We start from the raw sequence: 72,089 nt of genomic DNA, 5'->3' as shown, positions 1-72,089 counted from the left end.
TTCTCAAAACATTGTGACATTTATGCACCGACCTTTTTAAAGCTCATCAGCTATCGTTAGTGTTAGTGTATTTTATGTGTGGCCCAAGACAATTTTTCTTCTTCCAATGTAGCCTATGGAAGCCAAAAGATGGGATACCCCTGCCCTAAATCTTGGTGCAAGACTGTGCCTCACCAGCCTTGGCCAGGAGGGTGGTTCCTCCCTGTCCCCTCCCTGGGTACCGTCTCTATCCCATCTGCGTCTCTTTGCCCTTGCTTTGACTGCCCCCAACATTTGGAAGGACTGCTTCTCAGCACCAACCTTTCCAAAATAAGCCTGTTTTGTAAACTCCTTTCCCTAAATCATCCTGGACTCTGAATTCCTGCAGCCCATATGGTCTACATGCCCCGCACTTTCCTCTGAACTCCTGTTGTCCATGACAACTGCACTGGCTGGGACGCTGCGTGCTGATGTTTCATGCAGGTCCCTGGCTTTCCCCCAGCAGGCAGGGCTGTATGCTGAGAGAGAAGGGTGCTCAGGTGCTACGGGGGAGGAACTGCAGAACATCAGGTGCCTTTCCTCCTTGAGCAGTGTGGGGAGCTGGTGCGTGGCACACGTCACATCTCTATTGTGGCCTTGTTATGTTTTATGTGGGGCTACCGTAGCAAACACAGGCAGGAGGATAAATAGTGTGGTGCCCATGTGTGTAGTGTTTGGCTTTTCTGTGGTTGTCAAGATGAGGGCAAGCTGGGCCAGGAGCGGGAGGCGTTACCAGCTGCAGCCTGGGAGAGAGATGAGATAGGTAAGCATTTGCAGATAGCACACAACCACCTCCTGCTGGGGGCAGGGTAGGAGGAGAGACCTTGTGCCTGCCAGCCACAGGTACCCCATGTCTCTGAGTCTGAGTGGGTTCCCAGGGCCTGCCTCAGAGCCCTGTACCTAGCATGGGGTTGCAGACAGGTGGACTTCTGGAAGGGCAGAGTGGCTCACCTGTCAGGAGCTCGGAGGTATGGAGATGAGAAGCAGTGTCTGTGGCTTAACCTATCTTCCGTTCTAGAATTTTCCTGAGTCCCTGAGCACCATGGGATGCTTTAGTTACCTCATAAGTTCTTTTCTGCTGAAACTAGCTTGAATGGGTACTGGTCACAGTGGGCCATTTTCAGAATGCCAGACCAGAAAGGTCTGCAGGGATGGCTCACCCCTGGTGTTGACTCCGCCACTAGGTTTTGTCTCTGGGCCTGGTGCCCACGGGGTGCTGGGAAGATCCCAGTGTTAGAAGACCTGTGAACATTAGCTTACATGCCCAGGAGAAGAGGGGCACGTGGAATCCAGGGAAGCTGGTGTCTCACCAGTCAGGGGTGGCTGGCTAGATTCTTTCTCCCTGCCTTCCTTCCCTCCTTCCCTTCCTCCCCACCTTCCTCCCTCTCTCCTCCCCTCTAATTCCTTCCCTTCCCCTCTCTCTCCCTCGCTTCCTCCATCCCTCCCTTTCTCCCTTCCTTATCCTCTCTCTCCTTCCCTTTCTCTCTCCCTCCCCTACCTCCATTAATAAATTAATTAATGTGTCCTAGGCCCACCATAGGAGGCTGGGGATACAATGACTAAGGTCTGTGCCTTCAGGGTGGGGAAGGCAGACAGAACCGACAGCTACTTTGTAGGCATGGGAGTGATGGGTTTGGGGAGTACAGCACTGTAGGAGCCTACAGAACTGAGCGGGGACAAGAGGCTTTCTAAGATTTTGGTTGTCCCTTGATGTTCTCTGCTATGGCTGGGTATGGCCACTGCAGGATGTCGTGAGGTTGGCTGGGTCAGAGCCCTGTGTGACAGGATTGACTGGGAGAGAAGGGGGAGCCCAGTACCTGTACATGGCGTCCCTTGTTTCTGTTCCAGCCCTCCCTTAGTTAAATGCAGTTTGGGGTCTTTTTGAAGTTTTTTTTTCTCTAAATCTAGTCTTACAGCTTAGCTAATATAAAACCATGTCCAGGAAACACATATACGAGAAGGGTTCATTTGTCCACAATGAAAAAATCTGGTATTTTTTTTTTTTTTAAAACTTCCCTGTACAGACCTCCCTCTGAGAATCCCAGCTCCCTTCATCCCTCTCACCCTGAGTTTGCTCCTCTGGGAAGCGAGATGGCTGAAGTAGCTGAATTTCAAGGATTGTAACATTCCAGACCTCCAGAACCCGTCTTCTGGAAACTGAAAATGTATGATTTAAAATTTTATTTTTACTTATTTTTGGCCAGAGGGGAAGAAACCTCACAAGGAGAAAGTCACCTGAGAAAAAGCAAATACGCTGAGCAGTAGGGTCTGGGATGGGCCCGTGCCCACGGATGAGCGGAGGGCCTTGCAGGATTGGAATGAGCCAAGTTGCACGTGCTTTGGCTCAGCTATAGGTGTTGTTGGATTCTTGTGTGAAGGAAGAGCCTGCAGGCCAGTGTTGTCCTTGCACAGTGGTGTGTGTGTGTGTGTGTTTGTGGGGTGGGGGGAAGTTTAGCATATCTGGGTTTTCGTGGCTGTGCTCTGGGGCCAGGAGGCTGTTTTTAGAGCAGACTGACTTGAGACTTGAAGCAGGAGGTTGGCTGGGTCCCCTGTGTGGGGACTGGTTGACCTCAGGGCATATTTGGGGAGTAAAGCACTGCTCAGAGTATGAGATGGGTCTTTGAAGCAAGGGGCATTTGTTGATGGAAGATGCAAATAGGGTACCCCAGTCCTGGGGAAGGAGGAGGTTGAGTTGGACTCCTACGGAGAACTGAGAAGACTGTAAATTAAAAATGAAATCCTAAGCCCCCACAACTGACTGAACACACCCCCTTTTGGCCAAGAGGACCCCAGAGAAACCTGAAAATTTGAGTTCTTGGCCATGACAGGAAGGGAAGCTGGACACGCCTGGTTATCCCCCTGTCTTTTGGAGTTTAGGCACAACTGACCAGCATTAATGCTAAAATAGAGATCCTAAGACAGATGGAACAGACCCTTTGTGGCAATAATGCTAAATTATAAGCAAGATCTAAGGCCATGTAAGGCAAGGATTAAGTCAACCCTGCAGGTCATCAGTCTTACTACATAGCATCCTTATCTTAACTCAAAACATTCCTTTCTGCTGACTCCAAATTTTAGACAGAGCCTTACTCCTTTAACCAACTACAAGTTAAAGAATCCATGAATCCGTCTAAACCTGGAAGCCCCTGCTTCAAGACATCCTGCCTTTTCAGGCCAACCAATGTCTACCTTCCATGTATTGATTTATGTCTTTGCCTGTAACTCCTGCCTCCCTAAAATGTATAAAACCAAACTGGAATCTGGCTGCCTGGGGTGCCCTTTGTCAGGACCTCTGGGGATTGTATTTTGCCAGGCCATGGTCACTCATATTGGCTCAGAATAAATCTCTTTAAAATATTTTACAGAGTTTGTTTTTTTCATTAACAAGAGGAAGGGTGGTAAAGGGGACTGAGGAGTCCTGGGCTCAATGCAGTCTACTCTTCAGTGGAGCCAAGGATGGGCACTGTTCATCGCCAAGATTTCATAACACTTTTTGACTTGGTGAATCTGACAGTGACACAGACAGGAGGCAGAAACACTGGGTAGAAGAGGGTGATTCCCTGGCAAAGGCCTCACCCTCAAGCCTGGATACCCAAGGCCCTAAATGGGAACAGGCATGCCTGTTTTCATCCCCCAAAAGTTGCCGTTTGGCCCACCATGCCCCCTATCCTGTACCCATGCAAGCCCTGAACCGCAGGCTCCAGAGTAGGTGAGGAGATGAGACAAGCAGACAGACAGATGGCAGAACAGCGGAATGACGCAGCAGAGAAAGAAGAGGAGGAATGTCTGAACGCCAAGGGGAGTTTGGTTGGGGGTGGTCGGAGAGGGATTTAGCTGCTGGACAGTCAGGCTCCAGGGGAAGATCATCTTCCCATTCCATCCCCCACTTCTAGCTCCCCATCCATCCCTCTGAGAGCCACCTCCACCACTCAGTACAACTCCTGCATTCATCCTTCGAGTCTGTGTGTGCCCTGATTTTTCCGGGATGCTGGACCAGAGCTCGGGATACAGGAAGCTGTCACACTGGCCCTCTGTCCTCCCAGAAAGGCAGAGAGTCCACTGAGCTGGTTGACAGTCAAGCCGTCCGCAGACGGCAAGGCTGAAAGGGCACACTGTAACACAAGTCCACTTGGGCTCCTGCACCTGTCTGCCTGTGTGCTCCCCCTCCCATAAGGGATTTGAGCAGCAGCGGTGACTGAACAGGTGAGCTACACCCCTGTCGCATGTCCTGCGAGGGGGTTCAGGGAACTCTCCCATTTCAGTAGCACAGATTTCTCTGTCATTTCAAATAACACTTGTGTCCTTATCTGAGGGACAGCTGTGTAAGGAGCACATGGGAAAGTGGTTGGAGGAGTGGGAGGGGGGCTGGTAAACAGAGCAGAAGGACTAGTGACCAGGGGAGAAAAGAGGATGGAAGTGCAGGGCAGGGGCGTTGGACACTGAGCAAGGGGCCAGGGTCTTCAGTGCTTGGGAGACCCTGTGGACTCCAGGTGACCTCCTCCCCACGCAGGCCTGGATTCACACTCTAAATGTCCACTTGGGCTCCAAGCTTTGGGCATGGTGCTTCTCGTACTCATTGGAGGTTCCCAGGTGGGGAATTTGGGCTGCATGGAAGAGGAGGCCATGTTACCCAAAACCACAGAGACTCGGCTCCTGTGAGCACTTGTGTCTTTCTCCAGAGCTTCCTTAGACATGATTTCACTCCATTTCAGAAGGCCTTATGGGGGTAGAGTCTCCTAAGATGCTCTGTTAATGCTGCCTACGGCCAACTGAATAATCCTGGAAAACGTCCCATTCTATGCTTCCTTCTCGGAGATTCCCAATGAACATCAGCATTCCAAAGCTTTCCGAAGTCCTTCTGCTAAAGAAACCTGTTAAACTCTTTTTTAATCCTGTGTTTCCTAAACTTATTTGATCACAGATTCCTTTTGTCATAGAAAGGCTGTGAGAGTTGACATGCACACCATGGGGCACTCTGATGACTTTATATTCTCATGCTAACAGCCTTGTGGACTTACAAGCTTGAAATCTCCTTCCACAGTGAACATGAGGCAGGGCATTTATTCTCTGGCTTTCTGTGGCCTCCCCTGAGCTTCCAGGGTGCAGGCGCATTTGCTCACTCTGCACCACCCCACTATCCCCTTGCCGGCCTGAGTTTGCAGACGGATTGCTTCCGGCTTCAGTCGGAGCATTTGGCCCCATAGCCAGCGTGTGCATTCACCTTCACGGCCAAATAAAGCTCACCTGGGGCCAGGAAGCTCTGCAGGGGACAGGATGTGTGCAGAAACTCTCCACCTGTCCCATTCCCAATCACCTGCTGCCGCTCAGGCCCCGGGCTGTTCTGACTGCCTTGTTTTGCATATAATGATGAAATATTAAAATAAATTCTTCTGGTTTTGAAAACCTTTTTGTCAAGGCACCAGGAGCAGCCTGGACATGTGACAGAAAACCCCCCTGAGCTTAGAGGGAGGAGTTGAAGGGCCAATGGGAAAGAGGAATCACTTCAGAGGTGGAGCTTCCTTGAGAGGTCCAGGAATGGCTCAAGGGTGGCTGGCGATGGATCTCCCCCCCCCCCCCCCCCCCCCCCCCTTCTGCCTGCTAGCGGCAAAAGGTGGGTGCTGCTGACCAGTAGTCTGGGAGGGCATGGTTGTGGTGTGTGCTTGGATACAGCGCTGGGTTGGGAGTCTTGCAGTCCTTAGGCAAGTACTTGTCCCTCTCCAGAGGGCTTGGATTTGCCCACTGATAGAACTACATAGGTGACCAGATGCCCTCTGCGGCTTGTCAGGGTTTATGTAACGGGATTCTACTCAGAAGCTGGTTTGTCTGTTCTCACATTTGTAACCTATCAATGCTGCCTTGATTCCCAGTGAGAAAAATTGGATCCAGTGGCCATTTTGGAAGAAAGGGCTCACTTACAGGGCCCACCTGAGTGTGGTCTGCCGTGGGTTGAACAGAACCCAGGCTTTCCTGCCCACAGAGTCGCTGCTGGAGCTGGAGCAGCCACCTCTAAGGGCCAGAATGGCCTTGGCCAGCCACACTAATGAGCTGACCTCCTGGGGACAGCCCCATGACTTGACTCCTGATGGATATGCTTGTAGTGTTATGTCTGCATCGCCATCTGTAACTGCGGTGGGGTCTGCTGTGGGCAAACACACAGTGGTGGCCCCCTGGCATTTCTGACCCAAAGCATGAGCCTTTCTAAATGCTATCCTGGCCCTCTCTCTTGGCCTTGTCACTGCCTTGGCGTCTGGGTTAGATAGACCTGGCCCAAGTCAGAGAGGAGCCAAGAATGGCAGTGCATCTGCAGAGTCCGGAGCTCCAGAGGTGCAGCCCCATGTTCAAGGGCGTGCATACACACCCATCTCCCAGGAAAGCACAAGTGGCTCCCCAGGATGATTGATTAGCCTCCTACATTTTCATTTGCCAAGGAGTCTCAGAAGCACACAAGCAGATGGCTTCTCAGGGAATTCCTCCGGGGAACTGGGCGTCTACAAATCCCACAGAATTCAATATTCAAATGAGAGAGGAAATTGGGAAAGAAAATACGTTCTCTTTTCCTCCCTCTAAGTTAAAACCTGAATACAGAGGTGGAGGGTCAGAAATTGCCTCCACGATCCTGTGGTTCCCTCCAAATCAGAGAGGGAGAAACAAACCCCTCTCTGAGGGCTGCTCAGAAGAGAGGGCTGCTTCTTGTAGGGCCAGGGGAGGAGGTGGCGCTGATCCTGAGGGGCTTCTGTGAGATGTGAGACCGTGGGAGTGGGCATCAATTCAGTTCAGCAGGCTTTGCTTAAGCAGCTACTGTGTGCTAGTCTTGGGCTGCCGCTGTGTGGAATCAGGTCAGGTAGCTTCTGGCTGAAAAACACGGACTCCTGACACAGACATGAGTTCTAGTCCTGGCTCTGGCGTGTTCCATCTGTGAGACCTTGAACCAGGGACTTAGGTCCTCTGAGCCTCAGTTTCTAATCTGTAAAATGGGGAACCTAGTGCCTATCTCACAGGGTTGCTGAAAGAATCAAATGAGTTGGTGTAGATGGGAGCTCAGCACGGTGCCTGGGAACACCTTCATTGCTCACATGGTACTTTGCACCAGCTCTAAGCCCCAGCAGCAGGCAGAGGGGATGTGCCCATGGCGGGGATAACAAAGCAGAGACTGAGAGCAGTTGTATGAGTTTACCTAAAATCATTTTGGTTGTCACTAACAGGGCAGAGACTGGGATTGGGATCTGTCTATTCTGTTAAGATGTCCTGTCTCTGCACCGAGAGGGTGGAGATTCTGAGCGCCCCTTTCCCCAGAGCTCTGGCCTTTCCCCTCCTGCTCTGAGCCCGAGTTTTACAGCATCACTGTGCTCTCTGCCATTTGGCTTTTCCTGTTCCTTTCCCTGAGGTTTGGTCCCATTAATGTTTATGAGCAAATAAAACTTGGATTGCTGCTTTGGGCCATGGGATCACTGCTGACTTGAGGAGGGATGTCTCATTTAACAGAATTCCTCTCCTTCGACTTTCCATGACTTCCACTGCATTCTCCTCTGGGAAGATGAGCAAAAGGAGAGGAAATGTGATTACAACATAGGCCTCGCCTTCCCCACCTAACCTCGGTGCCCTCAGACCCCTGCTAGGAGCAGGAGCTAAAGTCAGTGACAGTCAGACAGAGTGATGGAAACAAGGATGTTGTTTTTATGTTAATTTCTACATGGACGTGCATGGATGAAGCAAGCTTTGGGGACACATGAACTCTGGGATGTCATGGGTGGTGTGTCACCTATTTTCTCCGAGAATGAGGTTGCAGGGCAGGGCTGGAAGATAATGCTTTTGATCATATGCGTTATTCCATCTTTGAGCAAGAAATTGCCCAACAGAACTCATTCCTTCAAGGATAAAAACCTGTGGAGTGTGGTGCCTGGTAGACTCCATGTTTATAGCAAAGGTATCATTGTTCTGTTCCTGAATGCACAGTATTTTTCATGGGCTGGGAGGGGCAGTCCTAATGGTGCCTGGGGTGGGGCCTGAGGGCAGGCTGTGCAGCTGCATTCGGTGGGAGGACACAGGTCAGCTGCATCATGGAGACATGTCATGAGGGAGAGGCAGCATGTTCCTTCTGGGGCTGTTGATGGGGCTGTGAGCCTGGCAGGAGGAAGGTAATTATATCATTACATACCACTCTTGTCTCAAGGGGCCAAATTAGCTGACTCTTCAAAACTAAGGTTTACTTTTGCCTTCTTAATTTACAGGTTGATGCAAAGGCATGCCAACTCACTCCTAAATCTTTCTGGAACAGCTGAGGTGTGCCTGGAACCACGGGTGAGGTTGAGAGGAGCAAAATGCGATCAGTGGGAATGTAGGACAGGCCATAACCCATGCTGATGCCCAGCAGAATGGGAAGATGGCCAGAGAAAAGGCATGGGGAAACTCAAGGGCCAGGCTCCCACATCGATACAAAACCTCACAGAGGAGGAGGAGCTGAGCTGCTCTTGGCAGAGGCCTAGGATTTCCACAGGTGGAATAGGAGTGGGCAAGGCTGCAGGGGAAGGGGCACTCAGAATGCAGGTGTGTAGACAGATGAGCGCAGTTTGGTAAGAGGTTCTGGGGAGGGACATCCAGGGAAAGTGGCTGGAAACACAGCCCTGATGGACTTGGAAGATGCTCAGCAGGTATTTGTTAAATAAATGTGCGAGTGAATGGCTCAGTTCTCATTAGTTCAACAAACGTTTACTGAGTGACCTCTGTGTGCTAGACACTATGTTAGGGGCTGGATATACAGCTGTGAATAAAACAAATATCACTCCTATGTGAATTTAGTTTCTACCAAGGGGAAGCAGACAATAAACAAATAAATATAATATACACGTAATGTATATAGTATGTTAGGAAGAGGTAAGTGCAAGGAAACAAGAATGAGTAGGATGAGATAGGAGGATGGGAACAGTGTGTGTGTGTGTGTGTTTGTGTGTGTGTGTGTGTGTATGTGCACATGCAGGTTGCAATTTCGTCAAGGGTAGCCGAGTAGACTTCTTTGGGAAGATGATATTTGAGTAATTTGAGAAGGCTGTAGGGAGCTAACCACGTGGCTATCTGGTGAAGAGCACTCCAGGCAGGAGTAGCAAGGGCAGGAGAGCCTGAAGCAGGAGTGTGCCTGGCATGCTAAGGACCAGCAGGGAGGCAGTGTGGCTACAGCAGTGAGTGAGGGGACTGTGGTAGGAGAAGGGATCAGAGAGGCAATGGGGCCTTGCAGGCCAGTATAGGGCTTTGGACTTTACCCTCAGTGAGACGGGCACTTCTGTTTTAAAAGTATTATTTTGTGTGTGTGTGTGTGTGTGAAAACCTGAGCATTCCGGGGCAAGGGTGCAGTCAGGGAGCCAGTTAGGAGGCTGCTGCTGCCTCCAGGTGAGAGGCCAGGGCTAGGCGAATGCCGTGGAGGTGGTAAGTGGTTTTGTTCTGGACACAGAAGATTTCTTAACATCTGAATGTGGGATGTGAGAGACAGCGGGGAACCAAAGATGACTTCACAGTTTTAGCCTCAGCAGTCAGGATTAGGAAGGCTGTGGGTAGAACAGGTTGGAGTGGATCAGGAGCTGTTTTACACGTGATGATCCTGAGATGCCTGTTGACATCTGTGTGGAGATGTTGAGGGGGCAGCTGGCTTTGTTCATCTGGAGTCCTGGAGAGAGGTTAGGGCTAGAGATGGAAATGTAGGGGCCATTGGCCTTTAGATGGTGTTAAAACCGTAAGAGGGGCTGTGATCACCAGTGGGTTGTTGAGAGAGCATAATGACACTCAGAGCTAACATTTTATTTGGTTTTAAATGCCAAGCACTCCGCCAGGCACTTCCCAGCATTCCCTCTTTTCATCTGTACCACAAACCAGTGCAGTAAGAGCTGTTATTTTCCCCATGTTGTAGATGAGAAACCTGAGGCTCTGAGGGGTTAAGTAAATTATCCCAAATCACACAGCTACTATAGGTCAGAGCCAGGATTTTCACGTAGGTCTGTCTGACTGTAAAGTTCGTTCATTTTTAGATCAATGCATTTACTGGCTTTCTAACTTACGGACTTAATTATATGCATGATGGAGGAGCCATTGAAGTTTTTGAGCAGAGAAAGGACTCTGAGCTGTGGCTTGGGAACTAGAGGCTCCTGCAGAAGGTACTGGGGAGGGAGAGGTGGAGACCAGAGGTAGAGAGCATGGAGAAGGTTTGGGCCGCCAAGTGGGGGTAGGAAATGGAATCCTGTGAGTGGAGAACCAAGTTGTGGCAGACCCAGTGTTATGGGGTAAATATTTATGTCTCCCCGAAATGCATGTATTGAAGCCCTAGCCCTCAATATGGCTGTGTTTGGAGATGGGGCCTCTAAAGAAGTGACTAAGGTTAGATGAGGACATAAGATGGGGCCCTAATCCAATAAAATTCATGTCCTTATAAGAAGAGACATCAGAGATTCCCCCACCCCGACATATGAGGACAGTGAGGGGTGATCATCTACTAGCCGGGGTGAATGCCCTCGACAGAAACGGAATCAGCCAGAACCTTGATCTTGGACTTCAGCCTCCAGAACTGTGAGAAAAATAAACATCTGACGTTTAAGCCACCCAGTCGGTGGTACTTTATTATGACAGCCTGAGCCAACTAATACGCCAATCTCTTTGCATCCCAGCTTTTCCCAGAACTGTGTTTTCTGGCAGAGGTATAGGTCCCAGCAGTTTGGTAATTGGTCCTTTAAGGGACTTCTACTTTTTCCCTCTCTAAAAATTCAATGGATTTGAATGGACCTGAAGAGTCATTGAACAATTATCTAGTGATTAGCTTCCTTGTAGAGTCCAGAGAGAATTGCTGGAAGAAAATTGGTAAATTCTTTTCATTCTTTATAAAACCTAACATTATCTTGCTAATGCCTGATATTAAGAGTTCAAAGTCATCTCTATACCATTGATCTTCAAAGGAAGAGATTTCCTAATTTATTTGACAAGGCCTGAAAACATGTGGGTGAGGTTCCCTTCGGATGCGGATTTAGAACATGAATGAATTGGTAACATGGCCAACCTTCCCCCACCACCCTGGCCACCTCCCACTCCTGGCTCCATTTAAATCACTGGGCTCAGGTTAGCATGTGCCCTACCTGTATATCCCAAGCCACTGAGGGGCAGAGACCTCTCCTGAGGAGGCTGGCATCCTTGTTTCCATCTCTGGTCTGAAGGGGAGCAGGTTCTATGCCATTTTATTGAGCTCATTTTGAAGGAGGAGCAGAGAGGGGTGCCCAGTGCAATCAGCCTCTTGGAGGAGTGGATGTTTCTGGGGTCATAATGTATTTTTTTCTCATTCCTGAGAACACCTTCTTCCAATAAAAACGAGTTGTCCACTGCTCTGGAGGCCCTATAAATTGATTTTGGCTCTGTCCATTATAGGTAGCTTCTGTGTGAGGAAACCGCATAAATCTTACTCAGTCAGGGAGTGTTTAAAATGGCAAATTTCAGAGTAAAGGTTTAACAAAAACCATAAATAAAACTTCAGAAGTAATGGAAGTGTTTATAAGCATCTGTGGAATTCACACAAGAACAATGAGCATGGTTTGGGTGCCCAGAGATTGACGGAGGTGTTGTGTTTGCCGCGAGAGAGAGCAAATCCATCTTTATTTGGCCTCTGCTCAGAGAGGCTGGACTTGGAGAAGGCACAGAGACATGGGCAGTGCTGTGTGGCTGGGCTCGTGGGGGGGGGAGTTTGTCACCATCAGGGCCGTGGCCAGTTGGGGCTTGGGAGGCTACTGGTGTGAGTGGCACTTGCCAAGATCCAGGGCCTCAAGTCAACTGCATTTTAGGCCTCCTGTGAGCCTCGCCTTGCAGGGAGGTACTACTATTATAGTGGTCCTGTCATCCTAGCAACCAGCTGCTGGGCAGCCAGAGCAATGTGTCCATGTTCCATTTTCCAGCCAAGGAAACCGAAGCGAAGAGTGGTCTGTGACTTGTCCAAGTCCTAGAACAAGCCATGGAGGGAAGCAGAGGAGAGGCAGCACTTCCCAGGCCTGGACTCTCCCACCGTGCTTCTGATCTCCCCATCTCACGTCCCCCTCTCCAGCAAGCAGTTCTTACCTCTGCTCCACACCAGGCCCTGGGCTGGGTGCTGGGGATATGGAGACACATCAGTGTTCCTCTGTTGAGCATTGTCCCTGGATCTCCTCCGGCACGCCCTCCGTTCCAACCTCTGCTGGGGAACCACACACATAGAAAGCAGGGTGCCAGCCAGAGTGACTCTCAGTCATTCACAACCACTTACTGAGCACCAACTAAGTTCCAGGATCCATGCTAGGTGCATAATGTGCAAATGTTTGGTCTAAGGGCAGGCCAGCAGGCGTGAGATTGGCAGGTAGAACAGGGGAGGGTGGAGCTGGACCCTTGATGAGAGGCGGGTCTGGGGAGGACAGGCAGCTTCTAAGTGGGAGAGACAGAGTGAGCACAGGCTGGGGCTGTGAGTATAGGGAGCTGTGGACTTGGGTCAGCCCATGGGATAGCAGGTGGGCCCCTCTGGGTGGGGTCTCCTATGGGATGGGCCTGGCCCAAGTTTTGGCTTGCCCTGGAGTTTGTTGCTGTGAGTGTTGGACTCCAGTGGGGTTTTTGGCTGCACCCAGGAGTGGAGTGCAGGCCTCAGGAGCAGGGCGTGGGACTGGGGGTGGGGGCGGGGAGGGCGGACTCCCTTCCTTCCTGTCTTTGCTCTTCCCATCTCTGGGTTCAGCTCAGGCCCCGTGCTCCTCCAGGAAGACATTGTTTTGTGAGCCTCTGACCCCCAACAACCCTAGGCGTTCAGCAGGCAGACTTGAATCAGACTGCCCCTTTCCATGTTTGTCCCTTGTGCTGGTGTCCATCTCGTTTAAACCCAGGCAGCCTGGATTCCAGTTGAAGGCAGTCCCTGTAGTCCCAACCCTAGCACAGTCCTGGACACATGGTGAGTGGCCCCAAAATAGAACTGCCAGGTAGGATAGAGGCTACCCAATGAAATTTGAATTCTAAATAAATAGTGAATCATATTTTAGTATAAGTATATCCCAAATATTGCCCACACAACAGGGTGTCTTGTTTTTGTTTTTAATGAAATCTGGCAACTTTACCCTAAAATGCTTGCTAATTGGTTATTGAAACTCAGGGTTTCTAGGTTCCTGGGACATCAAGTTTGAGGAGGCAGACTCACCTAGGAGTACAGGGTGGTGCAGAAGTTGGGAGCCTGGCTTCAGGTCAGCCTGCTCAAGTTTGAATCTCATCTCTCTAATGTACTAATTACCGGAACTCAAGCAAGTTACTTACCTCTTTCTAAGCCTCAGTTTTCTTATCTGTGAAATGAGAATGGTGATAGTCCCCACCTCATGAGTGAGAATCAGTGAACTAATGCCTGGGAAGTGCTTACACAGTGCCCGACATTTAACAGTCTGGGTAGAGCAGTCACCACTGTTACTATTGCTATTATAATTGTTGTTGTTGTTGTTATCTTTGCCACCTGATGGGCCACACAGGCTCTCTGTAGTTGACCCTAGGAAGTCCTTTTTGCTCCCTCAATGCCTGTCTCACTTCCTCACCATCCTCAAGGCTGGCCTCTCTTGGGAATTCCCCCTCCCTGCATCCCTCTCCCCTGGGTGTGTTTCCCAAGCCAAGGCTAGACTTGTTTGACCCATTGGGCCTGCAGCCCTGCCTGGAAACCATCCTGCCTTCACCTAATGCAGCTGAGTGTAGATCCACAAATGCAGCTTATATGGCAAATTCTTTGGTAGACTTTATACGAGGACATAGATCATTACAGATGGGATTCAGGTTTTACAAAATATTTTAGGAGGTAGATAAATTAGATCATGAAAAGTGCATAAGAGGCATCAATTATGCAGGAGCCAGAAGAATGATTATAAAGTGATCTGGCCTCAGTTTTGGCCCATGAAACATTTAACTGCAGCCGTTAAAATAGAAAACATCCCTTGTTCCATTCTTCAGAAAAGTGGGATGGTCCAGGATACAGGCCTGACCCAAGGAAGGCTGTAAAGTCCAGGATGACCTGCTTTGCTGGTAGGCACTTGGGGAGGAAAAGGTCACTTGGAAAGTACACAAAACTGGGCTTGCTTGGGTGGGGAAGAGTCACAGAGGCTCTGGGAGTACAGGGGTCAGGTAAGGGCCCAGTTGGGGATGCTGAAGTTTTTTCTCTTCTGACCCAGGGCAGAAAGGTGCATGCCAGCACATCGTGGGTGTATGGTTAGAGACACTGTGACTTCAGGGTCCTCAAAAATCCCCCAAAGGTGTCATACTTGTCCTACCTCCTGGCCAACAGCAGCACAGACCTGACAATGGGCCAGCATCTGCCAGCTTCATCTGGCCTGCATGCTGCTGGTGACTAGGGCATCTGGGAGAACGGGCAGGTGATTGTGACCCTGCAGACATTGTCTACGTGCCTTTCTCCACCGAGCTTCGGCAACCATCAATGTCCCAGACACGGCCGTGGCTTCTATCTCTGAAAGAACCCAACCTCACCCTGAGCCACACCACTTGGCCCTCGATTCTGTTCTCCACTGAGGGCCCCGTGAGTGTTTCTCATCCGAACCTGGACAATGTGCTGTGCTTCTGGAAGGTGGCATCTTCTTCCTCCTCCTCTTCATAGACCACATACTAAGTCTGTTTTATGGGTGCATAAACTGAGGCCAGGGAAAACAAATGCTTGCCCCCAAATTCCAACCTCCAAAAGGCCAAGCAGGGCTGAAGTTTCCACACTCATGTCTCCATCCTTGAAGAGTACTGGTCAGAGGCATTGAGCTGAGCATTGAGCTGGGCATGTAGAGGTTCCCTGGAGCCTGATGGGGGCAGTAAAGGTGAGTTACCTGCTAAAGGTATCTTGGCAAACGTTCCCAGGCTTTCCTTCCCTGTGGTAGGTCACTCTTGGCCTATAGGTGCCTTTTTGAATTAGGGCATGTTTCTACCTGGAGTTGGTCTCTTGTTTTTAGGCCCACCTGTCCTTTGGAGCACAGCTGCACATGACCATCGGGAAGGAACAGGGGCTGTGGTGCCTGCTTTCTCACCAGCATGTCCTCAGTGGGTGAGCCCAGCATGGTTTGTAAGACTTCGTGTTCTTTGAGGGCTGAGAGCTTTGGGAGGGGAGGCACAGCAGGTGTTGGATGTGCCCTTTCGGGAGTAGATCTGTTCCTTCTCGAGCTCAGAGGAGCAGGAATGTGTCCCTGTGGGCTGGATTGTCATCCTCCTCATGGCCTTATTCCCTTGGGGTCTCTCTTCTTTCTCCCCTGAAGTCCTCCCATTTAATCCCATAACTCAGTAGATGATGCAGCTGAACCTACTGATGTTAAGCAAGGTGGCCAAAGTCACCACTTCACCATTTCATTTAGAAGAAACTAGGAGGAGAATTTTCTTATGCTAACAGCCACTCATAGAAACACACAGGACCATGTGAATATCTAGCCCTGAAACCTGAAACAAAAACAAACTTTGTGCCAAAACAATTTATTATGTGCTGCTTTTTTTTTTTTTTAAGGGAATGAAAATGCTAACAGGTCTCACTTAATTCTGCCCTACTGCTAGGCAAGAGCAAAATCTTTTTGTTGGAGTGGTGGAAGCCGGGATGCAACTTACTCCTTAATATCACAGGATCTAGACTTTCACACAGATCATATCACTGCTCTGCCACTTACAAGTTGTGTGTGGCCTTGGAGAAGTTAATTAACCTCTGTAGATCTCAGTTTTCTCCACTTCAGAATGGGGATAACAATGATGTCCACCTCACATTATGCTTATAAAATGAATTCTCTGACTAGTACTCTTCAAGGAATGGGGTGTTCTCCCCAGGATGGTGACATGAGTGTGGGACTTTCAGCCCTGCTTGGCCTTTTAGAGTTTGGGGGCAAGCACTTGTTTTTCCTGGCCTCAGTTTATGCACCCATAAAATAGACTTAATATGTGGTCAGATTAGTCATAAATACCAGCAAGTCAACTTTTCAAATGCCGAGTGAATTTCTCACTAAAGTATACCCTACCCATCTACTTTAAACTTGCATTGATAGATCTTTACTACTATTATTAATGACAATAGCTAACATTGATCTAAAGCTTCTCATGTTACGGAGCACTGGGTTAAATTCCCTGTACGTATCCTCCCATTTAATCTCATAACTCAGTGGATGATGCAGCTGAACCTACTGATGTCAAGCAAGCTGGCCAAGGTCATAGAACTAGTAAGTGGAGGGGGCAGGGTTTGAACCAGGCAGTATGACTGCAGGGCAGAGAGATAAAGGAGGCCTACGTGGTAGGAATTCTAACTCCTGCCTGTGAGCTAACTGTTCTCACAGACTCTGCGTATGTTTGGGGGGTGGGCGGGGACAGTGGAAAGGAGTTGCTCCTGTTTTCTACAAACCTGAAAAAAGGAGCCTCAAGAAGGTGATTCATTTTCTTTTGGATTTGTAACTTCCCTTGAACTACAGTCCAGTCTGGAGAAAGGAACATTCCCCCAAACCACTTGAGGATGCTGGCCTGTTGGAAAGGACGAGGCAGCACAGCCCACAAACAAACAAAAGGGCCCAGGCCTGGCTCAGCCATGTTGTGAGCTGATGACAAAAAGAACTTGGACTTTCCTTCTCAGTCATTTTGCCCACAGTGGAAGGAAAGTTTAAAAGATATTGCTTGGAGCTCAGACGAGGCAAGAGATTCCACCGTTTTCCACTATGATGAAGGCAGCAGGAGGACATGTGAGGCCGTGTGTTTGTTAGGCTGGGGCTGGCTGCCTTCTAGATTTATTGATAGATAAGGCTAATTTATCACCTAAACCAGGATGCCTTTGAGAGGGAAAGGTGTTATTAATAATTATGCTGGGATAAAAGGCGTTAAGCTGGGATTGTCCTTGGGTACAATCATAATTATTCCTATTTATTTATTAAAGCAGCCCTTCTGGCTTCTGAAGAGCAGGATCATGTTTGGTTGGAGTCATGTCCGTATTTAGAAGTCACATGAGAGATCACCTAATTTCATTGAGGTTGATGCAGAGTAGGTATCTTGGAAGAGGGAAGCCTCAGAGGTCTTTGGAAGGCTTGTGGTGGGGAGCTGCAAAAACTGTGAGCACTTGGGAGTTTGTGTACTTGGGTTCTGTCACCTCAAGGGGGTTTCTAGAAGTTTGGAAATCACTTCACAAAATGTAAACTTTGTAGCGTTTTATGTGTTGGAAGAGGTGGTGGTGAGGGTGCTGAGAATTGACATTGCAAAGCAATCACTGGAATGCCTACAGAAGGGCATCCCCTGGGCCGCCACCTGCAAGTCCCCGATAGAGGAAAGTAGTGGACAGGGTTCCTCCTCCCTCCCACAGAGCAGCGTGAGGTTCTGATTCCAAGCTTGCTCTGGGCTTCCTGGATTGTCCTCATGATGGCCTGGGATGAGAACTCGGCAAATTGTCATAGTTTCTGAGGGAAATAGGCAGGGACTTGAGGGATGTGGCTTGGGTACTATTTGCTGTTGTGGATGACAGAAACACTAACTGGCTCTACAGTATCCTGGGTCTTGGTTGTACAACTCCATGTTTAAGTGTCACAGAGAGTTTGACGGATGATGGCTGCTGCTGGCTCTCCCAGCTTCCATCTCCCAGATTTGCCCCTTTGTTAAGAGGTACTGAAGCTGTCTATGCTCCCAGATGGAAAGATCACAGGGAAGCACTCTCACTGGCCTGGCTGGGTCACATGCCTGTGGCCAACCAGTCGTGAAGGGCAGTGAGGTGGGCATCTGTGACGGGCTCATCTTAGGTCAAAGATCTACTTCTGGCCATTTACAGTAGGTGGAGGTGACCGACAGAAAGAAAATGACAGCCCCACTTCCTACCATGTGATTGCAGAAGGTGGAAAAGTGATTATTTGCAGGAAGCGTGTGCATGTTCTGGAAGGGGAAGAATGTGGCAGACAAGTCTGTAGTGGCCCAGTACATATTTTTGCTAACAGCAGCAGTTGTAGTTATAAAATATGTCTGCCGATTTGATAGAAGGGATGGTGTCTGATTTAAATGGATGTTGCTTGATTATTAGTGAGGCTAAATATTTTCCCACAGATGTGTTGGCCATTTACATTTCTTCTTTTGTGAATCTCCTGTCTATGGCCTTAGCCCATTTTTCGTAGCTGTGGTTGAGTATTTCAGAGAAGGAGTGGGGGTGGGTAAATCTGAGTTTGCTGTTTTCCACAGTCTTTGATGGGTAATTGTGTCAGCTATATTTACTCCTGCTTGGAATAAACCCAGCTGAGCCTTCAGGAGATCAATGTGGAAATCCAAGAAAAATGCTGTCTCCTTAATCAAATTTCTTGTATTATGAATGGTTATTAAATATTTTATGTGAAAATTATAATTACCATTAAAGCCAATATCAATAGCCTCAGATAATCAGTGTGTAACACTAATTAGAAGGTACTGAATAACCCCCAGTGAGTTGTCTACTGTGATTTAGGAATTGCCATAATTGTTGGCAAGCTCAGCTGGGAGGTGGGCATGCTGGTTGTGGGGGCGGTGGTGCACATGTATCTGTTTCAAAGCCAGATTGTTGAGCAGGGTACACACAGTGTGGCAGGAATCACTTCACCAATTCGGAGGGTTCCCATCAGGGGATCTGACTTGCTGGTGGGTAATGTGGTGGGCCACACTGCACCCTCCTCCAGTCTCCAGCACTGTGGTGTCTGGGTTAATGAAGTCTCACTGTGAATGGTAATGCTGGGAAGTTTCCAGCCTTGCCAGCTCATCTGCTTGTCCACACATCCCTCTGGCCCCTCCTACCCCTTCTAAGACAACACATGCATGCATACACACACATACACACCACACATACACCACACACACACACACACACACACACACACACACACACACACACACACTACCGCTTAACAATTCGTGACCTTGTTTGGAATGCTTCTTTTTGAGAGTTGTATTCTACCTCTAGCCAGGGGCAGCTGAATGTGTTGCAGGGAGGGCTACTGGCTGCAAGATGTCTGGACCTGTTATTATCCCAGCTGGGCCACCAAATAGCCTGCGTAGTTTGCAGGAGGTGGGAGGTAAGAGGCTTCCTCAGCCATGGGGCAGCATCTCTCTCCTCCCTGGAAAGTAGGCTGGAGGTGATCACCAGGGACCAATGCAGAGGGCCAAGAGCATGCAGTGAAGAGTCAGAGGAAGGAGGGATGAGGCATCTGTGCATGCTGCCCGTGAAGTCACTCATGGCGGCACCTGGGTTGGGGGATGACTTTGGAATCAGAATCTCTGCTCCACTTACCGCCGGTTCTGGGGCTTGAGCTCAGTCACGGAGCCTCTCTGAGTGTTTTCTCCTGGATAGAGGATAATGATCGCCTCCTTGCTGCGGGCTATTTAGAGCCAATGGATCCTCTGAAGCCTCTGGCCTGGGCTTGGCGCCCTGGCCCACAACTCCTACTAGCTGTGTGACTCTGAGCAAGTTCTGTAGCCTCCAAGTCTCAATTTCCCAACACGGAAAATGAGGATAATAATAGTACCTACCTCATCGGGTTATTCTGGGGATTAAATGGGTTGTAAGGAATTTAGATAGTAAATGCTATGCCGGTGCTTGTGAAATAGAAATAAATGAAAAGTTATAGTTACATAAATTGCCCTGCTATGCTCCAGGCAGTATTAAAAAAGTCCTCAAAATGTCTTCTGTGCTAAGTGCTGGGGATACAAGATGCAGATAAGCCAGGCCAGGTCCCCACCCTTCCAGTCCAGTGGGAGACCCCAACAATACACAGGAGACAAGCTGATTTGCTTGGATCATTTCAGAGGGAGTTTGGGCCATGAAGATAACTGAAGCGGGGTAAGGTGGCAGAGTGACAGGGTGGGAGGGAGGGTGATTTTAGGGAGATGGAGCCAGTGACAATAGAGAGGACATTGTAGGAAAAAGAGGGAATGAGTCACGCAAGGAGATGGGAAGAGCAGGGAGAGAGATGCTGTTGCTGCTCTGCCCATATCCCCACGTGTCTGCGTCCCCTGCTCGTGCACACGCCTCCTCCCAGTGCCCACATCCGCGGCTCTTTGGCAGTTCTGCATTGGCAGACTGGCCTCAGGCTGTTGGAACTGTTGTCCTTCCCTAGATAGCAGGAGGTAGCTGGGAATTTTCATCCCTTTCGGGGCAGCCCTTGACCCATGACTGATGGGTGTGCACCTGCGAGCCCTCTTGTCCCTGGTGAGGATGGCTCCAGGAGTGACCCATGCTGTTTCCAGGGCTCCCCAGAGGTATTGGGTCACAGACGCCCTCTGTAGGCCTTGGTGATATGGTGCTCACTTCCTTGGCCTCCTTCCCCTCCTGATCCATCTTGCTCACCTCCCTACTGGCTTTTCATGGGAACACTTCCCTAATAAGCACTTACACATGAACCCCTCCTGTCAGGTTCTGTTTCTGGGAAACCCAGGACAGACCCTGAGTCAGGAATGGGCATGGTCTGTCACATGAACAGTGAGAAGACCAGCAGAGAGCTGGGGAAGTAGGATAGAGCTGAGGCTGGAGAGTTAGGCAGGGCCTGGGTCATCTGGGGCCTTGTAGGCTATGCTAGATTTGAATTCTTCCAAGAGCAGTGGGGAGTGATCGGAAGTTTTTAGGCAGAGGAGTTATATCACATCACTTATTTTATTTTTTGTTTGTTTTTTGAGATGGAATTTTGCTCTGTCGCCCACGCTGAAATGCAGTGGCGAGATCTTGGCTCACTGCAACCTCTGCCTCCCAGGTTCGAGTGATCCTCCTGCCTCAACCTCCAGAGTAGCTGGGACTACAGGTGCCCGCCACCACGCCTGGCTAATTTTTTGTATTTTTAGTAGAGATGGGGTTTCACCGTGTTAGCCAGGATGGTCTCCATCTCCTGACCTTGTGATCCACCTGCCTCAGCTTCCCAAAGTGCTGGGATTACAGGTGTGAGCCACCGTGCCCGGCCCACATCACTTATTTTATAAGGGAAGATCTCTCTGGTCACCATGTAGAGAATGGACCATTAGGGGACAGGAGTGGAAGGAGGCTGTGGGAGTCACCCAGGAGAGAGGATGGGCTTGAACTAGGAGAGGAGCCAAGGAGATGGGCTTGGGATTTGTTCTGGAGGATTGGTAGATGATTGACAATACAGATTTAGTTTTATAGTTTTCCCAAAGTCATAGTAGGTCTAAGAGTTCAAGATGGGTACTATGGGCCACTGGTGGTCCCACAGAGGTCCTACTCCATGGGTCCTCCCCCTGCCCCACCATAGAGACAAGAAGTAACCTTCCTCTGAACCCAGGAAGCCCTTGTTGGTGCCTTTTTACCGGGTCACTTTGTACCTTGTCCCAGCTATTTGTGCCCTGCCTTTGTTCCTGCTGCCAGGCTGTGCCCAGCTTGGGCCTTGTGAGAGGGGTCATGTGGGAAGAGCCCCGGGCAAGACGGTGAGGTCTTGGGCAGATTCTGGCCCTTTTGAGGCCTGGTTCCTTGCTTTGGAATGAAGAGAGTCAGCGCTGCGAGTGCCGTAACCCTTCTGAGGCCAATTCTGAGCCTTTCAAAGGGAGGTTTTGGAGAAAGCTTTGCCTGGGATGTGAAAGGTCAAAGGCTCCCTCTCTCCCAGAGGCACCTGCTCTGTCACAGCCTCGGTGAGGTGAACTGAGTGGACGGTGTATCACCCAGCATCCCACAAGCTCAGAGTTCCCACAAGCTCTCTTGAGGATGCTCTTTTCAGCATAAGGGCCAGAATGAACTCACTTTGGCTGCAATTGGGTTGAGTTGGAGTCCACTTTGCCTCTGCAAAGAAAGGTAACGTTTCCTGAGAAAGCAATGATAATCATTCTAAGTTATGTTTTTTCCAGAAATTAATTATCTGGAATATTAAAACACTTGGCTCTGGCTTTCAGGCCCCCAAGGGACATTTTTTTTTTTTTTAGAGGAAACACCTCCTTTCTGCATGAGGCAAAAAGAACTATGGTAAGCTTCAGTGGGTGGTGGGCTTTCTTTGAGAAGCCTTTTCTCCCATGTTGCTCATTTGTTTGTGATCTAAATACTAAACAGGATGCTGCAGGTGACTGGTACCAGGTGGGGCCTGTGGTTTGATCCACAGGGCACATCTGGGGGGCAGATGTGGAAGGTCTGTGTTCCTGGGTGATAGGCGGCCCATCAGAGACCCCAAGGACCTCGAGGATGCTAGGAAACCCCACCTCTAGAGCCTTAGGGCCCGCTGACCAGCTGAGACCCCACTGACCAGCTGAGACCCCCAGTTTTCCCAGAAGTAGCCAGGGGTGTCTGGGGGAATGGGATCTCTATATGGAAGCTTTTAAAGTTAAAATATCCAAAACTTCAACTAAGAAAGTTTGCTTCTTAGTGTCCATTCTAGAAACATAGTCCTACATATGTGCAGAGAGACATCTATGTGACTGTTCATTGCAATTTGTTTTTAATAATGACAAACTGGAAACAACCTTCATGGCCTGAATATTAAATGAGTGGTGGAATAGCCATATTAGGATCTACTGTTAATGTTTCAAACCCTTAGCTGGATGTGTATACAGTATCTGTGAAAAGATCCCCAAGCTTTATTATTAAGTGAAAAAAGTGAGGTTGCAGAATAATTTGTGTAACGTTCTAGTTATGTTGAAAACCTCCCATAAATATTAACTTTATTTCTCTCTGTACATAAGAAACCAGACAAATCAAACTGAAAACAGCGATTGTCTTGGGAGGAGACTGGTATTAGAAGTGGCATTCTCAACTGGGATTTTGTTTCATAACTACAGTTTGAATATCTAAAAAATAGTTTTCAAAACTACTTGTGTAATTAAGAAGGTCATAACAAGACATAAGTTAATTGATGCCTGTTATAAGAAAGTTGTTAAATACAGAGAAATGTCACGCTACGTCCCACTATTAGCATTTTGGTGCATTTCCTTCCAGTCCATTTTTTCCTTATGCATTTTACATAAGCATACTGTATAACGTTTTATATTCTACTTTTCCTCTAAACATTTTGTCATAAAAACTTTCTATGCTGTTTTAAACTCTCTCTCTATGTATATATATACATATCTTTAATAGCTGTGTAATTTTCCGTTGTGAATGTTTAACTATTTCCCATTTTTCCTTCCCATTTGAAAAGTGATATCTATTTGCCTAGGAACCCTTCCACCTGTCTTGTGAGCCAAATAAAATCATTATTTCCATGCTTGGTGCAGTGCCTGGTACATGGCGGGGAGTGAGTTCATGTGCACGTGTGTGTGTGTGTGTGTGAATGAATGAGTGATGGGAAGCTGAGGTACTATCTTAGGGGTGGGCTATCCGTGGCCCTCCTGAGGGTCATTTAGGCACAAAGGGGTGGGCCATACATTCAAGCCAGAGGTGGATAAGCCAGGTCAGTGGGACCTTTCGGACATACAGGCCTCCTCTGTGAAATCATTGACAATAGATGGCCTGGAAGCATTCAGTACTGGGAACCTAGAGCCCTGGGTTAGAGACCTACCTTGGTACTAACTCTGTTTCCCTCTATGGAAAATCTTTTTCACCAGCCTGCAAACCATTTTGTTATCTGAATACAGAAAAGGAGGTTTCTGGAGGTAAGTACTCGGTATGATCAGGTCCCCAGAGTGCCTCTCATGGGCAGTCAAGGAGAAGCTACCTATCCTTCCTCTAGGCCTCACTTCTCTGCTCTGAGAAATAAAGGTATTTGCTTCAGTTAGGATCTTACCAGGAAAAAAGATAGTAAACCCAAAAGAGCAATTTAAGGGAGGTTAAAGAAGAGGCTATTTAGAATACTGTGGGCAGGATTAAGGGAACCAGCAAGAGATGATTGTTGTACCCTGGGACTAGCAACATGGGCAAACCATTACTACCTTTAGGACTGAAGGGGAAAGGAGAAGGAGATGTTACTGGAACTCAAGGAGAGCTGTAGCCATAAGATAGAGCCTGCCAAACAGAATCTGTGGCCTTAAGCTATTATTGTAAACTAAGATTTGGCATAAAGGCAGCTTGGGGCATAAACACCCCAATCTCTTTTTCCTCTGGCTGCTGGTACCTCCCATTGACAAACTGAACCACAAAGCCAGAGGACAAGGGAACTTGGGTGATATAGTCTCTGTAGGCTGCCACCCAGAGCACAGAGCAGGGTAGAGACGGGTGGAGCATAGACCTGGAGAGCAAATGGGGACTCTCCAGCATGTTCAGCCCCTGCTCTACTCTCTTGTCAGGGAAAAAGCATGGCCCCAACATAGTGGAACACAGAGTCCCATCAGCTACTGGGTCTTACTGGGATGATGTTAATTCCTAGGAATCAGCTTAAAATGTTAGCTTCTACTTGTGTCCTTCATATAAGGTAGTGGGGAAAATGGGAGAACAAAATAAACAACATCGATTCTGCCCACTGGGAGCATTTCCCTTCACCATTGTCTTTTAGAGTCACCCTTGAGTGGGATTGTAATATATTGTCTATTCTGACTCATTTCATCACACTGTGCAAACCTTCAGTAAACCAGGCCATGCTTTCTTCTCCTATTGATAATAGGAAGTTCCCTATGAGGTGTGGGTCAAGACAGAAGTGGTGAATCAGTAGGAGCAGGTACCATAGGAGTCTAAGTCACCTATTGTGCAATCTACTGTTCCACCTTCTGGGCCTGCTCAGGCTTGATCTTATGAATATCATTTCCATTTGAAAATGGAGTTCCGCTATGTACTTCCAATTTTATGATTCAGTGAGTCACATAACACTATAATCAGTGGTTTTTGTCATCAATGCCATTACCTTAGCACAGTGTTTCTCAACTTTAGCACTACTGACTTTTGGGGATGAGTAATTGTTATAGAGGGCTATCCTGTGAATTTTAGGGTGTTTACACCATCTCTAGCCCCTACCCACTAGATTGGTGTCCCATGGTCTGGTGTTTGGTCTTTGCCAGGGCTTACTGGGAAGGCAGAAGCTGCTTTACAGATGGAGAACAATTATTAGCAGAATTCTTACTTTAAAACCATGGGATTTATGCTGTAATTTCCCTATTTAGGCTTGTTAGATGCTCTGTATAACATCTTTGTCTGCCACAGATATTTCTAGTACAACTGGATATACTGGATCACCAAATAATAGAGAAGTTTATTGCCAGGACCTTCTATAGAAACTTCTTGATCAAGACCTCTCACAAACTAGGAGATTTACCCATTATTTGGCAAGAGGTAACTGCAAGACACATGTTTCCTCTGCAATTCCAAGAGGCTCAATCAAGTTGTGCTTTTCTTTGTAGTGAATGGTGGAAGGAAAAGCAACATTTTTTTTTGTCATTTTACAAGAAATATACATTCTAGACTATTGCACTCTTAGAAACTTCACTTATGTGTCAAGTCTTTGAATTTGGGCAAGATTTATCATCCATTTTCTGGCATGCATGTCTTGCTAAAATGGGTCTTAGTCCTGCTCAAAAGGTACAATTAGCCTAATAATATCAATGTAACAGATTATCGTGATTTTCTATGAGATAGCAAAACAATTAAGGCTATATTGTGACAGAGAATGGGAGGGTAGATAATAGCTTTATCTATAAGTAGATAAGATGGCAAAGGTATACTGCCATCCCTGCCATGTGAAAGCAAATGGCTTTTATTGTAAGATAAGAGTATGTTTCAACCAGCAAACAAATTTTAAGAGGATTTATGGATTCAATGGTCTCTACTGCGTAAGTGTCCCTATCCCACGTATCAGTGTCTTAGATTTTCCTTATCAGTGACATGACCTTAGCACAATGTTTCTTAACTTCAGCACTACTAACTTTTGGGGCTAAATAATTGTTATGGGGGGCTATTCTGTGTATTCTAGGATGTTTACAGCATCTTTAGCCTCTACCCACTAGATACCAGTAGTACCCTCTACAGTTGTGGCAACCCAAAATGTCTTCAGACATTGCCAAATGTTCCCTGACAAGCAAATCACTTCTGATTGAGAATCACTGCCTTAGCATAAGAGCCCTGGCAAAGATGTGTATTCACTGGTACCACAACTCTGTAATCCTCATACTTAGGCTTTATGCTTGATCTTCAGCTGTTCTACCATTCAGTCATTCTTGAATGGTATATAATGAAGATAAAATTTTAATTAAAAAATTGAGATCAATATTGTTAAAGTTTGTGTTATAATTTTTTCCCATAAATAGCATTTAGTAATATTAATTCTGTATTAGAACAAATTAAACTTTTTCCCATTTAACAATTGATAATTTAATAATAATAATAGTTAACATTTATTTTGTGCTTTTTATATATTAGGTGCCATATTAAGTGCTTTATAGGCATTAGTCAATTTGGTTTCTTTTTAATTAGTTACGTAAGGAAAAGCATGCTTTGCCAACAAAGAAATTATGACGTTCGTTGGTGCTGTCGTTTGTGTGTGTCCCTCAGAGTTCATTATTAGAAATTAATCCCCAATGCAACAGTGTTGAGAGGTAGTACCTTTAAGAGGTGATTAGGTCATGAGGATTCTGCCCTCATGATGGACTAATACCATTATCTTGGAAGTGGGTTTGTTATTGTAGGAGTGGATTTGTTATAAAAGCAAATTTGGCCCTCCCTGGCTCTCTCGTGCACATGTGTCCTCTTGCTTTTCTACCTTCCTCCATGGAATGACACAGCAAAAACACTCTCTCTAGATATGGCCCCTTGATCTTGAACTTCCCAACCTCCAGAGCTGTGAGCCAAATAAGTTTCTGTTCATCATAAACTACTCGGTTGGTGGTATTCTATTATAGCAGCACAAACTGGACTAAGACAGTTGGAGACTGAATATATATTAAAATGCAGATTGAAATTTAACTACATGATTCAACATCAAATGGACAAAAACTACTTTCATGACCTGGTATTTTGGATTCTTGCATCTTGCACTAAAAAACACAAATGGTTTATTTTTACAACATTTGCATTATGTTTTAAATGACAAGATAAGAGAGATGGCCTCATGCTGTTGTTTGTAAACACTTTGCCACAAATAACATATGGCATCTATGAGCAGTCTTATTTCCAACAAATGGAAAGCCAAATTAGATATAATTGTCACTATATTTTCTTCTTTAAACATTTTAATTTTGCAGTACTAAAGACATCTAGATGCATTATATGTGATTTCTGATCAGATGGATGCAACTTACTTACCTGGCAAAAATCATCCCAGGTTATTTTGAAGAATGATTGTCCTTTTTTACAGTCTTCATTAATTTATTGTATGTTAACATCAGTGTTTCTATGCTTTCTGACTCTAACTAATGATCCATTGTGAGTAGAAATTAAATAATGTATAACTAAGAATAAGAACATTTGAAAAGAGTATAATGATCAAACCCACTATGGCAGTTAGCACTTGTTCAGCTAAGTTGTAAATTGATTACAAAACTGATTTGTTTGCAGGTTCATGTGATCTTCACAAACTGCTATTGCTCTCTTGATGTACATTAAAGAGATCTTTAATTTCTAAAGAATTAGTTTAGGAAGTCCTTACCAGAGCAATCAGGTGGGAGAAAAAATAAAAGGCATCCAGATTGAAAAAGAGGAAGTCAAATTATCCCTGTTCACTAATGATATGATCTTACATCTAGAAAATCCTAAAGACCCCACAAAAAAGTTCTTAGGTTTGATAAATGAATTCAGTAAAGTTTCAGGATACAAAATTAATGTACAGAAATCAGTAGTGTTTCTATACACTGTTAAGAATCTAGCTGAGGACCAAATCAAGAAAGCAATTCCATTTACAATAGCTACAACAACAACAACAAAACTAAACAAAACCTAGAAATATACTTAACCAAGGAAATGAAAGATCTCTATAAGGAGGACTACAAAACACTGATTAAAGAAATTGTAGAAGACTCAAATAAATCATCCCATGCTCATGGATTAGAGGAATCAATATTGTTAAAATGATCATACTGCCCAAAGCAATCCACTGATTCAATGCAATCCCTATCAAATTATGAATGTTGTTTTTCACAGAGTCAGAAAAAACAACCCCAAAATTCATATAGAATCAAAAAAGAGCCCGAATCATCAAAAAACCTCACCAAAAAGAACAAAGCTGAAGGCAACATATTATCTGACTTCAAATTATATTACAAGGCTGTAGTAACCACAACAGCATGGTACTGCTATAAAAACAGACACATGGATCAATGGAACAGAATAAAAAGCCTAGAAATAAAGCCACCCTCCTACAATCAACTGATCTTCAACAAAGTTGACAAAAATATACACTGGGGAAAGAACATTCTATTCAATAAATAATGCTGTGAAAATTGGATAGTCATGCAGAAGAAGGAAACTAGATCCATACCTCTCACCATATATAAAAATTAACTCAAGATGGATTGAAGACCTAAACATAAGTTGAAACTGTAAAAATCCTAGAAGAAAACCTATGAAAAACTCTTCTGGACATTGGCCTAGGCAAAGAATGTACGACCAGGTCCTCAAACAAACAAAGCAACAACAACAAGAATAACAAAACCAAAAATAAAGAAGATGTAATTAAACTAAAAACCTTCTGCACAGCAGAAGAAACAACAGAGTAAACAGACAACCTACAGAATGGGAAACAATATTTGCACACTATGCATCTTACAAAGGGCTAATATCTAGGATCTGTAAGGAACTCAAACAACTCAACAAGAAAACCCCATTAAAAATTGGGCAAAGGACATGAGCAGATCTTTTTCAAAAGAAGACATACAGGCAGCCAACAAACATATGAAAACACTGCTCAACATCACTAATCATCAGAGAAATGCAACCTAAAACGACAATGAGATGCCATCTTACACCATCAGAATGGCTATTATTAAAAAGTCAAAAAACAACAGATATTGGCAAGGATGTGGAAAAAAGAGTATACTGTTGGTGGGAATGTAAGTTAGTACAACCTTTATGGGAAATAATATGGAGATTTCTCAAAGAACTGGAAATAGAACTATCTTTCAATCCAGCAACTGAGTATCTACCCAAATGTAAAGAAATCATTATATTAAAATGATACCTGCACTCATATGTTTATTGTAGCACTCTTCACAATAGGAAAGATATGGAATCAACTTAAGTGTCCATTAATGGAGGATTAGATAAAGAAAATGTCATATACACACACACACCCACACACACCCCACAGGATTCTACTCAGCCATCAAAAAGAATGAAATCATGTCTTTGCAGCAACATGGATGGAACTGGAGGCCATTACCCTAAGTGAAATAACTCAAACAGAAAATCAAATGCCACATGTTCTCACTTATAAGTGAGAGCTAAACAATGGGTACCCATGGACATATAGAGTGGAATAATAGACACCAAAGGCTACAAAAGGTGGAGAGTTGGGAGGGGATTGAGGGATGGAAAATTCCTATTGGGTACAATGTTCACTATTCAGGTGATGGGTACACTAAAAGACCACGTGTCACCACTATGCAATATATGTATATAAAAAATCTGTACTTGTACCTCCTAAATACATAAAGATTTTTAAAAAAGAATTAGTTTATGTAATTTTTTAAAAACTAGAATTGGAAATACTTACTTATGAATGTGAACGCTTGCTACCATCTATAACCCCACAGAAGGCTTGTAGATGGCTGTGTTGGGCAGAGCTAGGGGCCCCTTTGCTCTAGCTTTGCCACTGATGATGCTGATGGGCCAGAGTAGCTTTATGGGAGGTGGGGCAGGGGTGACCAGACCCTACAGAGTGGCATGTTCAGGAAGTCAAATATCCAGCATGTCAGAGCTGGAAGAGACATTGGCGTCATATGGTCCACATCTTTTTGAATATTGTATACCGAGGAGGAAACAGAATCCCAGAGATTTACCAGTGTCAGAGCCATGATGAGACCAAGCACTGTCACCTCTCCTTATAAATGATTCTGGAAAATGTCTGCTGTTGGGCACATTTCCAGCCACCGGGATCACCAATCCCCCTTTCCTGTGGCAGGCATGATGGCTTTCTGGCTCAGCAGGGCTTGGGTGAGTAGTAAAGACAGGCTTGATCTCTGGAATCCAGAAATGATTTCAAATCCTGTCTTCTGATGTGTACCTGGGTGTATCAAGAAGATTTAGGTACATGTGGTTCTCTTCCAGAATTAGAAAGCATCGCCCAAAGAACTTTCTTTGAAGCCAGAAGCTGCTGGTAAAGCCAGCAAGCAGAAGTTCAGATGTACTGATGTCTTTGCAACAGGCTCTGTGTCCTATTTGGAGAAACAGTGTAGCTTTCCACACAACAATCCTTGTGATCCACAGGACAGACCTGAAGAGGCTTGAATACCTGATGTAAAATGCGGGAAACAATAGTTGTCTTTCTTGAGCATCAAGGTACCCCAGCAGTGGAGCTAACTTCCTTGCACTGAAACACTTTTCAAAGCTTTTTAATATTGGAGCTTTATTCTTCTTCCTTTTTCCATAACAGAAGCTTCTCTGTTCTCTGAGGGAAAATTCAGAGTAATCTTTCTGCTGCCCAGTGGCTCCATTAGCAGCCCAGCACAGCAGATCTTCCAGGTCGGCAGTGGTCTTGGGGGCAGGCAGGCACAAGAGCAAACTTTACACAGAATGAAACTCTCTTGGTAGATGTGCCTGAAGCAATGGCAGATCAAGTTTTTTGGTTCTGACAGTTTTCTGCAAAGCATATGGAAAATTTCATCCCTGCCTATTCAGGGAGGTCTCTGGTCTCCCTCTTGCTATTCCACCTCAGGCTAATGCTGAATGAGTGTTCAGAGTGGCTACTTCACTGGCTCTTTGGACCTGTGGTTCTTGTCCTTCATAGGTTCACAGAGCCCTTTGAGAATCAATGAAAGTGATAGATCCTTTCCTCCCCAAAATGCTCACTGCACAAGCACACTGGGTTTTGCCAACACTTCCGGTGGTGGTGGTTGAAAGTTCAGATTATCCAGAAATGTATACACTTGAGGTTCAGGACACAGGGGTATGACAACATCCATCGTCCTGAATGGCAGACAGTTGGATTTGTCACAACCCCGTGTACCTTCCTTGCTCCATTCTAGATGGAGAGATGGTGCTGGCCCTGGGTGTGGACCCTGGGAGCAGGAATACCTTCGTGTAGGAAAGAGTTAGCTGCTAAAAATCCTCTTGTTTCTTCCTTGGGTTCCCAGCTTTTTTCTTCTGCTTCATTGACTCATTCCTCTTCTCTTCCATCAGCATAAATATTTTTCATAGTTCTCATATAAATCTTCTTTCAAAATCCTTTCCCTGAGTAATCTTGGCCATGCCTTGACCTTTTTGTCAATGTTTTTCCACCTGAGTTTTCAGTCCTGCATTCTCTCTAAAGCTCCAGACTCCCATTCCAGTTGCTACGGAGGGAGATGCTGCACAAAGCAGCACCCCTGCAGAGCCCCTACCCATCCTGTGACCCATCCACCTTACTTTTCTCGCTGCTTCTTTGCACAGCTGCCTGCGTGCTAGAACCATGGGAGCATTATTGATGGCATCCAGGCATCACTCTGTACGTGTGTTCCCTCGTCTCATCCTCAGTATCATGGGGGCCTGGTTCTGGCCCCCATTCTCAGCCTTCTGGATAGTTACAGAATCTTTCCATGAAGCTCTGAGCTCACTTGTCCCTTGACTAATTTGTACTATGGTCAAGTAGCTTTCTAGGTGGTAGTCATGCTACCTCCAGGCTCAAAAACCTTGTTGGTTCCCATTGCCTATAGACCAGCAGACTCCCTAGCAGAGATGCATTCAAGGCTCTCCACAATCAGGACCCAAGTGCAGCAGATCCTGTTGATGCCCTCTCATATCCCTTATGTCTAACCATATCAGCACATGCAGGCCCACCCTCCACCCTCCAGGTGCCAATATCTACATCCCTGTGCCTGAGGGCTCTCTGGCATAGCTGTGCAGATGCAGAACCCACTCTACAAGGGCACGTGACAGGCTAGAATCGATACCCCCCTCACCCCTGAGAGCCACTCTCGATAAATGAATGACTGATGGGAGTTGCTATAGATATATTACAGCTTTCTTTCCCTTGGGTGGGAGACTCTGAGGTTCATGTTCTGCATTGACCCCCAGAGTTCCCCAATCAGGTTAACTCTGGTAGCCTTCAGGAGTTACCACCTCCTAAATATACTACCTTTGCTCAAGTCTTCATTTCAGGGTCTGCTTCAAGAGGAACCCAAATTAAGTCATCAAATGACCTTTTCCTGCTCTGTCTCCTCACCAGAGCCTCTGCCTTTCCTTGACCATCTCCTGGTTCCACCTGTCTTTGCACGTTTGCTCAAGCCTTGTCCTCCACCTAGGATGCCTTCTAGAGTCCTGCTATGTTTAGGCTCACTTGAAAGGTGGCCTCATGTGGGAAGCATCAAAAGAACTCACCCCGCACTCCCACAACACTTTCTGTTGGTTCTCTTCTCTACATTATATTGTTTGTTGGATCTGATGTCTGTCTCATTGGTAGGAATGAGGCCTTTTTATGTTTTTATTTCCTGCAGTGCCTAACCTGGAGCTCAGCACTTGGATCTTCAACAAATGCTGGCTGTATTAACCCTCCACACCCAGCTCTTCCAGGTCACTATGACCCTCTCTTTCCTTTCACTCTGCCAAGGCACTCATCCTGAGACTCAGTGGCACAGTACCCCACAGCCTTCCTATGGAGACTAGTTGAGTCTCCCCTCAGAACTGTCCTCCAAGCTAGAGGCCAAGAAAGGCTCTTAAAATTCTCCAGGCAACCAATAAATTCAGTGAATCACTTATTAGGATAGTGTCTATGGGGATAGGAAAATACAAGGTGAGTCTTAAATTCAAGGTGTTAACTCATTAGTTCAGTGGTAGGCACACTTTTTCTGTAAGCGGTCAGATAGTAACTGTCTTGGACTTTGTGGGACACATATGGTCTCTGTCACATATTTTCCTCCTTCCCTTCCCTCTTTCCCCCTCTTCTTCTTTTTCCTTTTCCCCTTTTCCTCTTTCTTCTTCTTCTTCCTCTTTTCTGTTTTAAAACCCTTTAAAAAGGGAAAAACCATTCTTAGGCAGTACAAAAACAGACTATGGGTTGAACTTGGCCCCATAGGCCAAGGTTTGCTGACCCCTGCATTTATGCAGCAATTCACCCCTCCAGCATTTATTGAGCACCTACAATCTGCCTGGCACCTATCTGGCAAAGTCACTCCTCCTTATGGGTCCCCTCCTCAATGTGGGTACATATCTGGTAGGTGTTTGAAAATATGCCGGAGAGATTGAAGGGAGCAGCCGTCATCTGGGTGGGGAAGCTTTCCTGCACAGCTCTTGCTCCATCCTGCCATGGCTGCTATCTCAGTGTGGCTCTCTTGACTTGATTACAATTTTAATTTAAGCTGGAATTCAGCTGTCTCTTCCTAAATGGCTGCTGCTGCTTAATGAATTTTCAGTGTAATGGCATAATCTTATCTCTGCTTTTCCTTTGGAAACTCACCCCATATTAATCTCCTAATAGGCTCCAATCCTTTACCCCTCCCTACTACATTTGCCGGTGCCTGTCTCTTGTTATTGTAGCCTCCCTCTTCCACTGTGCTCGGCCTCTGTTCACCCACCTCTCCTCCCTTCCTGCCATTCAAGGGCCTTCCCAAGAATCACTGATGGCCTCTCTCACACTGATAGCCAGACCTCTTCCATTGCTGATCCCCTGGGCTCCTCAGGGGCACAGGCCCTGATGTTGGCCTGAGGTCACAGCTGGTCAGTAGTCAATGAGGTGTCCCTTGCTGGCTGCACCCAGTGCTGTTTTGGACTCAAGGTTTTTTGAGTGTCCACCCCCTTTCCTGTTCTGTCCTCCATGATGGGTGCCTTCGTGATGAATTAGGTCCCCAGACATCCTGTCTGTTCTCTTCACATCAAAAAATTTAGTTGTATACTGGTTCATTTGGTTTTTGAAACAGATAATACAAAGTAATATTTTCTATGAAAAACTCTTCCTGGATGCACAGATACATGATAAATAGAAACTTTATGCTTTAACCTCCCCCTCTCTCCGCTGGCATTATTCACTTATAGTTACCCATTCTACAGAAATCCATTTCAACAAAGAGGAGAAATAATTTGCACAGTGCAAAGTTTCCCTTGCTTCGCAGAAGAATTCATTGCCAGCTTTTGTAAAGTAGCAAGCTTCCTGAGTGCATGTTAAGTGGTTTTATTTGCAAGGTTTTGATTCAGGTGTAACTTTTCCGGAGCATAGGGACGGCATAAAGCGCAGCATATTCATGCTCACCTGGAGAAAATTGTTACCCCACGTATGTGAGGAAAAGATAATTTGCAAGTCTGATGTGGATATTCCACCCCCAAATCCCACAGGGCAGTTAGTTCACATTCCAGAATGCATATTTCTTCTACTCTTTTATCTTAAGAAGCTCACCTGTAAGAATCTGTCTTTGGAATGCAGGAAAGTCAAGATCTGAAGATTCGGGTCGAATGTGACTATGATCCATGGAAGGAATTCAACAGATCATGGTGGTATTTGAACAGAACCCTTAGAGAGCTCTGCCCACGGAAGAGGGCCTTGTACCAGCTTTCTCTTTGCTCAGAGGTTTCTAACCTGGTGTCCTCAGACCCCCAGGAGTCCACCTGTGGGCTTCAGGGATCCACCAGCCCTCTGAAAAGGCACATGGTTTTATGTGCCTGTGCTTAGGTGCTTTGTTTTGGGGGGAGAAAGTCTAGGGCTTTTCTTTAGATTTGCAAGGAATTGGGGGAGCTAATTCTTTGGCTTGCCTATGGCATGGTTTCAGGAGATGAGATTCCTCATGAAGGGAATCTTTGGCTTGTTCTCTGCTGGGTCCCCAGGTTCCCACTCCTGGAATCATGCCTGGTGCATCATCTGGGCCCACTGTGTATTTGTAGGCTGAATGATTCAATAGGTGAAAGAAGAAAATGGCCACACCAGGACTTGAACCTGGGCTGCTCTGATCCCAGAGCCCTCTGCCTGGCATCTTCCTGAAGGAAAGAGGCTACTTTGGTTTCCTAGGAAGGCTGGGCTGGGAGCTGGGCAGGAAGGAGGAAGGAAAAGGCTGTATTCACCAAAGACCCAAACTGTGAATCAAAGACCCACATCACTGCAAAAGAAATCTCAAAGCAATAAGCAAAGCAAAGACTGCAAGAGGAAAGACAAATTGGATTTTCTGAAGCTCACTCTCTGAACAGTTACCTCTGAGCTTGGGGAGGGCTTGGGCTCTGGCCAGCCCTGGATGCCCCGGGCAGGGACTGTAGCACAAAGCACTTCTGAAGCGACTCTCTGTAGCAGGAAGCAACTGCCTTGGGCTGGCTTGGGCTCTGGTGGACTGAGCACGGGCCCATCTGCAGGCACGTTTTTCTGTTCCAGAAGTATTGCCAGGGGCTGCCTGAACAAGGCAGTCAGCAGAGGTGGAGAAGGGTCAGGGGCCTGGGGTCTGGGTCTGCCTCTTGCCCTTGGGGTACCTCAGATCACCTGCCTCCCCACTTCATATTTCAGTCTCTCTCTTTTTGAAGAATGGTTAGCTGTATCTGTTTTTCCTTTTCCCAGGGTTGGTTGGGGGAGGTGGAGAGGAGTTGTGATGAGGCTTTATAAACTATAAAATGAGGAAGGTACTTGGGGAAACAAAGGCCCAGATGAATGTGCTGGATGGGATCCTGCTGTCTGGGCTATGGGTCTGTGCAGTCAGCTGGTCCAGCAGATGCTCGCAGTGAGCCAGGTTTGCCTGGAAAATGCATGGAGGAGGCTCAGACGGGCTGTGGGACCGTCATGAGAGGTTCATCTTTAATGCAGATAAACTCACGAAGGGAATTATTTGTCAAGGAAACCAAGGAAGGAGGAGCTAGGGCTCCATCTGTGCCCTAAGCTGATGATCTGGCCCTTTTTAGAGAATAAGAGTCAGTTGTTAGAGTCAATTAATTCCAAGATGTTGAAGGGCTGAGATGAGCAAGACTGGCTTAACATACTCTCAATGGAAGAGCAGTAATTGGCTACTCTTGTAGGTAAACATGGCCTGTGGCCTATCCCAGAGTTCTAGACACACCTGCAAGGGCTACTGGGCATGTCTTAGTGAATAGAGGAATTTATGTCCAAAGTAGCTGGTGATTTCAGGATTCACAGTCCTGGAGAGGAGATGAGTGGTTCTCGGCATTCCTAGGACTCCTGAGGTTTGGCTTAAACTGAATGCCATGACAGACAGTGCTCCTGGACCCAAAGCCATTTCCAAGGAAGGAGACAGAACTGTTAGGAAGAGGATGAAGGCTGGAGGGCTTAGTGCCATCCTGCTCAGATGCAGGAGGAAATGGACACCATGGGTGCCTTGCCAGTATCCATCTCACCCTCCCCAGGTCCAGCAGCTTCATGGTTTGGGTGGACCTGATTGGTCCAAGTGAGTCAGGGAAATCCCACTTCCCACTTGCTGGAGGGATAGAGAGAGAGAGAGAGAGAGAGATGGTCCAGTCAGAACAAAGTCTAGGGCTTTAGTTCAGTGGTCTTGGAAATGACACTCTTTCCCTTTGGATGTAAAAAGTGAAGCATGGAGTCCTGGTTGCTGTTGGTGGCTATTTTGGGACCATGAGCAAACCTGCTCTGAAGATAAAATTAACACATGGAGGGCAGCAGAGCAGAGAGGATTGCAAGGAAATGGAGCTGGACCTTCTGGATATACGAGTCTATAAATCCCTTTATCATTCAAGTCAGTTTGATTTGGCTTTTTTGATTCTTGCATCGAGTGCTTTCTAATTGACACACACGGCCAGGACACATTAGTTTCTAAGGATCCTCTCAGTCCTAAAAGTTGATTATTTGACTTTATGTTTTGGGGCTACAGCCCAAAGGAGGTGAAAATGAAAGTTTGGGGGTATGACTTGAGGGCTAGTTCTCTGCTTGTCCAGAGAGGTTGGAATCTACAAGCTGACCTGTGCTGGCACTTGTTTAGTCCAGTCACCATAGGTCCCTTTAAAAGCATGGAAAGACCCTCTTTGCATTGTTGGGGTGTTCAGGTCTAGAGGCTGGCCTAGCCTGTGGTATGTTGGGGGTTGAGGGTGGTCTAGATCTAGAAAAATCCAACCTGAAGATTTAGGTTCGTTCTTCAAATGGTCTGTAGACTGGAAAATACTAGGCAAGAGAGAAAATTCTCTTACCAAGTTGTGTTCTTGCCTCCCAGAGTCAATTATCTGTAAGTCGTACGGCTCACTCTGGTACTTAAAATTGCACAGTTTCTTAGCCTGTGTGTCAGGGGAAGCCAAACAAACAGGCTTCCATTTTACAAATCCTCAGATGTTTCCACAAAGGCTCCCTTAACTGTCTCTGACAGTAAGAAAATTAATAGATGCAGCTGACAATGTGTAAAATGATTGTGTGTGCCGAGGTCTCGGAGGATAACATAATGTCTTCACTAGAAATGACTGGTGTGATGCGGACTAGTAGCACAGGAGATGGATGGCTAGAAAGCTTGCCATGGGTTAAATGCCATCATTACAGGCTCTTTCAATCAGTAAATAGCTGTCAAGCACCTCCAGCCTGTCCAACACTGGGCCGAGTACCCAGGAATTCAGGCATTCTGGATGATGTTAAAGAAAGGGTAGAGCCTCCCTTGACCTTGAGGGGCTGCTGTGTCAATCTTGGAAGAGAAGGTACACAAACCCAACAGCTAGGCTGTATTTAAGGCTGTGTATGTTCTAAGAAGTCTGGAAGAAGCAAACGATTGTTGGGAATCTGGGTTTTCTCAGGGGAAATGGGGCTTGAATTAGACTTCAAAGAAACTGAGCAAATCATTATTTGGACTGGAATTATGTATTATTGAATGAACCTTGAAGCAGCCATTCATTGGCTGAAGCTTGGAGATTTTATTTACCGAGAATGTTAGAATAAAATTTATTATAACAAGAATTGGCCTGCCCCGTATTTGTCCTATATTTAAAACATGTAATTTTTCACAGTAACAGCAGAGAACATGAAATTTAAATGTAGCCTTCTTTATGGAGTCTTCGAAATGACTTTTCTTCCTGGATGGAATTGGACTATTGACTTTGTTAGGTTTGGAGGTGATTGAGCAAATAGTATTTTCTATTTGATCTTATTATATTTTAATCACATTGCAAGAAATGTCAGAATAGAACAAAATGAGAAACTTCACAAGCTCATATTTCATTATGAAGTCAGTTTGTACAGAGCTTTGGAAGGGACCTCACTCACATTGATTTGCTGCGGTGATCAATTATGGCTTAGCTCTAACAGGATGAAGTCTGTGTGCAAGGAGCTTCCGCCATGCTGGGCTTGAAGGTCACTTCTCCACATCCCTCTGCCTGGAGGTGGCCATGCTGTTCTCCATTTTATGGTGTGACTTGAATCTAGAGGTCGGTGGATAAAATACCACTCACCTTCTTCTGGTTTGCTAACACACCAAGCCACCATGGCTGAGCAAATATTGCCTGTGGGCTGAATCATATTTTGAGATATTCATTTTTCTTGCTTTTTTTTATCCTCTCTAGGTTTTTCCCCTCTTCCTTTTTCTCACTCTAGCAGGCAGCAGACTTGGGGTTTTGTTGCCTCAGTGGGACTGCATGGCCAGGCTGCAAGCAGAAGTCACCTGCTTGACTTTGCTGTTGGCTTTTATTTTTCAAAAGCCCAAGACCATGGCATAGAATGGGATTTTGGGAAAACGACAGAGTGCACTGGGCAAGGAAGAGGCAGAGAGCTACCCCAATTACCCTTAGTTGGAGATCGCCCTGTCTGGACACTCCAGGTCAGGTGATAAGGCCCGAATATGGTGTATCTATAGAGATGGGGCTTCAGCCCTGGGGTACCATTTTCTTGCATGATGGCATGGAGGCAGCAGAGACCCACCAGTTGCACCAGACAGTGAAGGCCATGAGGAAGTCAGTGGCCAGTCAGTGACTCCCAGAAAGTAGAGGTTCTGCTCCCTTTCCAGGAACCACACAATTCTGGTGAGACGGGAAGAGCAGGAGCCCTGAAATGACTCTGTGGCCCTTAGACATCTAGTGACTCTGTGGCTTCCATTCACCACTCCAGGGACTTGCAGTCAAGGCTGGCCATTCTGGTGTCCTCGTCCAACCTCCCCAAGGGCCTGATGCCTCTTTGGGGTACAGTCACGACAGGGCTGATGCTCTCAGGACCAGCCTGTCTTGGCAAGCCCTGTACAATCTCCAGGGACAGGCCCTGTCTCTTACTGTCCTCATAGACTTTCTGCGAGAACCAGGGAAGCCGGGTAGGGATGAAGTGGGAGCTGGAGAAAAAGAACTCAGCCTGTTTGGTTTTTCCACAGCAGCCAGACATAAAACACATCTTGGCATCTAGTGTTTTCATTGTATGTGTTTTTGTTTGTTTTTTGCCATCCTTATTAAACAGAGAAGCACAGTGGGAAACAAAAAAATCACCTCTCATCTCATCTACAATAGAATGTAGAATCATTTAGTGTTGAAACGGTGAACTAACTCAACTAGTAGTTCATGTGGCATCCAACAATGTTAAGTAGACCTGTGTTTCCTTCAAAAATCTAAAATATCCCATGGCATCCTATGAATAGCTGCAGCACCTAGGATGCCTTGGTACACAGTTAGAGAAACATGGAAATAGGATTATATTGTACAAATGTTTTTGTATATTGTTTAAAATTTTTTGTATACTTGTATAGTGCTATATTTGTATATATCACATAGTACTGGGCCCTATTGTTGGACTTTAAGGCCATTAACAAGTTTTTCTCTCTTACAAACATTGCCATAATAAATAGCTTTGTAGGTAAATATTTGAGCACATTTCTGAATTTTTTGGGTCAGGATACATTCCCAGAATTGGATGAATAGGTCAGAGGTAGTTACATGTTGAGATCAGTGCATATGAATTACCATATTTCGCTGAAAGGGCTGTGCCAAGTTATGCTTTCACTACGCATGTACAGGAGGGCCCATTTTCCATTCCACCTCCACCACTGAGTATTAGCATTCTTTTTAACCTCTGCCAGTCTGATGGCATTTGCTTGCTTAATTTGCATCTCCATGGTTATTAACAAACTTGAAGTTTTTCATATACTTAGGCTTTTCAGAATTTCCTGTTTATATCTTTTGCTCATTTTTCTATTGGAGTATGTGATGGTTTTAAAATACGCCTGCACATTTTTTGACTCTCCTCCCTTCAAAGGGTGGACGCTTATTCCCATCCCCTTGAATGTGGATTGGATTTAGCAATTTACTTCTAAAGAACAGAATGTGGTAGAAGTAATAAGTCACTTCTAAGTCTAGGTCATAAAATAACTTGCAGTTTCCACCCTTTGAAATAGTTTACTTGAGGGGACAGTATGTACCATGTTGTGAGAACATTCAAGCAGCTCTATGAAGAACTGAGGTCTGCTATCAGCAGCAGCGTCAACTTGCCAGCCAGCCAGCCACACCTCCAGATGACTGCTCTGGTGGTGTCATCTTAACCGCAACCTTACGGAAGACCTGAGTCAGAACCACCCAGCTAAGCTCCTGCCAAAATGTTGGCCCCTAGAATGTGTGAGATAATACATGTTTATTGTTTCAAACAGCTAAATTTTGGAGGTGATGTGTTACGCTGCAATAGATAAATAATGCAGAGTATTTGTCTTTTCCTATTGACTTGTAAGGGCTTTTTATAAAGAATATCAATTACTCGTAGGCAAATGTCACAAATATCCCTTAGGATTTTTACTAAATCTGCATTGAATTTATACTTATTTTGGGGAGAGGCAACATCTTTTCCTTTACTTGGGGAGACGAGTGTTGGTTCTTCTTGGCCAGGAACATAGATTGAAATATTCTTTTGTAGTAAACTTGGTTGTTTTATTTGATTAGGTCTTGCCCTTCCCCGCTTTCCTTATGTTTATTCTTAGGGCATTTTATATTTTTTGCTAATATCGTGAATGAGATTTATTTTTGTATTTTCTAATTGATTATTTATGATAAGACTACTTTAACAGTAACTAAAAATTGATGAATTCAGTGATATATCTATTCTCAATCTTCCTAGGTTCAATTCTTTGAATAATAGCTGCCATGTCTGTAGAATGGGAATAATAATTGCACATCCCTCAGTAAGCGGTTGATGAGGATGAAATCAGATAGTTGATGTAAAGGATCGACCTTAGTGCCTGGTACATGGTAAGGACGTCCCATAAGTATTTGCTGCTACTGCTTTTATTCATAATCAAAGGAAATAAAAGCAAACATTACCTATACCAACTCCCTTAACTCAAAGTAACCAAACTCTGTATTAAGAGTGTGTGCATGCAACATACATAATGAGTTGTTTTACTAGATCTCACAGGGCTCCAGGCTGCTCTCATTCCATAGCAGTGAGATTGACTGCCTTTCACACGTGTCAAGCCCTTGGATTTAAAACCCTCGTAGGCGGTACAAATTAGTTAGCTTCATTTTATATTGTACATCTGTGGAGTTACCACCTCTTGACTTCAACATTCAAATTTATGTGGAAATCATGCAAATGATGCATCCCTGAATCAACTAGAAGTGCCTCGGGTGTCTTTGTCTGAGGTCTTCACTGCCTCGCATTCCAAGCTCTGTGTTCCCAGCTCCTTCTACTTACTCCTCTGAGAGAAGCTCAGCACACCCTAGATTGTCCTCCCCACCATGCTGAGTGCTCCATGAGGGTGGGGCTGCTGGAATCAGTTAACTCAGCAAACGTGTAGCATGATGCCAAATCCATCTTTTCCTGTTTTCTTAGCATTTAGCTAAGGCTTCCGAGGTGGAGAACAAAATTTCAGCTGCCAAGTATCCCACATTCTAAAGTAAGCGGTTAGACCTGTGCCGTCTAGTATTGTAGCCGCCAATCACCATGTGCTATTGAGCACTGAAATACAGCTGGTTCAAACTGAGATGCGCTGCAGGCATAAAACACACTCTGGATTTTGAAGACTTAGTATAGAAAAAAAATAAAATATTCATTGATAGATGTTTATATTGATTACACACTGAAATGACATCTTAGATATACTGAGCTAAAGAAAATTATTAAAATTATTTTTACCCTTTTATTCTTTAATGTGGTTACTAGAAAATATGAAGCTACATATGAAGCTCACTGGGTTAGACAATTTGTGCAGGATTTGTGCAGGTTAGACCATTTGTGCTAAATGGGAGGGGCCTGGCAATTCTGGAGTTTCAGGGGGCTAATTGCGCAGGATTCCTGTAAGTCTGGTGAGCCAGATAGGGCTCTCGCTGACAGAGAAGAGTTAGATGGGGCCCGCTTGAGAGGGGCTTCACATGAGACCATTGTCTGGGGCAGGGTGAGCTGACTCCTCTGTACATCGTAGATTCCCAGAAACTGCTTACTGAGGGGGTTCCGAAGTGGGCAGCAGGAGGAGGCATTATCCATATCAGAGGACTGCAAGAGAGAAACCCCTCCCCACCACAACCCCCCACGGATGGTGAAAGATCTGTTAGAAAAAAACCTCACCACAATGCCCAGAGAAGAAAGGCTCAGGATCTAGCACCTGCTATGTCCAGACAGCACCAGTGACAGATCATAACTCTACCCTCCCTGCCTCTATCCCGCATTCCCCTCCCCCATCTCCATACCGGAGGGCCAGGTGCACTTGGTGGGTATGAGAAGTGAAGACCAAGGTGGGGTATGCAGAAGCCCCTGACAACCCCCTTCCATGGTGGGCTGGAACTGGGGAAAGGAAACCTTAAACTAGTGGAATTTAGAGCTTTAAAACTCTGACCAAAAGGCTATACACTTATTACCCTATGATCTCTTCTCAACTAGCAGCCAGATTGAGCCTCTTAATATGTGGGTCAAATCAGAGGTCCCTCTTCTGCTTGGAATCCCCAGTGGCTTCTCTGCCACACACAGTAAAAGCCACAGTACTATGATGGCAAGGCTCCATGTGAACAGGACCTACAGACCCCTTCTGCTGCATCTTCTGCTACTGCCCCCTCCACTTCACTCCTGCCACCCAGGTTCCCTGGTGTCCCGGCACATCCCATCCCAGGACATTGTGCCTGCTCTTCCTCCTGCCCGAAATGCCTTGCCTGAGGTGTCTGTGCATCTCCCTTCCTCTCCTCCTAGAGTCTTGACTCAAACACTACTTTCTCAGCCCGACTAAAATTATAAGCCTGCTCTTGCCAGCTGCCTCCTCCCTACTTAACATGCTCCTCACTGTATTGCTTACTGCCTGTGTATTCCACTAGAATGTAAGCTCTGTGAAGGCAAGGAGGTTGTTTTTGTTGTGTTGTATTTTGCTTCTTGTTTTGTTCATTGATGTGTTGCTGCAACCTGGGACATAGCAGGCATTCAGTAATATTTGTGAAATGGATAAATGATAGTAACCAAACAGCTGTGAAATTTGCCAGAGATTTTCTCTCTGGGAAGGGAAGATGGGCTGAACACAGTTTGATGAAGAGAGACAGTTGTGAGAAAGAATGGGGTTGTTTTATGCTTATACCCGCCAGGTGCTCCCCTTGGAGTCCAAAGCATTGTGGAAGGCGAGTCTCAGCTCCCAGTGCTAAGAACCAGTCCTTCTGTAAAGCAGACAGCTGGCTATGATCTACATGGGGAAGGGTGCTTTGGGTAGTGATGCTGGGGCTGGATTTTGAAGATGCAAGTAGAAGCCCATCAGGCAGAAAAAGGGGAGTGCACATTTATGCCAAGAATTGAGGTATGCTGAAACGTGGGTGAGGTCTAGGGTATGTGTGAGAGGCAGTGGGCAGGGGGAGGACAGGATGTGAGGGTCTGATGGAAGAAGTGCTTGAGTTTTACTGCTTTGGGTTTAGGGCCATTTCTGAGCCCAGAGAGCTGGTGGAGGAAGGATAATGGTGGTATCCTGGCTATAGCAGGTGGAGGGGCAGGTTCATTGCTGCTTTTATTGTCCCGGGACCAGCTCTTGGTCATCAGAATGTTTAGACAGAATAAAAATGATATTTCCAGGCAACTGGGACAGAGTGAGGGTGCTATCCTGGGTGTAGGTTGATAACAGCTCACAGCTGCATCCCTTTCTAGGAATTGCCTTTAGCCAAAAGGAACTGCATTGCCCAAGGGGTCATGGAAACTTGGAAAGAAATGGTTGCCAGAAGGAGGGAGTGATGGGCAGAGAAGGCAATCTGAGAGTTTCCACTGGAATTGGCAACACAGAGGTCATTGGTGACTTTGGCAGCAATAGCCTATGAGGAAGGGTGAGGTCTGGCTTGCAGGGGGATGGAGGCCATGTGGGAGGCAATGAGGAGGAGCAAGACCTGGGTCTTGAAGGAAGGGTGAAGTGGGGTATGGGAAGACCTGCCAGACAGAGGGGATAATGTACATGAAGGAACCCAGGCTAAAATAATCCAGTTTGACTTCAAGGTGTGGGGGAAGGTGGGAGGGATGGCTGGAAAGGTGGATGGTGTCCAGGAATGTCTGTCTTAAATGGTAGGCTCTAGAGTTAGAGCAGAATCAACATGTTGTCTTCACACATGTCTGAGCTCCATTGGGCTCAGGATACTGCCCTGTAGTGGGCACTGGGCATTTTGTCCCCAGAGCGTGGACCTGACATGTTTTGACCATGGTCTCTTGGGCTTGGTGTTTATGAATGCAGATAAAATGGGTTTTCTGACTTAAGCCTCATTAAACTAGTTTAATTCCTTCATCAGTTTTCTATCCTGTCTAGTAAACTTATTTCTAATACTAACTTTACTAAAATTATTTCAAAGAATTTAATTCTGTTTTGTGTAAACTATACAGGCAGAATTCAATATATCTATCAAGCTGTATCCATTATAACTTCCGCCGTTGTGAATTTTTGTGTGGCTATTGTTTCTTTCAAATCCAATTTCTGTGGACAAATATTTGCAGATCTAAATTTTATTAAGACATTTTGATCTTTATGTATATATATATCTCTTTTAGCTCTAACAAAGTGTACAGTGTGGAATTTTAATCATTGTCAGTTCTATTTCATAGCAATTATACCTTCTAATAAACTTCATTATGACTAGGATAAAAATTGATAGTTTATATTTATTTTCTTCACTAATTTATTACAAAATGACGACTAGGCTCCCTGAGATGGTTCCGGTTTGCTCTCTTATCCAGAGTTGGATGATTGAATTGTAAGTCGGATTCTCCTGTCTGACTCTGATGACTTCATATGCTGTGTGTAAGTTGCCTCCTCTGTTGGTGGAACACGGGGCTGGGATATCCTCAGGGCACTAATGGTGCAGCAGAGCTTCCTGCCTGGGTTCCCCACTATTAGTCATTATGCTAACACTCACAGCCATTTTCTTATTACATTCTCATTCTCCTTTCTTATCCTATTTTATAGAGGCTGAAACTGCAGCTTAGAGAAGTTAAGGGGCATAACTGGGACTTGAACCTAGGCTTATCTGCATTTAAAGTCCATAGTTTAAACACTGGGCTGCACTATGGTTCACTGTATTGGTGTGCCCAGACAGACACTCACTGCCTGATGCTATGCAGGAATGGGGAGGGTTGGTTATGGTCACAGAATGTCTGGGCCAGACCTTCCCTGCCACTACACACACACACACACACACACACACACACACACACACACACACACACAGAACAAATGTGGACACACAAAGGCCCAGGCGAGAGAAGGGATAAGTCCAGGCAGGGTCAAATAGTTATTGAGTGGTACAGCTGGCTGGACCCATGTGTCCAGTCCCCATGCCAGCCCCTAGTGATAGTCACCACCTGGCTTAGCTCAGTTTCCCATATAAGTGTCTGTGAATCTTCTCCAGCTCACTGAGTGGCCAATTTGATGGGGGAACCAGGCAATGTGAGCCACCTGAGATGAGATTGGGGACTCCTGGGTCCCACCCTCCTTCATTTCAGAGGAGTTGGGAGAACAAGCATCAGTGATGAGGGCTGTTAAGTCACTGGCTGGAAGTAACCATGCCTGCCAGTGGACACATGCCCATCTGGGGCTCTTGTGGCTCTCAGCAGGGTCCAATTTTCTGGTTAGAAGGAGCCAAAAGAACCCTCCAGATCTCATTTCCCTGTTTGCAAGATGCCAAGCAGGGAGCAGAGGAGAAGGCTGCCCCTTCCGTTTGTGGGCCTGGGAGCAAGCCTGGATTGCCTTTATTGTGAATAATGCATACAGGTAACTTTGGTCTTGAAATGACCACAAAAAGACTTTTTCTTTTTGTTGTTATAACATATTTACATTTTTTGATTATATAAGGGAACCTGGTTCATTGTGGTGTAGTTTTCTTTTAAAGGGGTTATTTCATAACAACCATTATACTTAGAACCAATGTAGTATGAGAATCAGAAAGAGGTCTTGTTTTTCTTTTCTTTCTTCAAAACCCACATTCACACGAAGAAAGGAAGTGTGGGGCTGAGAGCACAAGAAAATAACTGCAACTTGACCTCATTAGAAGGGGAGAGAGCTGGTTGACTAGTAACAGGCTGTGGTAGCTTTTCTCTGTGTGAGATTCTGGGGTGTCTGTGCTGGCAGCACTGACCCTTGACCCCCCTGCCCCCCATGACCCCTGCACAGTGACAAATGATCACTGTTATATAGGCAGTGGAAGAGGACTTTCAAAATTCCATATCTCAGTTATTTTCCACGAACGCTAGGAAAGGAAGCCATTTTTAAATTTTATTTATTTTATTTTATTTCATTTCATTTTATTTTATTTATTTTATTTTATTGACAGAGCCTCGCTCTGTCACCTAGGCTGGAGTACAGTGGCGCAATCTTAGATCACTGCAACCTCTGCCTCCTGGGTTCAAGTGATTCTCAGCCTCCCAAGTGGCTGAGATTACAGGCACCTGCCACCACGACTGGATAATTTTTGTATTTTTAGTAGAGACGGGGTTTCACCATGTTGGCCAGGCTGGTCTCGAACTCCTGACCTTATGAGAGAAGGATTGTGGCCAGACAGTTACTGGGAAAACCTGTAGGCTCAGCCATAGTGCCGTTGCCTTTGCTGCCCTCTCTCTCACTCCCAGGGGTCTGAGCCAGGGGCCCATAGTGCTGGCTTAATCATAAGCTGCTGACTTTGCTGTTTGAAGCTGGAGATAGATAACTCCTTTGGTTTTTAAGATTCTACCCAAAATGAGGCCCACAACCAAGGATCCAGTCCCGACAGAGTGTTTTGAGCAGGTTGGGCAAAGGCAGGCCCAATCCCTTCGCCTGTCTAGGTTTTTGATTGCCCTTTCAGCACCTTCTATGGCTTAGCATCTCAGGTGGACAGCATCTCCAGTGTGCCTGGAAGGGCAGGGCTTGCACGATACCTGCCTGCATTCTGGCAGCCTTTGCCATCCAGCTTCGATTAGCAGCAGAGGCGGTGGAGAAGAGATGACATTGCTGACCTGCCAGCGAGTCTTCCTTCGTCTGATCCATTAGCAACTGATTTATCAGACTTGGTAAGATAAAGATCCAAAACCCACCCGTGACTCCAAAAAGCCTTCAGCAGAAACAACTGATCTGTGCCCCTCTCGCAGAGAGCTTTGGGCAGAGAAGAAATTGCTGTTGCACCTCCCAGAAGCATTTTGTAAAAGGACTATTTATTCTAGGTGCAGTCTATTTTGCCCGACACCTCTCAGACAGTCAATAATTCCAGTTTGTTTATGATTATCCTTGCTCCCTCCCCCTCCATCTGCTACCGGAATTTGCGCCTCTTGCTGCAGACGCCCCACCAAACGTGGCAGCATCTGTCTCTCTAATGACTGGCCATGGCAATCTTGGCTGTTCAATATGGCTAGATGAAGAAAACATTTAATTCCTGCTATATGGGGCACTCCAAAGCCAGATTTGACAACTGTTCCCTTGAACACTAGTATTTCACAATTTCCTTAGATAACAAAAAGAAACAGTTCTTACTCCCAGAGGAATATATTTACAAGATGGGAAGTTGATAACTAGGCCACTGGAATGACAAATGGTGCTGAAATACACTGTGTATTGACTTTGATGAACGTGCACTGCCTTCTGTGACATTTTCTTCCAGAGTGTCTTGTTCTTAGCCCGAAGGGCCTGCAAAACTCTTAGAAGCAAGGGCCTGTGTCCTGTTTCCTGGGGTCTTGGAGTCGAAGGAGCAAGGAGTGAGAGCTCTTGCCTGGGGGCCTTTGGGACAGGCATGACTGGAAGGTAGGGCTTCTGAGTAGGGGAGAACCCTGAAGGCTGGGGGGAGAGGGAGCTGGGTCAGAAGAAGCTTCATGCAGAGGTAGGGTGCACATAGCGTGGCGAAGAATGGGAGGGCCTTGATAAGGGGCAAGCTGGGGGGACAGGGAGAGTGAAGACATCCAAATTATTTTCTGCAGTGGAAGTGCAGGGTGGCCCATTGGAGTACTGGGTGGGGGAGGCTGCTCAGTGGGCAGAGGGAGGGACGCGTTCTCAGGCTGTAGACTTTTGACCTTGGTCAGCATAGATCAGTGGTCACGTGTGGCAGGCACAGGGCAGGGGTGTTTTGTGCCTCAGCCCTGCAGCCATGGAGGGAGAGCTTCCAGGACTAATCACAGGGGTGACCATTATTGAGGCCCACCCTGTGCCCGGCAGTGGGTCCCACAACTGGGGGTGTTTTAGTAGAAGAATCCCTAAGGCCAATGGCCATGTTAGGAGCTGGGACAGGGAGGTGGCTGGGCTCCTTCGGGCCCCTGGAGGTGGGCTTCGCGCACCCACTCTAGGGACTTGTTTTCCCTCGCGCTTCTCTCTCCTCATGGGCCCTGACCTGAGCCTGTGATTCAGAGGCCCGTCTGCCCTCACCCACAGTGATGCTCCTGCTGGTCCCAATCCTCTGATTGTCACTTTCGGGGCCACACCCTGGGGGGCCTGGGCTATGATGGGAGGGAGGGAAGCTGGGAGTCAGAACATCTCTTTGTTTCATAAATGGCAGATGTCCTCAGAGGCCAGGGCAGTGAGGAAATGGGCACAGAAAGTGTGCGGTGATTCTCCAAAAAGCACCTTCCGCCAACATTTTGCTTTAATTCACCACTGCTTTGGGTTTTTTTGAATAATTGCTTTGTGGAGCAAGCACTTGCCCTGAATTTCGTAGATAATTAGTAGGTCAGGTTGCCTACCAGAAAAATGATGTCTTAGGGTCCCTCTGGGTCCTGCACCTTCCAGTATTGTCCTCTCCTGGTGCCACTTTGTGAAAAGGTCACCTAACTCCGACTTGTTTTTTGGCTCAAAATATGATTCTATCCATCTCCCATCCCCAGCTCACCCCTCCCATTAATCTTTAGTCAGGTCACACCATGGTGGAGTGAATTCTTACAGATCTGGATTGGGAGCCCCCTGGGGAGAAGAGGATTTTGTGGCCTGTGTTCCCCTCTGCAGAACACATTTAACTTAAGAAGGAAGTGGATTAAAAAAATTTTCTTATGAGATTTTCACAATGTCACTTGAGCTGTTATAATACCTGGCTTAAACATTTCTGCCCTAAACCCTACTCAAGTCATTTCTAAGGCTCAGGGTGATTCAGTGATGATGCGATGCTTTTATTTCTGACACCTCCACCTCGCAACAGGACTGAGAAGGGTGGCCGTGATCGTGGGAGGGAAGAGCTTGACTGCCAGATACATGCTATGAGGCTGGTTCCAGCTCTGTCCCCTCATCAGTGAAACAGGCCAGTAATCCCTGCTTTATCCCTTCCACAGGAGATAAGGGTGTGGGAGGCTTTGGAAAGGGCAAAATGCGAACATGTTATTAGGTGTCAGCATCATGTGTGTGGGCCTTGGTTCTTGCTTTCAGCCCGTGGCTGTTATTTCACTGAACAGCTGGACTCTTGAACAGGTTGTGCACTGCCCAAAGGGGTTCAGCTGAGGGAGCAAATGGCTGAAATCCATTGCAATAGCAACTGTGTGCCTTTGGGGCTGTATCTGCCCAGGGGCATCGCATTTTCTGATTCATACAAAATAACAGGCTGGTTGGTGGCATTGGCTGGGAACCCTCAGGCTGGTCTCAGAGTGAAGCCTGGTCACTCAGTAGTCTATGCTTTCTGAATCCCTCCAAGAAAGTGTACCCATGCCTTAACTCCATCCACTTTGGCTTCTCATTTGCCACTTCCCTAAACTGTACCCCTGTCCCTGGTTCCCAGTGCCACTTCTCCAATATTCATTCATCACTGCATTCCTTAAGGTATTCAGAGCCCAGTCAGTGGCCTCTGTCTGAGCACTAACTGGTCAAGATCAACTCTTCTAACCTATTATCTACCCACAACCAACCCACTCCCAGAGAGCTTCCTCTGCCTCTGACCTGCATGTCCTCCTGCCCGAGGCACCAATTATCCTATCCTTGAGAGGGTGGGTCTATGTTCATATTTTCACGCATCTGCTGTTTACCCAAATCTCCCTAGGTTTGCATCTCTGGGCTTTGCATCTCTGGCCCTGACTGTTATGAGAGAGCTGCTGTTGGAACTCTGTCGCTCATATTCTCAATGCTCTCTCTCTCTCTTTCTGCCTTCTCTTCCCTTCCAAATGCTTGAGTAGAAGGGGTTGGGGCTGCTGCCCCCACCTTAGGAAGGCCTGACTGGGTCAAGTCACGATGTGGAGTGTGCCTGTATTTCAGGAGAAACACTTCAGGGCTGACTCTGCTGCCTCCAGCTGAGAGCAGAAATCTCCCAATCTAGCCAGTCTGCCCAGCTCCTTGAGCAGCTTGTGGGGAGGGGTTGCAAATCACCAGTTAGCAATTCAGGAACCCTCTTTTGTCTTATTTTGTGTGTGTGTGTGTGAGATGGAGTCTCGCTTTGTCACCCAACCTGGAGTGCAGTGGCACCATCTCAGCTCACTGCAACCTCTGCCTCCCAGGTTCATGCAATTCTCCTGCCTCAGCTTCCAGAGTAGCTGGGATTACAGGGATACACCACCAAGCCCAGCTAATTTTTTGTATTTTTAGTAGAGACAGGGTTTCACCATGTTAGCCAGGCTGGTCTCAAACTCCTGACCTCAAGTAATCCACCTGCCTTGGCCTCCCAAAGTGCTGGGATTACAGGTGTGAGCCACCACACCTGGCCTCTCTTTTGTCTCCTATGCTTAAATTCCTCCCAGTGACTTCACAAGGGCAGGGAGCAGTTGGTTGAAGAAGGGTTTGGGCTTTTTTTTTTCTTCTTTTTTTTTTTGAGACGGAGTCTCGCTCTGTCGCCAGGCTGGAGTGCAGTGGCATGATCTCGGCTCACTGCAACCTCTGCCTTCTGGGTTCAAGCGATTCTCCTGCCTCAGCCTCTTGAGTAGCTGGGACTACAGGCGCGCGCCACCACACCCAGCTGATGTTTGTATTTTAGTAGAGACGGGGTTTCACCATGTTGGCCAGGATGGTCTCGATCTCTTGACCTCGTGATCTACCTGCCTCAGCCTCCCAAAGTGCTAGGATTACAGGCGTGAGCCACTGTGCCCAGCCTGGGTTTGGGTTTTCAAAACTGAGTGTATCAGCCATTTGATCCCCACCCATCACCCACCAGATCAATCTGTCTAAAACCATCCTCCAGAGCCAGTCCAACACCAGCCCCACTCCCAGCTGCCCTCAGGACGTAGGTGAGGTCAGAAGATAGGGAGAAGAGGGAGGAGATAACCAAGGACACAGAGAAGTTTCCCAGCAGCTCTTTAGGTGCTAATAAAATAAAAAGAAAATTAACCCAGATTCATTCTCTAATCGCTGATCTTATTAGAGCCTGGTTACATAATCTAGCTTGGTTTACATACTCTTTTAACCTGTTTTTTTAATTGGCAATAATAGACTTTGGGAACCTCATGTTGGATTCATACTTCTAGCTGGGGTGGGTGGGCTGAGCCAATTTATTGTGAGCATGAATCTGGGAGAACCCGAGGTCTCTGTACAATGAGAGGTTGCTACTAACAGTTCTTACTTTGGGTTATGGGATTTGCCATCAGGATTGATTAGCATTTCAATAAAGGGTCGCTAAATTACCAGGTGCTGCAGCTCTGATAGAATCACTGCATTTGGGTTCTCTGGGATAGTACTTTAGTTTCCACAGGCCTGCCAATGCTAGCTGAAGTTAGGAAGGAAAACTTAAATTTTTAAATTAAGAATAATTTGCTTGGCAAATTTAGTGCATTGATCTGCCCCTGTGCCCTCGGGTTCTCAGCCCTGCCTTCACTGTGCCCACTGCTGCAGAGGGCAGGAGGTCCCAGGCACCACAGTAGGCCTGCAGGAGAAAGTCCACCTTACAGCAATAGAAACAACAGGCAGGGGTGGCATAAGGCCATCAGTCATGGCCTCTAGGCTGGGTACTCTATGGCCAAAGAGAAGCTTCTCATCTCCCCTCACAGCGCCCCTGGTGGCCAGGAGGAGTCATTGGGGGCATTTCCTCAAAGCCCGTCAGGATGCCTGGGACAGTTAGCAAGCACACTTAAGTATGCTTGCTACTTCATCCCTCTGGATGAATATCCTGAATGAGTATTCTCTCATCTGCCGGGTATTCTCAGAGCTAAACCAGGCAGTTTAGCAGTGGGCAATGATTGGCTACTGTTATTTTCAATGGTTAGATTTGCTGTTTTAGGCAAAAACATTTAGACAATTAGGATAGACCTAAATGTCTATCCAGTTTCTCTTTGCTTTCTTGGTGAAAATGGAATCCTTTTTTGTATACTGGCAATGTCTTTTTTGCAATACCAGTTTCTGTCTATTCTGGTTCTTGTTCATTTAGCTTGTAATTGGTGTTTCATTTGGTCATTGTGAGCAGTTTGTCTGGCTTTCTGAGCCAGAAGTTATTTTTTTCTGTCTGAGAAAAAAATTATTTTTCTATCCAGAGTGAGTCCCCTCACTCTGGAAACCTTTCTGCTCACTATTTCTGGAAAGCACTTTTTCCAGATTCAGAAGACAAACTGATTTACATGATTCAGATATAAAGTACATTTTTTTTTGCTTTGTAAGTTTTCAGTTTTCCTTCCTAAGAAATATACAAATAGCTGTCTCCTTATGCCCATCTGAGAGAAGGACAGGACCACGTAGTTTCATGAACTTTTGTTTATAATCTCCCCTAGGCTAAAAAAGAGAAAGAGAATCACACACATACTAAAGTGTGCTTGCTAACTGATGTGCTTGCTAACTGATGTGCTCTTCAGAGTAATATATTATATGCTTTTGAATCCATGACTTGCAGATCTCAAATCCTTTGAAACATGGTGACAAGACATCCTCTAGGACAAAGCCTCATTGTGAGGTTTTCAAGGATAATGGGGCTGTCTCAACTTAGTGGAGTCCTTAATATTAATTTTCTTTGCTTTATTTTCTCAGGCGTTAAAAAGCTTGTTTTGCCTAATTTATTAGCATTCATTTCTAGGCTTTGAAAACGAATCCTACTTTGAAAGGAGAGTTTTAAATTTGAAATATGAGGCCTGTATCGTGGTGCCTTGAAATCATTAACTGTCCCTTCAATATTAATTGCAGGTATATCCATCACGGGGAACTTGTTTGTCATTAACGTGAGGGGGATGCAAAAGCTAAAGCTCCTGGAACCCCTGCAGGGGTAATGTTGTCACTCAAAATTTTGTTCTGGAATCGATCTAACCTCAGAAATGGGCTGTACCTATTGACAAAATGACAGTTCATAGTTTTAACAAAGCTGACAAGTGGCAGTTTTAGCAAATCGAATGGAAGTTGGTTTGTGGATGAATCTGCCAGGCAGCTCTGGCCCTGAGCAGAGTTTTTATGAATGAGTCTGATGAGGCCAAGAGGTCAAAGGGCAGGGCAACCTGGAATCCCTGTGTAATTCCACTTTTCTGCCAAGGATCTAGTATATTTGCAATTCAGCCCACCTGCTATAGGCGTGGCTCGCTTAGGGAAGGCAACATTTGTGTCTATTTGGGTCTCTGGCTAAAAGAACATTAATCTATGTATACACTATATGTGGATTTTAAAATTTTACACAGCCCTCTCCCCGCCACCAGCAGCTTCTGTGGCTGACTTCTTATGTGCTTATTGAATTATGTGCTATTGATTCCCTGCTAGAGCTGGTGGCTTTTCACTTTTGCCCTTATTCAGCTGTTTTGCCTGTTAAATTCTAATCTGGGTCTAAAACATTTTCCAATAAAGGCAAAGCTTGAGGATCATCCAGTTGGAAGGGAAGCTGGATCTGTAGAAGGCCCTTGGCGTATTTCCACTGAAACGGCTTTGCCTGTGCTGAGGAGCAAGTGCCCTCACTCTGGAAACCTTTCTGCTCATGGCAGGATGGGCTAGCAGTGAGTATCTCTTTTTAAAAATAGGTTTTTGTTTCTAAAATAAGCCCCCTTGATTTCTCACAGGATGTCATCTTCCTGGCACAGATGGGAAGAAGGCCAGATCTGGCTCCTCATTCCTGAAAGCAAACAGCCTTGACCCCATGGTTGATAGCAGTTCCTTGCCTCCAACTCCCAGCCTGTCCCTTTGGTGGGCCAGGTAGTTTTCTGTGGCGATACAGACCAGGTATAGGAATATCCAATTCACTTTACTTTTTAATACATTCAATCCAGCAAACACTTGCTGAGTGTTGGCTCTGTAAAATCACCATGGAAACCCAAGTGGAATCTTTAAAATACTCTAAGGAAATTGTTCCGAGTTTCCAGGTCCCACTGACACTTCAGTGAGCAGGAAGGGTGCATCTTAGTCCCGCGCATGCCTGCTTGCATTCAACCTGGATGGCAGAAAGGGGGAAACAGATGGAGGAAAATGTGTAAAGTTGATGATATGGCTTTTTGTCCTGGGTGGTGTAATATTATGCTTCCAGGAAAGAAGGGTGAGCAGACAGAGCTTTGATTTCCACCGGAGCAAAGAGATGAGTTTAGTCACAGCTGCCTCTGCTCAATGGTGTCATCGCCCACACACTCTGTACCATGGCAGGACCTACAAAGGGATGTCGTGGTGCCTAGTGACAGCCTTGTCTGCAGCACCATGCGGCACAGCGGGGGCTGTGGGCTACAGAATCACAGAGCCTGGATTACATGGGGTGCTTATCACACAGCAGGAGCTGGGCTCATCCCTGACACGAGGACTAGAAACCACAGAATCATGGTCCTGACTGGGGTCTTAGAGGAACGAGTGGATTCCATGCAGCTTGTTTTTAAGAAAGACAGTAGTTTCAGCTGTGCTTACGGAAGTTCCAACTTAGAAAAAGGGAAGATGTGGCTTTACCATTTAAGATCATTATGATGGTTATAAATCTTTGGGTTGCAGGTGACTCCCCTCCCTCCTCCCAATCAGACTGGCTTTAAAGCATGAAGGAGATGTGCTGGTTCAGTGAATAAAAAAGTCCAGATGTAAGTCCAGGTGAGGACTGATCCAGGTACTGAATGATGTCATCAAAGACAGTTTTTTTCCTAGATGGGCCTCTGCTGGCTGCCAGCTGCTCCTAGGGCCATGGGCTTCTTCCTCTATGTCTGGCAGGGAGTAGAAACATTTGTATCTCAACTTTCCCAGCAGTCCCTGAGATTCACTTTGACTGGACTGGCTGGGGTCACCTGACTATTCCTGAACCAATTGCTGGTGGACAGAAGGAGCTCATAAGCTCCATCTTTGGGGTATGGGAATCAAATGGAAATCAGGAGCTGTTGAAGTGGGTTAGATTGAGAAAGGCAGGCAATGAATATTCATCACAAAAAAGACATGGCTGAGTTTACCCATAGCTTTGCCTGCTGGTATCTTGTTTACATATAATTATACTGAAAACAGCTTAGGTTCCTAAATAGCAGCGGCTACCATTTATTTGAGAATTTACCATTAGATCTTAGGGAAGACAATATGTTAATCACTTCATAGGAATTGCATTATTTAGTTTTTGCACAAATCCCTGAAATTGTTATCCTCCATCATCATCAATCTTTTTGTACAGGTAGAGAAACCAAGGTACAGAGAAGTGAATGGGTTTGCCTAGAGTCACAAAGGCAGGAAATAGTAGAACCAGCAGCTCAGCACCTGGTCTGTGACTCTAAATCCATGCATTTAAAGGTACCGTACCAGAACCACTATGTTATACATATTGCAAGGTGAGGATTTTCCAACAACAAAGAGTTTGAATATTTTTACGGGTTTTTCTCAAGAAATGCTGTCCAAATTCCTGGGTTCCAGGCCTGTTCTTGTCATTAACACACCTTAAGACCTTGGGTCTTTGCCTTCTCCTAGTCTCAGCTGCCTCACTTACAAAATGAGAGCTTGGACTCTGCGGTCTCTCAGGATTTTCCCACCTTCAACAACAGCCCAGGGCTCCCTGAGTCTGAGCTGTACTTGGATTTTTTTCTCCTGAGAGGCAGAAGGATTTTTTTCCCCTGGTATATTTCTTCCTAGGAGAGATGATTCCTTTGATAGGCTCTTGTTTTTCCCCTAAATGAAAGAAATATTCAAATATTTTCTTTGCTAATCTCAGAGAATTGAAAAGCCACAAACAGTCACACCCGGGGATGACTTTCCGGCGGGATGACGGTAGATCTGCCTGAAAGACGTCATCAGGCAGTCTGGGGACTTTGATCTCCACCATGCGCTCCTGTCATTCAGGCAGGCACTCTGCCTGAACACCCCCAGCCTGCTGTGCTCCTTGTTCCTTCAGGGACACCACAGAGCCCACGTGGGTTTCCAGTTCATAGGATCAGATGAAAGCACTAACCCTCTCACACCTCCTCAGCCTCCAGAGGAGGAAACAGTTTAATTTTCAGTAGCTTGTTCTGCCTATTATCTGGTTTTGCCATGGTGTCCTTTCCACTTCTCTGTCTCCTTAGGGTCAGCCCTCCGAGAGCTGAGGACCTTTCATGGTTGAGGGATAACAGGTACCCACATATGTCAGTATATTGCTCTGTATTACCAACTTGGTATTACTGCTGAAAGGATGCCCAGTGACAGTTACATCTGAGCTTTCACTTCCTCCAGTTACATCTGAGCTTTCACTTCCTCCAGTTATGTAGGTGTCTCTGTCACCAATCTTGAGAATAGCTTTTGTTTCCTTATATATCACCTCCCTTTTAATTTGAGGGACATTGATTTTTTTCTCTGTCTGTATACGTCTCCCTTGTGGTTGTAAATGGCTGTGCTTAGCCAGCGTCAATGATGCCGTCAGGGCTTTGGGAAGCTGGGGTTTGGGGGCATGAGATGACACTTCTGATGGTGCCTGGGTGTACCCGGCCGCATGTCAGTCTGCTCAGCATAATCCACAGGGCGGCCCTGCTAGTTTCTTGGCATCATGTGGCCAACCGTCAGGATGATTGACTATGTGTGTGTTCAAATTAATGAGCTGCTGTGTCACCATGTGGACCTGCCAAAGGTAAGAGGGCGCAGGGGTCCATAGCACTGGTGTAGTGACCCCATGCAAGAAAGCCGTATGGGCAAAATGCCACGTTCGCATTTCCCTCTGGTGGGGCCAAGCACCAGTTCATGCAATGTTGGTCCTTCATGATGGAGGGCTGTTTGTCCTGGGGAGGTGATGCCTCTAGTGGGTGAAGACTCATGCAGTCTTTCGAAGTTGTGAGAAGCCAATCTGAGTTCTGAAGCATGGTGCTGAATGTCTTCTTGAGGATAGAAACATCTCCTAAACCATGTTTTACATTGCCCTCGGTCATGAGAGCTGGCAGGGAGAGGCCCCACTGACTCCTTGTGCCATTCTGTGTTAGCTTTTGAGTGCATGGCCTGTGGACAAAGGAAGTACCTGAGGCCACAGCACAGAGCAGGGAGTGTGGATACATGAGTTTTACTGTGACAACCTTGAGCCTCAGGTTTCCCACCTGGGCGGAGAGGCCTCTGTGGTCTCTTAGGGCTTACTGGCTCTTGCTGTTCATTGTGTGATGTAGTGGATGCTCTTGGTCCTGTCTTGGCCACTTTTCTTGTCCCTGCTCCCATTCCCTGGCTGCTATGGGTGGTTGCTGCTCACAGGCTGTGGTTCTCTAGGAATCACCCTCTGCCAAGAAAGTTTTGCCACTTCCTCCACCCTTGCATGGGGAGACAGTCCATAGCCAGTGACTGAATAACAAGAAGGCACAGAAGGCCAGGCCACTTTCCTCAAGGTGGGGCTGGCCTTGAGGGGCAGTTTGTGCTCCAGAGCATCCCACAGAGTTGGCTGCAGCCAGACTCCAGCTGCGACCATGCCCTTGTTCTACCCATCTTGCTCTTTCATCCCCCTTTCTTGATAATATTTGCTCAGTAAATCACATAAATCCAAATCCCTGCCTTAGGTTCTGCTTCTGGGAATATGATTTAAGACACTTGGTTGATCAGGATTGTGTCATCGGCATTGGTGTGTCTGGAAACCTATTAGCAGTTGTTCGTGGGGGTGTCTCCCATTCATTCTAGTTATGCCAACCCATTCTCTTTTTTGCCTGGCTACCCTTGCTCTCTCTTCCCCTCCTTTGGTGTTTCATATGCTTGCAATATAGCCACCTGCCTATCCATTCATTCATCCATTCACCCTCCCATCCATCCATCCATCCATCCATCCATCCATCCATCCATCCATCCAGAGGCTGACTTCAAACTCTCCCATAAAAGGAAAGATTAGGATTCAGATTCTGCCCAGATGGTCCTGCATGGGGCTACCTAACCCTTCTAGGCTGGCATCTACCAGGGTGGATGCCATTGCTTCCAGCCAAGAAGAACAGCCACCCAGAAGTGGGAAATGGCCCTGTGGATCCAGCACTGACACACCTTTAGTCCACTCTCCACCATTTCATGAGCTTGCTTTTCGGAGGCTTGCCACCTGGCCCTGGCCACTGGCAGATGCAGGAGAGGGAGTGTTCTCGTAAATGGTGTAGAAAAAATCAAGGTGAATGATCTGGCTGCTGCGTGAGTGCTTTATTGATTACAGAGCACCAATCAAATTAGCTGTCAGAAGAGAATGCAGATGGCACCACATGGAATGGATTTTCTGTATCCCCTAATTGCGTTATTTCAATCAGCAGGTCAACATCACGTGGCCTGCAGTGAGGAGTGGGGGCAGGTTGGCATACACTATCTGGGCCAGGCTGGGGGTATGGGTTTGAGTGTCATATGTATTTTAATATCAAGATCGGGGGATTAACAAAATGGGTCTGGATTGCTTTATGGATTAGATGTGGGGCCAGGGGCAGGCCTTCAGGCATGTGCTTATAGGAGAGAATGCCTGCCCCACTCTTAGAGTTTGATGTGCCAATCCAAGGTATAAGGAGCTTGAAACAACTGTCCTCCACCTGTCTAAGGTGGTATTGCTTAGAACTTAAGAGCTTATGTTTTGGACTGGGTGTGGTGGTGCATGCCTGTAATCCCAGCACTTTGGGAGGCCAAGGTGGGTAGATTGCTTGAACGCGCGACTCTGAGACCAGCCTGGGCAACATGGCAAAACCCTGTCTCTACGAAAAATACAAAATTTAGTCAGGCACCCTTGTGGTCCTTGCTACTTGCAGGGCTGAGGTGGTGGGATTGCTTGAGCCTGGGAGGTTGAGGGTACAGTGAGTTGTGTTTGTACCATTGCACTCCAGTCTGGGTGATAAAGCAAGACACTGTCAAAAAAAAAAAAAAAAAAAAAAAAGACAGAGCTTATGTTTCATTATGATCTCAGTTCTCCTCCTTACTAGCTGGGAGCTCTTTGGTGGGCTACTTAACCTGTCTGAGCCTGAGTTTCTTCATTTGTGCAGCAAATTTGTACCTTCTCCACAGAAGGAATGTATTATTGTAAACATTAAAGGAGACTGTGTATTAAAGGAGATTGTGTATGCAACGTGTTTAGCGCAGTGCCTGGGATGTGGTTGGTGCTCAGTAAACGTGAGCTTTTCCTCCGAGGGCCTAGGCCTTTCCTGAGGACCCTTGAAGATTTAGACGGGCTCCTAGGTTACGCTGTGGGATGGCTGGCTTAATGATGGAGAAAGACCCAGTTGCATGATTTCTACTCGTCTCAGAAATTGTCGGGGTTGGTGAAGTTCAGATCTGACTCTCCCTCTGACTGGGTGAGATAAACACAGATTTTCCCAAAGACCCAGTTGGGCAGAGCCTTGATTTTCTGCTGGCAGTGGGGTCCTTTGTAGCTGTTCCTCGCCTGTGACTCCCTACCCAGTTCCTCCTGGCGGGCTCACTTCGATGACAGCACAAGGCCCGCTCAATCACAAAACCACTTAGTGTTAAAAAACAAAACAAAACAAAACAAAAAACAAAGAAAAATCAAAGCCCTCATTTGTTTCTTAGGCTCTGTGTGGCAGGTTTTTGGATCATCAGCAGTTTGTGATTATTTGAGGTTCTCCCTCTGGGTTAGAGTATTTCTGTGTAATTGAGAGTTGAGTCTAATAGGAATTTGGATTTGGTTCTCAGTAAAAAAAATCATAGGTGCTTTGTAGGCAGCTGTGTAGCCATCCTGTTGCCTGGCAGCTGTGAGTTCTGAGGGGCACAGCTGCTTCCATGAGGGGGTGGCACTGGCTCAAGGCAATTGGTCAGTAAACCCCAGCCCAGTAAGGCCCACAGCAGCAACCTGTGTAGCCCCCAACCAAAGACCCCTACAAAGTTCTGGATGGAAAGAGTGAGAGTAGGAATGAGGAGGAAGTATGGGTTAGGCCTGTGGGGCCCCAACCTTGGCTCTGGTGCTTGTTGAAGTAAAATCTCCATTTATCAGTAGCTCTGGGCCCAGAATGGCATCCCTGACTCCTACACACAATGCTTAGAACTCTGGGGTCTTTCTGGCTGTCCATGTTGTGGTCACTTGCTCCCGTCATCTCTCAGCCCCACCTGAAAACTTGATCCTTTCTTAGGGGAAGTGTACTACCTCTCCCAGGATAAAGGAGGTGGCAAGCAAGGGGCAGCCGTAAGACAGCACCAGGGCCTGAGTTACTACCTAGAGAGGGCACAGAAGTTCTTTGGGTCAGAAGGAGAGCCACTCTCGTGTCCACCGCCATGGCCAAGCAGAGTGGGGTGGTGCATGCAGGGGAGGGGATCTGGAGCCTGTTCAAGTACACGGGCTCATTCATGTGGTCCATCCTTAGGTGCTGAATCATACACGTGGCCTTGGCCAGGCCTGTTCAGGTTGCAGGAAGAGAGGGAAAAGGCTCAGACCACATCCTGCTCTATACCCTTCATAAGTGGAAACTGAGGTCTGAGTTATGAAATGCTCTTATAAGAACACAGACACACAAACAAGCAAAACTCGGTAAGTTCACAGTTCAGAGCACTGAGTTCCTCAGAGAGAAAACTCCAAGGAAATTGAATTAGGAAGGCTGTAATCCAGTCAGTCTCTGAGCTCTGGCACTGCATATTGCGAAGGACAGAGAGAGTGAGGTTGGGAGGTAGAAGTCCAGCGATTCTTTACATCTGGCTTGGTGGGAGCCACGGATGAAGACAGACTGGCTAGGATGCTGTTGGAATGTTTCTACTTAATGAACCAGAGACAGGTCCAAGCACGTCCCAAGAGCTACCTGATAACCCCAAGCCCAGAGAAACAGGCACTGCTGGGGAGGCCTCAAGGGTGTCCTCAGCCCCTCCTTCCTGCACACAGTAAAATCCCCATGTTCATTACTGGGCATATACCCAAAGGAAAGGAAATCAGGCCCGGCACGGTGGCTCACGCCTGTAATCCCAGCACTTTGGGAGGCTGAGGCAGGTGGATCACGAGGTCAGGAGTTCGAGACCAGCCTGGCCAAGATGGTAAAACCCCGTCTCTACTAAAAATACAAAAATTAGCCGGGCACAGTGGCAGTCACCTGTAATCCCAGCTACTCGGGAGGCTGAGGCCCGAGAATCACTTGAACCTGGGAGGTGGAGGTTGTAGTGAGCTGAGATCGCACCACTGCACTCTAGCCTGGGTGACAGAGCGAGACTCCGTCTCAAAAAAAAAAAAAAAAAAGGAAATCAGTCTGTCAAAGAGATGTGTGCACTCTTATGTTTGTTGCAGCACTGTTCATAATAGATAAGATTTGGAAGCAGCCTAAGTGTCCATCAACAGATAAATGAATGAAGAATATGTGGCACATATACACAATGGAGGACTATTCAGCCATAAAAATGAATGAGATCCTGCATTGCAACAACATGGATGGAACTGGAGATCAATACGTTAAGTGAAGTAAGGCAGGCACAGAAAGACAAATGTTGCATGTTCTCACTTATTTGTGGGATCTAAAAATCAAAACAATTGAATTCATGGACATAGAGAGTAAAAGGATTGTTACCGGAGTCTGGGTAGTGGGGGGATTAGGGGAGGTGGGGAGGGTTAATGGGTACAAAAAATATACCCATTTTTTTCTAACTATGTACCATAGTTAGAATGAATAAAACCTACTATGTGATAGCATAATAGGGTGACTATGGTCAATAATAACTTAATTATACATTTTAAAATAATTTAAAGAACCTAATTGGAATATTTGTAACTCAAAGGATAAATGCTTGAGGGGCTGGATACCCCGTTCTCCATGATGTGCATATTTCATGTTGCATGCCTATATTACAACATCTCATGTACCCCATAAATATATATACCTACTATGTACCCACAAACATTTTTTTAAAAAGATCCGCTTGTTCTTTGTGGGCACATCTCCAGTGTTAGTTAGAATGCACACGTCTCCCACGGACAGCCTCTCACATTGTTGGACCCATGACTGACGCTGACAAGACTGCAGTCCATCTGCAAACCTGTCTCCTGCTGTTCTGGGGAGGCAAGCTGCAGGTTGGACACCAGCAGGCTGCAATGCAGTTGAGGGGCTGCTCAGCAGGGACCCAGGCACCAGTGACTTTGGCTCTGCATCCTCAGCTTGTCTCATGTCTGCTCCCACACTTCTCTCTCCACTGTGCACCCCTGGCTCACAGACCCCTGGTGTCTCTCATCTGGACTGTGAGGCTGCCACCTGCTCCTCGTGCATCCAGGTTCGTGGCAAAAGGGGTCACAAGTCACAAATGACTGACCAATAAAGGACCAATGTTTCAAAATAATTTTCTTTTTTTCAGATTAGCAGAATCAAGGTTGTGGCTTTAAATCTCATGTTCCTTCTGCTGTTGCTTTAATGGAAGACAAGAGGTACCATTCCAGGAAAAGTTAGGGGAATTGTGGCCTCCCTTACCTCCTTCAGAGCCTGTGGTTCAGAAGTATCCATGGGAGTGGGTTGTGCATTAAAGTAATTAATGCCAGAATTGAAGCAATAACTGGTATCCTGGACTTGAAAACAACCTCTAAGAGGCCTTCTTACCATCAGTTCTGCCTCTTCTAGTCCCTTCTCTGCGCTGTGGACAGAAAGGTTTTTCTGGAATACAACTGAACGCATCCTCCTTGGCTTCCTTTTACCGTAGGCCAAGGCCCATACGCCTTGGAAGACTCCTCGGCATGGTCTGCAAGGCCCTGCACAGTTGGTTCCTGGTACCCTCCATCCTCCAGGCACTGTGCACTTCCTGCCTCCTTGTCACCTGATAGCATCCAGGCCAGGGATGGTCAAGTGTAGGTAACAAACCTTTCCACCCACTGTTGTGTTCCTCTGCATTTCAACATCAGAGACTGGGGACTTGTCTTACTGAGTCAGAAAATGGGTAGTGGAGAAGTGAATTCTAGTTTTCACGACTCTACCATGATGCAGTTTTGTTTTCTCTCTCCTTCTTTCGGGAGAACTGAAGCACTAGGGCAGGTTTTCAGGAACACATTTATCTTATGCTTAGGACCATACAAATGGGGGGGTCATAACAATAGAATCCACATTGTTATAGAGATGTGAGGTCCCTCTTCAGCTTGCAGAGGCCTCGCATTGCTTGTGAGAAAATAGACCCACGCTAGCAGGTTGGTAAATATGTTTTTCTATTTCTATAGTTGCAAAGAAATCCTCAGACCCTTGTTAATAGACTATGACTCAGAAGCAGGAAGGCAGCTACAGCGATTAAAAATGGCAAAGGTTGTTTGGGGACAGGCAAGTGTTTTGGTGAAGGGGATGACGAAGGAAAAAAAAGCCATCGTGAGGAATGAGCTGTGGCCTTTTATGTTTTCTTTTTGTTGTTGTTGTTTTTTTTTTTAGATGATGTCTCACTCTGTCACCAGGCTGGAATGCAGTGGCATGATCTCGGCTCACTGCAACCTCTGACTCCCTGGTTCAAGGGATTTTCCTGCTTCAGCCTCCTCAGTAACTGGAATTAACAGGCACACACCACCATGCCCAGCTAATTTTTGTATTTTTAGTAGAGACAGGGTTTCTCCATGTTGGCCAGGCTGGTCTTGATCTCCTGACCTCGTGATCTGCCTCCCTCAGCCTCCCAAAGTGCTGGGATTACAAGTGTGAGCCACTGTGCTTGGCCAGCCCTTTTTTTCTAAATTCATGTTGGTTGTGGGATGGGTCAGGCATGAGGTGCTTCCAGGGCTTGCCAGGGGACTCACTTCTAATGGATGTTTGTGAAGAGGGACTTTCCTTCAATGCTGCAAGGCCTGTTGGGAAGAGGGAGAGCATGAGGGGCACTTTGTGATAAGGAGCCTCCTCAGACAGTCCCATGGGGCCCCTTGTTCTTTGAGTTCCTGCATTGCACAGCCCACTGTTCATTCTCACTTGTTGACCCATCGTGGTGAGGGTTTACCTACAAGATGCTCCCCCTGAATGCAAAGGAGTTGGAGGGAAAAGGTGACAGACATGGAGGGCAGAGAGTGGAGATCTGACACACGGATAACTAGGATCTGACACTTGGATAACTTGCCGAAGAGAGCAGAGCAGAAGAAATAGAAGAAATAAAGATATTATAGAAGAAAACACTGGGCTGAGAAATGAGAAATGTATACAAATTGAAAGGGCTCACCATGCTCCAAGCAAGATAAGTGAAATGAGATCCATAACTAGCTATAGCCTGCTAGCATTTGAAAACAAATTATGAAAAATTTCAAACATACACAGATGTAGAGAGTTAATGCAATGACTCCCCATCATGTGCCTGTCACCCAGATTTTAAGTCATCAAAATTTTGTCACATTTGCTTCGTCTATTCCTTTGTCTTCTCTCATTCTTTTTCTCTTTTCCCTTGGTATTCTTTCTTTTAATTTTTGCTGGAGTATTTTGCAGCAAATTGCAGATAACACCTCCACATATTTGGTACACATCTGTAAAAATGTGGGTATTTTTCTCATATGGCTACAATGCTATTATCATACCTAATAAAATTAACAATAATCTTTGGTATTGTGTAATACCTATCCATAATATAATTTCCCTGACTGCAGGATGCCTTTACAATTGGTTTGTCTTAGTTGTGATCCAAACAAAAGTCTCTATGTTACATTTGCTTGCTATGGTGGTTTTAAGATGTTCTCACATTTTTGGACACTCTTTCCTTCAGAAGATGGGGACTCCTTCCCCTCCCCTTGAATGCGGGCTGGATTTAGTGACTTTCTTTTAACAACGAATAAGGCAGAGGTAACAATATTTGCATTCCAAGGCTAGGATATAGAAGACACTTGGCTTTACACTTTGTGCTCTCTTGGAGAGTTCTCTGTTGGGGAACCCAGTTGCCATGTTATTAGGACTCTCAAGCAGCCTGCAGAAATGTCCACATGGGGAGGCACTGAGGTGTCATGCCAACAACCAGTGTCAATGCTCCAGCCGTGGGAGTGGGCCCACGTGGAAGAGCGTCCAAGCCTTGCTCAGACCTTTGAACGAGTCCACAGCCCCAGCTCCCATCTTGACTGCAACCTCATGAGAGACCCAAGCCACTGTGACTCAGCTATTCTACTTCCAAGCTCCTGACACAAAAAACCATGAGCTAATACATGTTTGTTGTGTTTTAAGCACTAAAATTTGGAGTAATTTGTCATGCAGTGATAGATAACTAATGGAGTTGTTATTTTAAAGTCTGTTTTAATCTACAGAACACCTTTCCTTTTATTATTACTTTTTCATGCTATAGAAATAGAGTCAGTTGTTTTACAGAATGTCCCACCATCTGGATTTTTCTGTTAATTTCCATGTAGTATCATTTAACTAGCTCTTCTACCTTTTCTATTTCCTGTAAATGGAAGTTTGCTCTAGAACCTTGATTTGGGTTCGGTATTTTTGGCCAGAATACTTCACAGGGTGGTGTTTTGTGCATGTGATTATGAATATCAGGAGGTACCCAATGTCTAGGTATAACACATATAGGAGCGTTAATGTTGATCAGTGGGTTTCAGATGGTCGGGCAACATTTTTGAATTTCAAGGACGGAGGGGAAAATTCTACCTACATTGCAAGTGTGTAGTCAGAAAAACTAGATTACCCACCATGGAATACACTGGGAATCTAAGAGCGTTATAACCAATGAAGCTGGTTTTTACATGTGAGTGAAGACAACAGAATGACTGATTCCTATGTACAAAAGTTCAGAGATATGAACCACATATATTTCTTGGGGGGAAAACTACCTTGAGGATAAATGCTATTTATTTGTGAATTCAACAAGTATCTGAGAAACTCCCATGGGCTGAAGCACTATGCTAGGTGGAGGTCAGAACTTGAACTGTCCAGGAAGGAATGCAGTTACGGACTTGAGCATAGAGAAGCCATGTGTGGCACGAGGGGTCAGGTGGTGACCTGGAACCAGTGACACACAGTGAGAAGTCAAAGCCAGCAGCATCCATCTGCCTGTTCACTGGCTGGGTCTGGCTATTACTCTGAGCCACGTCGGGTGGCCCCTTCATTAGGGGTAGCCGACTGGAGGTGGGGATGGAGAGCCTGGGGACCCCTGCACTGTGGGCCATGCAGGCCTGGGCTGAATTCACTGCTGCTGGAGGGCCTGGACATGTGGAAAAGCAAAGAGGAAAGCAGTGGTAGTGGGCAAGTGCAGGATCTGGAGCTGGGCGGGCAGCAGGAAGTGTGTGACTGATGTAAGTGGGTGAGAAGGGGAGCCTGGGAGGAGGCTGTGCAAGGAGTAGTCAGCAGTACTGGTGAGATGGTAGTTTTCGCTGGGTGTGGGTGGGGAGATGGAACCTGCTGAGGGATGGGCTTTCTGGAAGTTTCTCACCCTGTTCCTATGGCTGGACTAGGGAAGTGAAGGGGAATTAAAGCATCTGTGGCACAGACAGGCCCCAGAGATGTGCAGGGAGTAATTGAGATGGCACCTACTGGAGTGTCTCCAGCCCTCTGGTTCTGCCCACTGTCTCTTCTGGGAGTTCTAGGGTCTGCTGATTGTGGATTGACCCCCTGTGCGGGGCTATCTTCCTCGGGGTCCACAGTGCAGGCCCAGCAAGTATCAGTACACAGGCCCAGGTTGGTACCTGCACCACACACCTCCCCTTCTTCTCACTCTAGTAAACAGGTTCAGGGGGCCCCGGGTGATTGCAGGCTACCTAACAGGTTTCCTGCTCCTCAGAGCCCGTGTGGGGCCTGCCTGATAGAGGTACCTGGCTCTAGATTGACCTTAGCAGGGTCCTACTCTTAGGACAGCGCCATCAATCCCAGGTGCCTGGTGGGAAGCACACAGGTTGCTTGTGCCTGAGTCACTGGGGACCATCCTCATCTGACCATTTATCAGATGATACCTGAGCTGGATCTCTCCTGCCCTCAGGGAAAAAGGGGCTGGTGAAGCTTTTGAGTATCTAGAATCTTAGAATGAAGGAGAGGAAGGAACGTCAATTTTAGAGATAATTAGAAAATGCTTATTTCTTTTGGAGTAAATCTCTGACCAGATTGAAATGAAAGCTGCCAGCACCCCAGCAGTGTCTGTCTGCTTCCTCTCTGGTCAGCAGCTCCTTGCACCTTGGAGGGATGCTCTGTGACTCAGTAGGCATCCCACTGCCAGCCGGCAGCCCCTCTGTCCTGCTTTATCTTTTTTCCCTGTTTGTTTATTGCTACTTTCAAGAGCATAGTATGAAGATAACTGTGACCCTCTGACTCCCTTGGCCCCCCACCCAAGCCAAGCTCTAAATACCTAGTCTTTTTCTTGCATATGTATAAACTCCCAGCCTATCAGCTCCCTGAGAAACCTCCCTCCCACTTTCCAGATTCTGTATGAAAAGAGAACTGGACCATGTGTTAGAGTGTTTGTGTTCCTAGCTTGCTGTATGGCCTTGGGGTATCTCTTGACATCTGGTTCCCTGTGATGTTCCCCTCTTAAGCCTACTCTCCTCCTTGAGATGTGGTTTCTTATGTAGGCTGCAGTATAGATGGGTTGAGATAGTGTTTTTCATCTTTTCCAGAGTGTAGATGACTTGCTTTGTTTCCATCCCTGTCTTCAGGCCAGGGCTCGTCCAGTCGAGTCCTGTCCAGACGACAATACGGGTGGGTTATAATTGGAGTTTCCATGGACACAGATGACTTGATCACAACCACCCTGAGAGAGCTTTCCAGTTTCGGCCCCGATATCAGGCAAGAAACAAGTGCCCACCCTAAATCATGCCCATTGTTTCTTTACCCCTTTTCTCTGCTGATTCTATAAAGGGAAAATGGGCCAGCTCTCTGCCTGCCCCACACAGACTGCCTGGGGTTTCTCAAGCAGATCAGCATCAGAGCAGCCATCTGGCCCTAAAGTGTTCTAGTCAGGTCCAGAGTCTGCATCCAGTCCCCAGGTCCACCTCCCATCTCTTTTCTTCTCTTGGACACATCCAAGGCATTAAGCTCCCCATTCTTGATTGTATTTCTCATTCTTTTTTTGTTTGTTTGTTTCACTTTCTGCCTTTCAAGTTCTACGGTGTTCTCTAATTGCTCCAGAAGCCAGACAGATGGGCTGGTTTCTTTAGCCAAGATGAAATTTAAAAATCATCTCAAAGTAAATGGAGGCTCAGATGTGTCAGTTAACTTTGCATGCCTCTCCTCGATGGCTGGTTTGCCATCACAGGAACTTTCTGTTTTTAATCAGCCATCTGGGCCTGGCCATATTTCCTTCCAGAAAGTGTCTAGCAGCTTTGCCAGACTTGATGAAGGACACTGTTGTCCAGGAATGGCCAGCTGGGATGTGAGTTCTCTAGACTTGTGTAGAATCAGAAGTGATTTGGGCTGGGTCTGACATACCAGGTTATCCTTCCCATCATCGTGCAGCTATGGGACCCGAGGCCTCAGAGGGCAATGTTCTGACACGATCACACAGCTGGGAATAAAAGTGAGGTCTCCTGAGTCCCGTCTAGTTCACTTTCATACATGTCATGAAGCCTAACACAGAAGGGGCTTAATGAGACACAGTTAGAAGAAAAATAGTTGGCTCTTCTTCAAGAAGAATACAGAGAGTCTTGATGAGGGGGCACAGTTGTGAGATGAGAAATTTTACTTCCTCCACTTTGGAACTCTCTGGCCACTGCCCTAAAAATAAGGAATGGCAGACTTATATCTTCCCACATGACTTTAATATCTGCCTTCAGTCTGTCCATATATGGGAAATCAAGTCCAAAAAGCACTGCTTCAGCCAGGCTAAACTCACATCAGTCTTAACAAGGTTCACACAATCAAAGTCAACTTACTAGTCAACTATCTGAGAAGTGGACAAGCAGTCTACCAGATGGCAGGTGGCCACATTGCATTTTCTGGGGCCATGGAACTGCCTGAATTGTCTGAAGGTTGTTTGGTGAGCCCAGAATGAGAGTCAAGAGTGTCAGGTGTCCTCAGGGCTCTTCCCACTGAGCCTGCCCCTCCACTTGAGAGACTCTTTCCTCTCAAACCCAGAGCCAGGTGTTTTCAGAACCTGGCATCTTCCCCTCAGGATTGGGGGGTGGGGTAATACAAAGGGCAGGACTTTCTAGATATCTCCTTGCCTTCTGAATCATTTACGCTGGGAATTTTCCTTCTTTTTCTTCTTCTCTTCTCCCTCATTTAGTAAGGTGTGTTGGTGGTGGGTAAATTTACCATTTAGTCTGTAGGTGGTAGAATATTGAGGTGGGAAGAATGAATGTTATCCAGAGATCTTGGGCTTGAAGTTAGACGCAGTAACTAGAAACGGTTTGGGGCTGTTTCCTTTTGAGAAGAGATGAGATGGTAATACAATGTTAGGTGTTGGGGGGATTTTAAAAAGTATATGTGGAAAACCTCCACAATTAATACTTACTGGGCACTCCAGATGCTGTGCTAAAATTCCATATGCATTATTTATTTAACCCTCCCAGCAACACTTAGTAGGGATATTATACCTGTTTTACAAATGAGGAAAGAGACGTACAAAGTTTAAGTAGCTCTCCCAAGGTCATGCATTGGTCAAGCCAGGATTCAAATATTGACAATCTGCCTCCAAAGCCCTTCAGTTATATGGCTGTCTGGACAGGGGTATGAGTGTGTGTGTGTGTGTGTGTTCATGAATCTACATATGCAGGAATTCATGTGCCAGGCAACCAAGGGGTTGTATATGATGGGGATCTTTTATTTCCTTGGTAAGAGGGCACCTCTTGCCTTTCAGGGACCTTTCCCCACCTAATTCCAGAAATTGTTCCTCCCAGCTTCAGCACGTGGCTGAACTGGGCCTATCAGACACTGTCTCCTGGCCTTGGAAGGTAGAATGCAGTTTTCCTCAGAGCTGTTCCCCAAGGTCGTGGCCTGGGAGCTCATGTCACCCAAGGCAGTTCTTGGGCCGATTTATTCCTGTCTTTCTGAAGACCTTTGACTAGCTGGTAAATTCCTTTTTTTCTTTTCTTTTTCCTTTCCTTTTTCTCTTTTCTTTTTCCTCCACCCTCCTTTCCTTGTCTTCCTGCCTTCCTTCGGATATACATTGCTCACAATTAAAGAACATTATCTGATATTCTCCTTACCTCTTTTATTTGGTTAGACATCCAGTCTCACTACAGACCATTCTGTCTCTAAGTCACTTCATACCATGTTGCAATTTCTTTTTTTTCTTTTTTTTTTTTTTTTTTTGAGATGGAGTCTCGCTTTTTCACCCAGGCTGGAGTGCAGTGGTTCAATCTCGGCTCACTGCAAGCTCTGCCTCCTGAGTTCACGCCATTCTCCTGCCTCAGCCTCTCTGAGTAGCTGGGACTACAGGCGCCCACCACCACGCCTGGCTAATTTTTTGTATTTTTAGTAGAGACGGGGTTTCACCGTGGTGTCGATCTCCTGACCTCGTGATCCACCCACCTCGGCCTCCCAAAGTGCTGGGATTACAAGTGTGAGCCACCGCACCCGGCCGACCATGTTGCAATTTCTAAGGAGAAATATACCACATTGAGGACTATCATATGTCATGCAGGCTGATTCCAGTTCCTTTTAACAAAAGAGTTTCCTTCAGGAATCTAGGAATCATATCCTCCGGCTAGTTGCATCTTTTTAGTCTTATCCCTTGATTTGGAGGTATCTTCCTTAGGAAGCATGAAGTCCAGCTTCCAGTGATAAAGCTGGATGGACCTTATTTGCCCCAGCACCTAGTTTCCAAATCGTATGCTAGTGTGGGTCCTTCTGGGAAGGTTTTCTGGAGGCTACTTCCCTGGTTGAAAGTACACAGATCTCCAGGCATACTAACCGCAGAGGTGCTGACTGGGATACATGGCAGCTCTGAACCCATACCTGGGAGAGTTTTGCTTCTGCATGTTCTCATTGTAGGTCCTTGAGCATTGGGAACCATTTGGCTATGCAACAGTTATTTGCTGAGTGCTCAGAATCTGCTATGTGCTAGTGAGGATCCCTGTTTTTGTTCACATTTCTGTCTCAAATGGCTACTCCCAGGCTTGGAATAGTACAAATCTGTTGAGTGGCTGTAAAACACAGGTCCCTGTAAACAGGCTGGAATGCCATCTCTTCTACAGGCCCTGTCCTTGTGCTGGGTCAGGCTGGGCAGCTGCTACTGTCATCTTGGCCCCTTTTCACCTCACCCTTCTCTCCTTATATGCACAAAGGGCCAGCAAAACCTGTCTGTAAGTTACTGATGCTCCTCTCTTCCCATCCTTTCTCCACTATCCTCAGTTCCTAATGGGGCTTCAAGACATGGTGATAGGTGTCCTCAGGCCAGCAACAGCCCCCGTGCTCTTGGCTCCCCTGATGCTGCATCCTGGAATCCTTTCCTGTTCCCAGGCTCTTTACTGTCTTCATGGCACTATGTTCCAAGGGTTTATTTCAGTTGTCTGAAACAGGATGGCCACTGATTCATACTGAACTTTCCGTTTTACTCTAGCATGGAATGGTTCCAGGATTTAGATGTGAGCAGAAATCTGTGTCCTGCTTTGCAGTCTTCCTGGACTTAGAAGCTAAGATGTTGGCTGGACCTTCACTTCTTCGACCCTGAAGAGGCTCCTTGTCCTACCTCAACCTTGTAGGGCAGTCTCTCCCAGTCCCTGGGCTCTTGGAGAAATTATTCATCAATTGTCCCTTTACAGTTAGCCTCATACCACAGCCCTTGGTGACGGGTCCCCAGGTCTGCCAAGTGGGAAGATGTGTGGAATGTTGATGATT

This window comes from Hylobates moloch, unplaced genomic scaffold (genome assembly GCF_009828535.3).
Source record: "Hylobates moloch isolate HMO894 unplaced genomic scaffold, HMol_V3 SCAFFOLD_6, whole genome shotgun sequence".
Classification (NCBI taxonomy): Eukaryota; Metazoa; Chordata; class Mammalia; order Primates; family Hylobatidae; genus Hylobates; species Hylobates moloch.
Note: the sequence above shows the minus strand (reverse complement) of the source record.